We start from the raw sequence: 72,089 nt of genomic DNA, 5'->3' as shown, positions 1-72,089 counted from the left end.
CATTAAGCATAACAATAAGGAGATGACCACAAGCTCAGATCTGGCAAAGGAGAAGCGCGTTCAGATCATCACCCGTATCGCAGCCTACCAGCAACAGCTCCTCTCAACCTATAATAAAGGGGCCAAGATTCAGTAGTTCCAACCTAGAGATCTAGTCCTAAGAAAGACCTTAATCACTGCTTGCAAAGAAGCCTCTAAAAGAATGAATCCCATTTGGGAAGGTCCGTACAAGATCAGCAAAGTAGGCGACAAAGGTAATTACACCCTCACCACCATGAACGACAAAGAGATCGAGAAGTAATGGAACGCTTACAACCCGATGAAGTACCATATGTGACCTCCCACTATATCAAGTCCCGAAGACTCAAGCAGCTCAACGAGCACCACCTTGCAAGCCGAGACTATCCAGTTGTTATGCAGTCATTTACAGCTAAGTTATTTGTTTGCTTCACTCTTTTTTCAATAAGGAATTTAGAAGTAATTTATAAATTGGCTTGACTACATGTCTACAACAACTTATCTCTCCTGCACTTCAAAAAAAGATCGCGCCCTTCTTAGGGATTCACTACAGGAATTACACCCTTCGAGGGACCAACCATGTTCTCCAGTGCGAGAAGGTAAACTAATTCCCCGACACCCATATGGGTCTGCTCTCCAAAGTAGGAAGATAAACTCTACACTCTGAATATCCAGACGTGGATGAGCCTGGCTACCCTAATATAACTAGATGCATGATGGCTTGTGCCGAGATTCCTAGAAGTAGCCATAATGGTCTTTTTCAAGGCTTAGCTTGAAGGAAAAATTTGTGAAAACAAGTTCATTTGAGCAACATCTATGGCATGCAATCAATAATTAAAGGCGGAATCATCTTTGTATACACCCAAAAACAAAACTTAACCCATGAAATTCAAAGCCTAGTAGGTGGGTGAACCAAGACTCAACTCAAGAGCAAAGGCTAATCACCCAAAAAGAGGGCCTTCATTCCTTGCTTCTTAGTGTTATGGATTTCTTGGATGAGGATGTTGAAAGGATTCTCCAAGTTCCCAAAATAGAGAACCTCTAATTTTTCCACACCAATGAGAGCTTTGATGAGGAGATAAGTGACCTAGGAAGATTTAGATGCTAGTAAAACCTTCCTAGGGTGGCCGGCCTCTTAGAGAGAAAAGGGAGCTTGTGTTCTCATCTTTTCTCCAAAAGAAACCCTAAGGATGAAATGGCTATAAAGTTGCCTTTATACCACCTCACAATGTAGTGGTAAACTTGCAATTAAAGCAAGTTCACTACCCTTTCTCTATATGGCCAGCCTTAAGGGTTTATAGGGCTTTCAAGCCCTTTGCGTTTTCAAGTTGTCATACAACTTGAGTTATTGGACTTGACATTCAAGTCCAATTGGGTCTTGTGGCCCAAAACTAACCGAGGTCTAAAACGAACTTATTCGTTTGATTAATCATCATATTAATAGACCATTTAATTATCCTTCCTCATCTCCGTTTTTTCTTCAATCTCTACCTTACACGACGTATGATCCATTAGGTTTCTTTTAGCGAGGCAGTGGGCGATTATAACTCTTCATATCGATTGTGAGTTGAAACTTACTTTCAATTCTCCCTTTAGTGATTATACACGTTTAGGGCTTCCACAAACCATGAGTGATACCTAGCAGTATGTCATGGTTACCCAAGCTAATCAGAAGAGGTGGAGAACCTATTCAGTTTAAGATTACAATGCAATACGATCTTTCTCTAATATAATACTCTTGACCACATTGTTTGGTTTGATAGTTTATTCATGTCTACTATCCAATGTGATTCTTTTACTTATATGATTACCTTGAATGTGATTTGGAACAACTTCCTAAATCTCATTCATACTTTGGCCAGAGATTCTTAATCATATCATAGAGTATTCTCCCTCAAACAGTTAGAAGGTTAGAGATCCCTTGTTGCGCATTCACTTGCCTCTATTGCTAAGTGGCTTAACCCTAACTATGTCGTGGACACCCTCTGATGGAGTGACTTTGACATAGTCAAAGATCAAGGACCTAACCATAAGACAACTATGATGCCTCAGGTCAAAGAACTACTTTGCATTATCCTAACCATGAGTTCTCATGTGACATGAGTATGAGAACTCCTCGTTGACCGTGTTCTGTGGACTCATTCTCTATCGAGCACCTACATGCTTGTCTTGGTGTCAATCACACCAATGACTCGAGACCAGTCACTCTCCCTAAGAGAAGACATAGCACGTACTGATCTTAATGGACTGTCAATGCCCAATTGGCAATCCTATGATCAGGAATGTTTAGGATATGTATATGAAAGAGAATGGTCTCATGTATCTAACTTCTTTAGATCACATTCTCCCAGTTGCCTATTCCTTGGACTTATTGTTTAAGCATATAACATTTATATGAGATGGCTTAAAACAATAATCTTTGCCCTTTATATTAAACTAGATTAGTTTAACATGTGAAATGTCCATAAAGTATCATCATATGATTGGTTTTAGGGCGCATTTCCAACATAGCTAACTGAAGGATTTTGGATCTCTTGGCCTAATCCATGGGAAACCGGACCCTAGAGACGGAGGGGCATATTACGCAGTACGCCTTATGGACGGCTGCCTTGGAAACCTAAAGTTGTTACCGAGTGCACTAAGGTAGCCTACGGTTTGCCCTTCAAGCAGTAAAGCCGCGCTAGACTTATACAACTGCACATTCTTGTGAATGGTTAAACAAGCTAGCATGCATATATGAAGCCTTATCCACTGCCGACATGTTATGTAGTCGATAAGCTTTACCACTACCAAGTGCGGAATAACCTACACCAAGTCCTAAAGTGTTGTGGTACTTGCTACGCAACCTACGGAATTGGACAAAGCCAAGGTTAACAGCCTAGTGGTTACGCGGATTTTTCTGCTTCTGTAAGTAAGACATCCGGCTGCCAACCCTATGCCTAACAACATTGCAAAAGTTCTACACCAACACCTACGACTGCGTAGGCTATGTATACCTGTCTACTTATAGAAAAGCAGCTCGCCTGCCACTAGTCTATGAGGTCTAAAGGTTAGGGCATGAACAAAAGAAGTAAAAATGGAAAAAAGCGAAAGAAACAAGTTTATTAAATTTTCTAGCAAAATTGATAAACAACTAGCAAAGACCAAAGGAGTTTAAGCAAAAGCAACAAGGAAAAACAAAGAAAATCCTCAAGGCTACTTAGAAGACTACTCTTTAGCAGCATAGACATCCCACGACTACTCGGTTGCCACACCTTCAAAAGCCGTTATGCCTTCAGCAGTGGCACCATCCGGCACTTCACCCTCAGCTGCCTCAGCCTCGGCACCAACCTCTCTAACTACTTCACCAATAGAAGACTCAAAAGTAATGGTAAATAAGTCTCCCAGAGAAATAAAGAAGGTCTCGAAGTCTTTACCAGAAAACTCTAAGTCAGAAGGCTACCCAAAGAGATGATCTACATAACCCAGCTTGTAGAAATCGGCTTGACTCTGAGTAAGTGAAGCCTCGAACCCAGCATTCTCACCCTTCAACTGCTCATTCTCCTCGAGCAGGTAAGCATGAACCCGTTGTAACTCCTCCATTTCCTTCTTCAGATTGTCGTTGATCTTTAAAGCACCTTGGAGTTCCAACACTTGAGGCTTAAGCCGATCAACAACCTTCTTGAAGTGGATCACTTGGTTGTAAGCAGCAATCAGTTCTTCATACTTTGCATAAATAGCGGAGTGGAATTTAGAGATGGCACACTCAAGATCTTGAATCTGAGGTGTAACACTCGATCTCCTTCTCTGCACTTTCGTACTTTACTTAGATCACGTCAAGCCTAGTCTTCAAATCCACGATCTCTTAGCAAGCGAGATATTAGACCCCTTCAAAACAGCAAGTTCAAATTCCAATTTCTTGACTTTCTCAACCAAGGAGTAAGCTTTGGCTGCCACAGTTCTTGCCACCTCTTTTTGATCAAGAAGCATAGACTCGGCTACCAGAATAGTCATTTTCTGCATCATGGCCAGGAGAGCAGTCCTCCTATACTCAGTCGTATGCTTTGCAAAGGAACTTAGGCTAATAACTTCTTTGACGCTATCAATAAACTTGGCACATACATCCATGTCTTCGAGCAAGTTTAGCTTCAAGAGCGCACAAATCTCAGCTGCTTCCCCAGAAACAGACTTGGTGGATTTTCCACGACTGCCTGCACAACAATCTCCTTCTTCTCAGCAGATGAGTAGGCCTCGATAGCAGAAGGAACAGATTTTGGGACCACTTTAGCAGGTGGAGCACCTTGTCACTCTTCATGGTAGCAAACCTCTCTAAAGGTGAACTGGACTTAGCCCCAAATGGACGTTTTAGCATAAACTTCAACACTAAAGGCATGGAGGAAATTCTACGTTGGGCAATTCTTTCAGCAATCGAACTAGTAGCCTTCGGAACAACAATCGCTACCATCACAGATCTAGCATCCTCCTCTTTCTTGCCCTTGGAGGAAGTCAAGTTAATCACAAGCTTGGGAGGAGCCGGTGAACCCTCACGAGCAGCGGAAAAAATCTTCGATTTCTTTTCAGCAATCATCTCTTGGATAGGCTGGGAAAACCTTTTTTTCCCACCTCCATTTGTAGCAGGCTCCACCACAGTGATAAGACGAGCCAACGCCTTAACATTGATTTGTTTTATCCCTTTTCTCGGGGGCAACCCACCTTTTTCCCTACAAAGAGGACTAAGCAGTCAGCGCCATTCATGGTACTCGGAGGGGATACCCAGAGTAACATGGACTTTCTTCATGTCCGGAGAAGTCTTAGGAGTGGAGCCGAATTTCGAATCTACAAAAGCAACGAACGATGATCAGAAAATTAAAGAGCAACTTAACACAAATACAAAGCAGCCGAGAGATTAAGCATCCCATTTACCGGATATGAAAACTATTGGTACACGCAGCTCAGGGAAGAATCAGACTCCCATTCTCCACTTATCTCCAAATTCTCCTCGACCCAATCATGATCTCGCTTGCTCGAGTTATCAAAAAGCCTATGGCGAGATCACATCTGCCCAACTCTATCAATGTGACCTATGTCAAATAAGTACCAAAATTCATTGACGATTAGATCTAAGTCAAAGAATTGGCTTAGATTGTGGAATCCCACCATCATACGAACCGCGTTCAGAGAACATTGGGCAGGGGCACATCTTATGGAGCAGATCACTTCTTAGAAGAAACACAGCATAGGAAAAGTAAACCCTAACACAAAATAGTATGGGTGGAACTTGATGGCTCTCTGAGCCCCATCACATGGCTCATGGCTGCTACCATCCTTAACTCGTTTCACACGCACTCCTGACGGAATGGCGTGCCAATATGCCTCGAGGAAGTCTCTAAACAAGTCATTGGAGCTAATCTTAAAGTGAGCAGCCTTGAAGTAACTAACCTTGCTCAAAGATCCACCTTGACGATATAAGGGCGGCAGACCATCATCATTTTTGTGGCTCAAGGAAGGCATACTTGAAAGAATTCTACAAAGATGCAAGGATGATTCATTAGACGGTTGTTTAAAAAAAAAAAAAAAAAAAAAAAAAAAAAAAAGGTGTTAAACAGGCCTCTCAGCCTCGCTTTCACTTTTGTCCCTTGGGCACGAGCCCAAGCCCATCCTTTTCAAAAAAAATAAAAATGAAGTTGAAGGCCCAAGCCACAGGAGCCCAACGTCCTCGCTAGGGCCCACGGCCTGGTCTATTCTCCCTCGTCCACAGGCCTTACGGCCTGACTCCAACTTGGAACCACCAGGCCACCCATGGCAGCCCTAGTGTCGTGACTTCTCCAAAAAAAATTCAAGTCACCCCGACCCTTGTCGAGCCAATTTCATGCCCTGAGGCTTCCAAAAAATTATGAAGACAAGAAAATTACTTTTTTCTTACCTAGAAGCAACAAGAAGATGAAGCAAGCAACGAAAGATTATCCATTGCACGGGCAAGATGTAGAAGATTGCTAAAGGAGGGGGAACAAATATCCTCTAAGCTCTCTCTCTCTCTCTCTCTCTCTCTTATAGGGTAGAATAAATTGCTCTCCAAAGTTGATTTAATAATCCACTTAAGGTGGACTTAAATAGGCTTTAAGAGAAATTTATTTCCCTTGACTAGAAGGATCTAATTTCTTGTTAAAGAGGGAATCTAAATCAAAATAGGAAGCAGTCCTAAGTTTCCTAAAGCAAGAAAATCTCTACACCTGTTGCCCTTTTCTGCAAGCAACCTAACAGGTGTGAAGGCATTTGTGGAGCCAAAAATAATCACAAGGCAACACGTGGATCTTTGGATAAAAAATGACAAAAATACCCTTGAGGCATATCAAGATTCCTACGCGCGAGCAGCGGGCAATCATCCCTCAACCAAGTCAAAAGTGCCCAAAATAGGTAACAATTCAAAACCTATTTCATCCATCCTCATCAAATCCTCTCCACAAGGTAACTCCCAAATCTTTCCCTTTTTATTATATTAATTAGCTAATCAATTAGGCAATTATTCTATTAATTGGCTAATTACTTAGTTAATTATTCAATTATACCCAATTAAACACAAATCAAGAACCTAGCCCACAAAGAGAGCCAAGTGGCCGATCCTCTCTCACCCAAGGAGGCCAGCCACACCCCTATAAAAGGCCTCATATTCTCTCCAAAACTCACTTCGTTCCCTCAAAATTCTAATTTTGGCATCGGAGGTTCTTCGGCCAAAACTCCCCCCCCCCCCAATTCATAGTGGGCGCGTGAGGCTCTTGGCCTTTACCAAAGGTGTTATTTGTTTTGTAGGTGCAATTTTGTCTAAGATCAAGAAGGAAGAAATTTGCATCACACAAATATGTCTTCAACGAGAAAAGCTTAAAGGTAGGAATTAGTTGTAATCACCAGCTCAAGTCTTCTTGGTGAGTGAAATGTGCTTGAAACAAATGTGAACCTTGCCGATTTAATGAGGGAATTATCATTAATAAAGGATGAAAGTCCATGTGTTGCTCCAAGATTTTCTAAATTATTTTTGGTTCCACAAATGCCCCCACACCTGCCATACTACATTAAGGAGCTGCAAGAGGTGTAGAAATCCTAAGTTTTGTGGGCTGCCAAAAGTTGATTGCAAGACTGCATTAGATTCTAAGCTCTAACTTGTAGTGAAAGTCTTCTGGGAGATGAAGCCCATTTGCCTATAGAATTTATTTTAACTCTACTTGAAATAGTGGATCAAATAAACCTAAACGATAATTATTTTTCAAGTAATGCTATTTTTACCACGTAAATTTACCGCATTTTCATACTATCTTATCTGGCAATTGAGGTGGATAATCCACATCAATTAAAAATACTGTTATGGCAAATGAGGTGGATAATCACAAATTAAAAATTAACTATGATTTTGTTGTAGCCTATTTTATCTAACAAGGGGAAGGGGCCGGCGGCAAGGAGAGAAGGGAGAAAGATGTGTTTGTAGAATTGTAGGGGAATGTATGTGTTATTCCTTCCTACCTAGTGCCTTTATTTATGATAATAAGAGGGAGAAGAAATCCTTTATCCCCAAGAAATACAAGTCCCTATAGGAAAGAATAACTAGAATCAAATCTCTTGGTTCAAAGGATTCACAACCGGTGATCAAAAAAGGGCACAAACTAGTGACCCTAGTCTGAATCCGACATTGTTCACTCATCTATTCCAACGAATAAGGTTATTCTAGATTACTGTGATGTCTTAGACAAGACATACCAACCTCTCGAGAATCGCAAGATTTCGGTCTATTACACTGTATTGGATGAGGTTTGGAATTAGATTAAGATGCTGATCGATGATGCATTCGCGTATACCGTTGCTTTCGACATCATGCTTAGCAATGATATTGAACCATGTTCAGTTGATGAATGTCGACGTAGAATGGATTGGTCAAACTGGAAATAAGCAATCTAGGTCGACTCGATTCGCTTGTGAAACGTAGAGTGTTTGGGCCTAGAGCTCCTACTCAACCACATGTGAAACCCGTGGGCTACAAGTGGGTTTTCGTGAGGAAGCGTAATGAGAAGAACGAAATAGTGCGATATAAAGCACGCTTCATAGTGCAAGGCTTCTCTCAAGGCCCTGGGATTGATTACGAGGAGGCGTATTTCCACATAATGGACATCATAATGTTTCGCTACCTTATTAGTTTGGTAGTTTCCGAAAAACTGAATATGCAACTTATGGATGTGGTAACTGCGTATCTCTATAGGGATCTAGATACAAAAATCTATATGAAAGTTCCAGGAGGACTTCCATTGACTGGTTCAAATAGTTCTAGACCACGGAACACTTTCTCGATTAGATTGAGGAGATCACTCTACTGATTGAAACAATCCGGACGGATGTGGTATAACCGTCTGAGTGAATATTTGACAAGTCAAAGTTATGTGAACAACGAAACATGCCCATGCGTGTTCATAAAGAAGTCACATTCCGGATTTGCGATCATTGCAATTTATGTCGATGACATGAACCTCATCAGAACTCTCGCAGAGCTTGAGGAAATTATCGTTCACTTGAAATCAGAATTTGAGATGAAAGATCTTGGAAAAACTTGATATTGTCTTGGCCTGGAGATCGAGCATTGTTTGGATGGAATCTTAGTACATCAATTGAACTACACCCAAAAGATGTTGTGACATTTTAATGAGGATAAAGCGAAGCCTTCGAGTATTCTTAAGTTGTTCGGACTCCAAATGCTAAACCAGATCCCTTCCATCCTAAGGAGGATGAGGAAGAGATTTTGGAGCCTGAAGTTCCATACCTAAATGCAATTGGTGCTTTATTGTACTTGGCTCAATGCACTAGACCCGACATCTCCTTCGCTATTAATCTTTTGGCTAAATATAGTAATGCGCCTTCACGCAAACACTGAAATGGTGTTAAAGACATTTTCTGCTATCTTAAGGGTACGATGGACTTAGACTTGTTCTATACCCACGAATCCTCGAGAGGAGTTGCCGCCCCCCTCGGTCTCATAGTTGATTCCCACCTCGTTGGTTACGCAAATGCTGGTTATCTGTCTGACCCACATAAGGCACATTCTCAAACGGGTTATGTCTTTGTTGTTGGAGACACCACTATATCTTGGAGGTCTACCAAGCAAACACTAGTTGTGACTTCTTCGAACCATTATGAGATTCTCACCTTGCATGAAGCCTCGCATGAATGCTTTTGGTTGAGAGCAGTTATAGGACATATTTGAAGCACTAGTGGTCTTACTACAGTCAATGACCTTCCTACGACGATCTTTGAAGACAATGCAGCATGTATCGAGCAGTTAGAGAAGGGATACATCAAGGGAGACAACAACAAGCATATAGCACCAAAGTTCTTTTGTTCTCACCAGCAACAACATCATCAGAACATTGAAGTCAAGCAAATCCTTTCCCAAGACAACCTGGCCAATCTCTTTACCAAGTCATTGCCCAAGTTTACTTTTCAGAAGCTCGTCCAAGGAATCAGTATGCGTAAATTATCTAAGTTAAATTGCTTGTAGTTCTCTTATTCAGAAGTTATGTCTAACCTAAAGAGAGTATCCTGCAGCATACTTACTTGATCTTTATGTACTCTTTTTCCTACGATTACAAGCATTTTTCCCACTAGGTTTTTGCTACCTAACAAGGTTTTGACGAGGCACCTATCCTGGGATGATCACACTCTATTGAGTTCACTACTTTCTTCCTGTTTGACGTTTGTTTTAGATATTATGCATACTTCTCACTTTTCTCCTTAATCTATGGGCCTTTACCTGCCTTAGGTTTTACCATAGCGAGGTTTTGTGAGTTTTACTACCTATGCATACTTTAGTTTTGAATTTGAGACTCGCATTTGCCCGTTGTGCCGACGACTTCATCAATTGTTCTACCTCATCTGCTGAAGACTTGATACGATGTTTTGTTTGAGTATTTCCACACTCAAGGGGGAGTGTTGCAATCCTATTAGATTAGGAATGTGATTGTGTAAATCCTAGTGTATATAGGGATATCTTAGAATATTCCTTTTAGTAGCTATTATCCTATTAGACTTGTAATCCTATTAGGGTAAGGATTCAACCTATCCTATTACTATAAATAAAGGCACGATGGGGTGATACAACACACACCTCATAATTACATCTCTCTCTTCTCCCTCTCTCGTCGCCGGCCCTCTCTCTCTCTTGTTCAAGATACAGTTCAATCAATTAGGCCTACAACCAATGTTCTAAAAAATGCCCTAGGCGCTAGGCGCCTTGGAACTGAGGAGATTTTGTGCAAAACGGTTGGAAAAATCAGGGTGGCTCTAGGCGGCGCCTAAGCGGGCTAGGCAGCTGGGTGGTTTTTTTTTTTACTTTTTTTTTTTTTTTTTTTTTTTTTTGTGAAATTTGTTTAAAGTCTAAGTTCTAATTACAACTTGAAATTTTGTTAATTTTATAGAATAGGTGTGTTGTGTATCAACTTAAATTCCGGGATGCTAAAGATAATTATCTTACATTACTAAATTTCCTTATTTTCCTCTTATTTTCCATTTTATGTTGTTTTAAATTGTGAACTTGTTGTACATTTGTCATCCTACAATACTCCTCACTATGGTTATATGGCATATATGCTTAATGTATTTTTAAATTTTGGACTTGTTGGATACTATTTTTGCATTTTATCATTATTTTATTATCTTATCCATGGATTTCATACAAGTATAATTTTTTGTAAGTGTCAATATGCACTTATTTACAAGATATACAAGAAATTTACCTAAATCCGCCTAGGTGCTAGCCCGCTGCCTGACTAGCGCCTAACGTTTTTTAGAACCTTGCCTACAACACATACAACTTTATTTAAAAATTAAAAAAAAAAACCCTAACTAAAGGAGTGTGCAATGCACAGCGTTTTTTTTCCAGCTTTTGTTTGGTTTGGTGTGCTGGTGCTTATTCCCAGCTTATGTATTTGCTTCTATGGAGTTTTTTCTCCATTTAAAATATATATATGCCGCAACTTTTTTTTAAAAAAAAATATTTATGTGGAATTAATGATGGGAGGAGAAAGGAGAATCATATAAAAAAAAATAAAAAAAACAAACTTGCAGGAGAAGGGGCTTTTTTTTTTTTTGAAGAAAAAAAAATATGCATTCTTAGAGAGAAATAGTTGAGTTCATTAACATAAGGACAAGAGAAAGAAAAAAAACCAAAAAAATACCTAGCAAAAGTGCGTGCAAGTCACTGCATCTCTGTCAAATACGTGATCCTCCACTAATAGAGAAGAACAATATGAGGAAGCAAACGATTTTTTCAAACCATCAGTCGGTAGTCTTTTTCCAATCAAAAGTCCATCTCTCTTCAAATCTCCTAGAAATTCAACTGCGTTTCAAGCAAAGGAAGTTGAAGATCAACGAGGCCTGTGATTTCAGCTCCATCTCGGTCCTTCCTCCTCACTCAAGGATCGGCTATTAATTTCCTAGAATTTCAATCGCAAAGTGTTGTTTGGTTCCCGAGAAAACGCAGGAAAATGATTTGTAGAAATGTTGAAGTTTTTCATCTTTAATTTTCACTGTTTAATGAAGTTTTCACTTAATCGAGATCGTTAGATTCGATTTTTCGCCTACTTCTTGCATTTGGATGACATATTCTCTAGGTTCAATATCAGTTCTATATGCTTTCATGCACGAGAGTTCTTATCATCTAGGATTCTCAAATATTTGAGTAAAATATGAGCTCGATTTTTATTTTTCCTTATTAATTCACAGTATCTTTTGTTTGATTTGTATGGGAATATGCTAAGAAAAAATAAACTTGGAGTTGTGCACCATATGAATTTTCAATCACCTCCATTTGTAATTGGTTCTTTGTTTGATTAGAAAATATAAAAAAATTGAAAGAGTTCAGTATAAAACATTGGACCAAGAAAGAGACACTATTTATGAAACTGGACCAAGAACTAGATACTATTTATGAAGCATGACAAAAAACTAGGTATTATATATGAAAGTGGACTAAGAACTAGGCATTATTTATGAAATTTGACCAAGAATAAGACACTATTTACAAAACTATACAAATTACTATAAACTATTTATAAAATATGACCCAATAACTAGGCATTATTTATGAAAGTGAACCAAGAACTAGGCACTATTTATGAATCTGGACCAATAAATAGTGTAATATCGTTCAGTTTCATAAATATTATAGTACCGTTGAGTTTCATAAATAATATGGCACTGTTGAGTTTCATAAATAGTATACTACCATTAAGTTTCATAAACAGTATAGTACTCTTTCATAAACAATGATTGTGATGGACGCAAGGATCTCATGCGTCAGGTTTTATATATATATTAATTGTCTCCCCTTTATTAAAATTTAAGGGTTTTTCATTCAAATTTAAGTTTTTTTCATTAAATAAAGTTATAACATGATTTTTTATTAAAATAAACTTAACCCAAACCCTTTTCATAAAAGCTCCCTTTATTTAATTTGCTTCATAATAAAATCCGTAGAGGGCCCAGTTTGTAATCTTTTAAAGAAACTGTCATGGAAAGCCACTCACTACTATGGTCTCCTAGTATTCTTCTTCACTTGTAAGTAAAAGGTTTTAGGTTCGATTCTTGTCAAAGGTGAATTTGAACCACATTATTGTTAGTCCATTGTGAGGCTAAGCTCACATCCTCCTTTAATATAGATAATATCGGTTTTAAAAAAAATAAATAAATAGATAAAACGGTTTCATGGAAAGCCATTGGAGACTTCGCACAAAAGGGTAGATAAAGGCAAGTACAAGACAGTTTCTTATGGTCAAGGAAGGGACGTATCAAAGAAAAGGCAAATACAAGACAGTTTCTTATAGATAAGGAAAAAACATGATACCAGGCGGAGAGAGTTTTGCTTTGAGAACAATTTAGGCTTTTGTTTCGATTAGTCTTAGGCAAATACAAGTCAGTTTCTAATAGTCAAGTAAAAAATATGATAGTGGTATTGCTCTTAACTTATAAGTAAGAGGTTTTAAATTCGATTTTCGTCAATGGTAAATTTGAACTACATTATTGATAACTCATTGTGAGGCTAAGTTCACCTTCTCTCCTTATGGTGGATTATATTGTTGAAAAAAAAAAAAAACAAAAAACAAAAACAAAAAAACAAAAAAAATGAAAAACTCTTTCATGGAAAACCATTGGAGACTTCTCAGAAAAGGGCAGATGAAGGTAAGTACAAGACAGTTTCTTATAGTCAAGGAAGAGACTTAACAAAGAAAAGGCAAGGAAGCTGCGAAGGAGTTGACCTGACTTCTTCAACTCGTCCAATTCTTCTTACATAAGTACCCCATCATTGTGATATTATCAAGAGGGGAAGATTCCTGCATATAAAAGATCGGTATTTTTGTGATTGAGAAGAGGAAGAAGGTGCAGACCATTTGTCAAATAAAAAATCCATCACACTACCGGCGCTCCGCCCGGAACTTGGATGCAGATGGACTAGAAGAGCCAGAAGAGAAAGCAGTCTGCACTGAGCTTTTCCAGTCACGCAAAGCAAACCTTTTTTTTTTTAACACACGTAGCAGGTACATTTTTACTTCCTATCTCCCTTCTCTCTCTTTTCATTTGCTTTGTATTTTTCTCTAATCTCGTAATGTTTATTGGCTCATCCAATTCGTGAAGCTTTCACTGTTTTATTTTTCACTGCCAACATTGTGTTTGGAAATTGAAATTGAGCAGAAGGGTTAGGGGATTGCTGCAAAATTTCTCTAGGAAAAACAAAAATCAGCGTATCTAGTGAGAGAGAGTGTTATACTTTATTCTATTCATCAAGCCTTTTCTTCGGCTTGATAAGATTGTTCTTCTTGTACCCATTATTTTGATATAGTGGAAGATTGATTGCTGGTCCGTGCACGTAGGGCACAAATTGCCAATCAACTTAAATTCTTGATGGCTATCTTTTCACTTTACATTGTATTTTTTTTCCATATTGTAGTACCGTCGATCCTAACATCTATATTATTGTATACCGACTTTCCTTCTTCATGCCGATTCGCATAATTAGTAGGAACTTTTCAAGAGCATAAGAAACAGAGTTTTGTATGAACTTGGTGCATTCCATTTGAATTCTTTTAAGGCATTTGGGGTGGGATGTATAAAGGTCTATGTGTGTTTTCTCTTACAAAAATCGGGTGTGTATATTTTCGATTCTTGGGTTAATTTTGTCAATTATGTTGATTAGTTTTGATTGTTGTCATATTTTCTCAATAGTTGGTTGAGCTTGTTGAAAATATCATAGTGAAAAATTTGTTTGTTGTTGTGTTAGTGATCAACATCTCGTTGTCAGCAATTACGATTTGGAGCAACAAACATATCAGCAATAAAAATGGAAGGAAGCAACGAAGCTCCACATGACATCGAAAACCCATACATTCCGTTAGCAAAATCAATGAATCAGGGGTTGGATGCTTTGGCTCCCTTGTCCTCTTCGTGTTGTATCTACAGAGTTCCTGAACGACTGCGGCGTGCAAGTGAAAAGGCCTACACACCTCAAGTAGTCTCTATAGGTCCTCTTCACCATGGAAGGGCAGGCCTACAAGCCATGGAAGAGCACAAAAAGAGGTACCTACGAGATTTTATACGCAGAACCAGGGTCGGCTTGGAGGACTATATAAAGATAATAAAGGACCAAGAGGGCAAGATACGCAGTTGTTACGCAGAAACTATCAAGTTTAGCAGTGATGACTTTGTGAGAATTGTTCTCGTGGATGCAGCATTCATTATTGAGGTCTTGTTGAGGCACCGTTTCCATGAATTGCAGGACGAGAATGATCGTATATTTAACAAACCATGGATGCTGCAGGACGTATGGCCTGACATACGGCTGCTTGAAAATCAGTTGCCATTCTTCGTTCTTGAGGATCTTTTTGACCCAGATAAAATCGATGTACCTTCTGATAGTAAGTGTACTGAGAGGCTTTCGATACTCAAACTTTCTCTCGCATTCTTCAAAGATCTGATGCATATAAAAGGAGCGGATGGAAATTTGGATAAAATGTGTGCGTATAAAACAGAACATTTTGTCGATTTTTGTAGAAACTTATATCTACAGCTACCACTAGGACGGCAGGTTAAAGGGAAACTCAAAACTCTAAACACACCAAGCATCACAGAGTTACACCGGGCAGGAGTCAAGTTTAGAGTGGGATCAGCCAAAAACTTACTCGACATACAATTCAATGATGGGATTCTAGAAATTCCAAAATTGACAATTAGTGATGAAACAGCACTTACAGTCAGAAACCTCCTTGCCTTTGAACAATGCCACTCTATGGAGAATTACATGAATGACTACGTTGTCATCATGGATCGTTTCGTGAACACTGCAAAGGATGTGGAGTTGCTTGTTAAGCACGGAATTGTTGAAAATAGGCTTGGTGACAGCAGTGGAGGGTCTACTCTGATCAACAACCTTGCCGATGGGGTCATAGTGGACTTGAACGACTTCTATTTTGCTACTCTTTGTGAAGACCTGAACAGGTACTGCAAAACTTCATGGAACAAATGGAAGGCAAATTTAAGACAAAATTATTGCAACACGCCTTGGGCAACTCTATCTATTGCTGCAGCTGTTTTGCTCCTCGTACTCACTCTCGTACAGGCAGTGTGCTCTGTTGTCTCAGTTCTGCAACATTAGTAAGTCTCTCCTTCAACATTTTCACCTATCCTCACCGTATTTGGTTCTCCATACCCGCGAGCTGGTTTTTCCACCACCTTATATAAGAAAGTTGCAAAATACATGATTAATTAGACCTTGTTCTCTTTGCTTCTTGTTGTCAAATATGAAATTTTCTTACTTTCGTGTTAATAAGAGAGCTGCTATATTTTAGTAACTGCATTCAAGTGGTCATAAGACTTTCTTGTCTAATCTCTTTATTTCTGCATTACATGTTTATATTAGCCAGATTGTAGATTGTTCATGACCAAGGATGTATGATGACCATGACAATCATAATTGTGTCATCATTTCGTGATTTATAGCACTTGACATTTGCGGATGGCCAATTTCAAATATTTAAGCACTCATCAGTCTGTTGTTATGTCCAAATCTGCTTCTCCGAAAACCAATGGCCTAAGAACTCCTAGAACTCAGCACAGTTGCTGCAACAACTTCTCCATTTCTCGCTTGTTATGGGCAGCAGTCTTAACTTCGATGCATTCTGAAATTTAAACTCACGGGCTAAGACAACCGTTGCTCAAACATGAATCCCATGTACAAAAAACGTGTTTCCTCTATATGTAAGAACTCTACCCTCAGTCCCTACACACCATACATGGCCTTGCAGTTGTAAAGCTCCTTTCATCCCTGCTGTTTCCCATACAAACTTGAAAAGCCCAAGAGCCCTGTCTAACTGCCTCACCCCGCTCCACACCATCTCCTCCTCGTCTGAAGTCACAATCCTTCCCATGCACAAGTAGAAATCATCCCCACTACCACGGCTATAAATACCACCGCGTATGTCCACTTCAATATCTCTAACACGCCCATAGAGGTAATATAACAAAAGTGTGAACAAGCACTTTGATGAATGACCCAATGTCTTCGTCAACTTCTTTTGCACTAAGCTTTCTTGATGCCGGACTTCCTTGTGTCCTATACTTCTATCAGTCAGCACATCCTTGATTTGAGACAGCCCCTCTTTCATTACCTCAATCTTTTCTATGGAAGTAAGTAACCTCCTTTCATTTTTCAACCAATCAATGAGGTCGTTGAACATCTCAAGAACATCTTCCCATTTTTGCAAGCCAGAAGAGTCAATAACTTTGGCAGGCACAAGGCGTGTCCATGAAGAGAAGTCGTTTTCATATGAAATGGAGGTGGATGTGTCGGCCAAGAACTTTAGACAGCTAGAAACTATCTGCTGCCCCATTTTTATCCCATTGCTTGGGTACTGATAATCTAGATAATCCAACTCGGATTTCAATCCATTGAGTACCTCCTCGAGCATCCCTGTCCATATGCGATGTTGGGTGACCTGTGGGGATATTGTGACACGCACCGACTGCCTTTGTTGGGCAGAGATGTTCAGAAAGCCACCTACTACTGAGAGTGAATTCACAATCATGGGCTCCCTTTCACTAGGTGTACCAAAACACACAAACGGATTATAGATTCTACCTCCTGACAATGCCGCCACATTATTCCTCAGCTCTTTCTGTACTAATGGAGCTCCAATAAAGACCCTGGCAAGTGACTTGAAAGTAAGCATTCTCTTTTCAGTACGATCATCAATGATAATCGAATCATCACTGACATTGACGAGCCTTCCATCAATCAAGTCAACATTTTTTAACAACTGGGTTAATTTTGTCAACTTCGGGAATGCCCTCTGATACCACTCTGGGGGCAAAGGCTCTTCACGAGACTCCTCCGACCAATGAAACAGCTTCACATTCACATGCAACGCTCCATTTCGCTTAGCCATTAGATGCTTTGCACCGTAGATAAACTTCTCTATATGTCTACAGGTCATTGTTCGCTGCAAAAAAATGTACTCTCTAAATTACACTTCAAGCCGGCACTCCGAAATTAAACTGCAACAGCAAGAGGACAATGACTTCGTTGAGACAATAAATCAAACAGATGGCGTGCAAGTTTATTGTCTTCACAGATGACTCGAACAACCAACCATTCGAGAAGGTTTAATCGGAAATAACAAAGGTAAGGTGGATAAGATTGAAACCTTCCCTTTAATCTTGTTGTTGGTACAGAAATCGTGAGAGAAACCATGCCACTCGTGGAAATTGGAGATTATGGAGGAGGAGAGACAACGGCCATTAAATGCCGGGAAATATAAGGCCATCTCTAACCCTAACTTAAAACCTAAAAATATTTAACCTAAAAAATTTAAGTTTTAGTCCAGAAAAAGTTTTACTGCTTCAATTATTCTACCTTAAAATTTTAACCCAGAATTATTAAATAATGAACTTAAGTTATTTTTTTTTTAAATTAAATTTTTTTAAAATAAAATTATATAAACTATCGTAATTTAATTTTATAAATATTTTAATCTCTAAATATTAAAAGCAATGGATTTTGATTTAAAAACACGACTTTATGCACGCACGGTCGTGGGCAGGAAATCTTATGTTGGATCCATAATTTCAAAAATGGGCTTTATTGGACATCAATTGTAGGCAATAACAGACCAACCTAATACAATATATAAATGTGATATTCTTTTTCTATATATATCAATAATATTCTATTCTAAGATCATCTTCAATTTATGGAATAAAGCTTAAAATATAAGCTTTAAAATCCCCCAGTCCTCCACCTATTGGACTAAAATAAGTCATGGGGAGAAAATATATCTCTGGGCTAGATTCCTCACACCCTCCAAGAATTTAAACCTGCTTAAATTATTTTGGACCCACCAAACTGCCATATTTCAACATTTTTTTGTTTTTTACTTACAATCTAATGGCTATGATCAAATAAGATCAAATCTAATGGTAAAAAAAGGATTTGGCGGCCCAAAATTAAATCTAATGTCTAAAACTGTGACATCCCACATCGCCCAAGGGAGTGATCCTTATATGTATATTCTCATCTCTACCTAGCACGAGGCTTTTGGGAGCTCACTGACTTCGGGTTTCATCGGAACTCCGAAGTTAAGCGAGTAGCGCGCCAGAGCACTCCTAGGATGGGTGACCCATTGGAAAGTTCTCGTGTGAGTTCCTAGAAACAAAACCGTGAGGGCGTGGTCGGGGCCCAAAGTGGACAATATCGTGCTACGGTGGTGGAGCGGGGCTGGGAAGTTATCCGCCCTGGGCCGGGATGTGACAATTTGGTATCAAAGCCTAACCCTGGTCGTGGTGTGCCGACGAGGACGTCGGGCCCCTAAAGGGGGTGGATTGTGACATCCCACATCATCTAGGGGAGTGATCCTTATATGTATATTCCCATCTCTACCTAGCACGAGGCCTTTTGGGAGCTCACTGGCTTCGGGTTCCATCGGAACTCCGAAGTTAAGCGAGTAACGCGCGAGAGCATTCTCAGGATGGGTGACCCATCAGGAAGTTCTCGTGTGAGTTCCTAGAAACAAAACCGTGAGGGTGTGGTCAGGGCCCAAAGCGGACAATATCGTGCTACGGTGGTGGAGTGGGCCCGGGAAATGGTCCCTCCCGGGGCGGGATGTGACAAAAACAATTTAAGAAAAATATGTAATCAAATTTAACTTAAAAACTTTATAAATACCTATGTATTTGTATGTTTTTTAATTACTTATCGGAATTTAAATATTTTTAGATTAAAATGTTAATAAAATAATTAGGATAATTTACATAATTTTATTTTCAAAAAAGTTATTGAAAAAAAAAAAGTTAGGCTAAAATCATTATTTAATAATCTCGGGTTAAACTTTTAAGCCGTGAGGGTTGGAGGAGAAAAACAGTTTATGGGTTATGGTTTAAAATTTTCTAATTTAAATTTATAAGCTTTATCCCCAAGGGTTGGAGATGGTCTAAGGAAATGAGCAAAGAGAAGTCGAAAAAGCAACAAAAGCTAGCCAATCCCCAAAACCACATTTTTTAGAAACCGAATGCAAAGCATGATACGCCCCGATCCTGATATTCTCCGAATATCAGGATAGGCACGTGCTGGTCGACACCCGAGAGTGACGAAAGCCATTTATTGAATGCAAATGCTGAGAAAAAGGAATAAATAAAACTTATAAATTTAATTATGAAGAATAAGCACTAAAGGAACGTGTTCAGAGCATATAACTAACTAGAACACTAAAAGAAATAATATAAAATTGAATGAATAAAAGAATGGGTCCTACGCCTAGAGGACTCGAAGATGCCGATGCGGAAATGCCTTGACGTCGGGATTGTATGCCTCGATTCTAAGTCCTGAAGGGGGCGCAAAACAAACATGAGTGGACCAAATTGATATGTATATATAATGAAATGTTATCAACGTACTTGATACGTGAATTATACGCGCACAAATTAAACCCTCTTTTTGTCGATTTGTAGTATAAGTATAAGTAGGGATCGTTCTGGACCGGGGATTAGGAGGGATTGTTAATCACTTGGATTTGACTTAAAAACGTAAAAACATAATATAAAACACTAAACTAGACTCAAAGAATGTAAAACTAAACTTTAAAACACTAAAACAAATCAAAAGACTCAAAATGCTTTTAAAAACACAAACTAAAATGCTATACTAAACTCGAAGAATTCAAAACTAAAAATAAAAAAGATTAAGACTAAGACTTAAACGAAATATGGGGGGATTGATTTTGGACGAATTTAAACTAAAATGGATAGATTGTAAAGAAAACAAATTGTAAATATGAAATTGACGGAAATGAATGGATGGTATGGCTAGCTAAGGGGTTCATCTCCATACATGTTACACTTGCATAATAAAATGATTTCCAATTGCATTTCAACAAACCATGAATTCTCAACACCCCGGGTTAATTAGGTCCGCTTAAATTAACCGTCAAGTTTTCCTTAAGTTAATGAATTGGATGATTGCATACGACAACCCAAAGCATTCCTCACAAGTTCCCTACATGAATTGCATAATAGAGATACAAGCAAGAATCATTAAGCATCATGAAAACTATAAGTGTTGACGAGGCATTCGTTACTATGATTGCATGAAACTTATGCCAAGAATTTGTTTAACGCGATTGTTTATAAGCAACCTCCACTACTTGTGAATATAAGTTCATAACTATTACGTGAAACTCACTTATATTCTAGCGTCATATTCATGCATGAAAATTAAGCGTTCATTCTCAATAAACATACATAAATAGGATATCAATCAAATAGTTAAACAAATTGAATTCACAACTTATGAAACGTAATTAAAAGTAATCAAATCATATTGCAAGCATAAACATATATTTCGAATCACCCCCCTAGCTAGGGGGGTTTAGTTCCTCATACAAAACAAAGAGAATTGAATTTAAACATTGAAATCAAAGAAACACCTAAACATTCCAACAACTCAAACTTGAATTGTATGAACGTTTAGGCCCTCTTCTCTTCCTCTTTATTGTAGCATAAGGTCTAAGGATAGTTGGTTTGGGGGGATGGAAGTGTGGAATGGAGTGGGGAATTATGGAAATAGGTGAGGAGTGGTGGAGAAAATGGTGCAGAAAATGGAGAGAAACTCACGGCTAAGAGAGAAAGGGATGTGTTTGTGGTGTGTTGTGTATGAAAATGAGATGATATCTGGAGTGAATGAATGCAAGGGTATTTATAGGAGGAGTGGAGGTGTATATGGCTATTTGTTTAAGGTGTTTGTGTGGAGGAATGATGGAGAATGCATGTGGAATGGATATGAATGATAGCTAGGGTGTGTGATGATGAGTGTATGTGGAATAAAGAATGAATGCTTGTTTGGAAATGAATGTGAAGACATGTGAAAGCTGGAAATGCATGTGAAGATGTTGGAAATGGGAATGAAGGCCACGGCAAAGGTTGGAGAATTGATTATGGATGCATGAGTTGAATGATTCTTTAGTGAGGGATGTGGAGTGGTTGAATGTGGTGCAATGATAATGTTTTGTGGCTGAATTGGTGGTGGAATTATGATGGGAGTGCATATGATTAAAGAGTGGGAGTGCATGTGGGTGAATGTGAAGGGAAAGCATGTGTTGATGACTAGGTTAGTGGGTGGAAATCTGAAAATGGCATAAGGGAATGGGAGCTCACGGTTTTGAGTTGTTTGTTTGTGTGAAGTGTGTGTGAATGCATGTGAAGATGCTAATAAATAATGCATGTAGGGTTAGGAAATAAAATCATAACTTAAAGGGAAATGATTAAAGGATGTTGAAAGGTTTTGCATGGCTTTGAAGTGATTGTGGATTGGGCTAGGGTTTAAGTACATGAAATGGACCCAAATTGCTCCCCCTTGCATGGCAAGGAATGGTGTTTGTGTTAAGCCCAAGGCAAGGTGAATGTAATTGGGTTAGGGCCATTGTTTTGTGTCCTCAAGTGCATACAAGGCCTTCAATTTCATCCAACACTTGGGCTCCAAGCATAAGCTATCCATCCTTAGCCCAATTAGTGCTCCAAAACACTCCACAATGCATCCTTTCGTCAAACACGTCTTATTATCCTGAAAACACACAAAAGAAGCATAAAGGACTAAACTAACTAAAGAAACATAACATAAATGTACGAGAACAAGCCATTTAAGTCGCATAAATATGCTCCTATCAGTACTAACCCCCAGGTGTTATGAAAACACATATATATTATGATAAACATAGGTTCTCCGAAACCTAGCATGATGTGCCATGTCTCAAATCATAATTTGTATATATAATAATCACTAGTGAATGTCCGATAACCCCAAGCCCCATGCGGGCTCCCCGTCCATGTGCTAATAGCCAGAGAAAACACACTCCAGGCCCTATGCCAACACCAAACCGTCGCCCGGGACAGACCGCAATCTATCCCTACGTCCTGTAGTGGAAAAGACCACTAGGTAAGTACAAAACCATTGAACATACAGATATTGAAAAGCAACTTCATAGTATAAAGTCATCCATCATCTATACTATAAAGAGATGTTCTAAACAAGTTCTAAATATCATATTGTCATCCATCAGATATTCTACAAGAACACGGGTTATAGGAAAAATAGTAATAATTCAAACTAGCCTCAGTAAGCATGTTATCTCATAAAACGTTTCATAAAACATAGTCATCAAATCATGCTTTTCATGTATGCATTTCTACTATCAAAACATGCATTTTTAGAAGGGGTCCACTCACAATACTTAGCTGCCGAAGAGCCATGCAACTAGCGAAGATGGAAACACCATAGTTAAGTTGCCCCTAAGCACATAAAGGGTACACTTAGTCAAACTCTACTCAAACGATTGAATTTGGGAAAACGGACATCGGAAACAGGTTCAGGACGTTGAAATTAGCCTAGGAAAGGTCCTGCATGAAAACCCAAAAAGTCAACGGTCAAAGTCAATGGATCCGGGTTAAGGGTTTTGGGTTGGACAGGGTTGGGCCTAAAGGGTTTGGACTTGGGTTTGGGTTTTAGAATGCACGGGCCTAAGACCCTAAAGGGAAAATGACCCAAAGGCCGTTAAGTTAACAAAATAAAAAGAAATAAAAGGGTTGGGTTGGGCTGCCTAGGGTTTTGGGCTTGGCAGGAAAGGCCAGAAGGCCTGGGAGGTTTCTTGGGCTGGGTTTCACGACCGAGAAGAAGGCCAGAATTTAGACAAACTTTGAACGTCCATAACTTTGTCAATACTCAACGAAATCAAGTGATTCAAAAAGGAAAGTTGTAGTACTTAATGAGATGAAGAGATTGATACCTTGCATGCCGGCCAACTTGTCATGGTTTGGCCGGAAATTTCCTCGAAAGGGGCGGTGCTCCTCGTCGGAAAATTTGGAAAACGCTTTCCCGAGTTACTTTGGTGTTTAAACCGTACCATAACAACTCAAACACTATCTAACACAATAACAAGCGCGATCTAAGGAGATTTAGGTGTGCTCTGCACTTACCTCGTCAGAAATCTCATGCATAGTGATTGTGCATAGTGCCGAGATGGATATTGAAGGTGAGGGAGAGAAAGGTGAAGCTCAGATGATGAAGATGATGGTGAAGTCCTCCTGATGGCTGTGTGTATGTATGTTTGGGTGTGTGTGTGTGTGTGTGTGTGTGTTCTTGTCGGAGAGAAGAGCACCGAGGGGGAGTAACAGAGGGAGAGAGTACGGGTAGAGAAGAGAGTGTGAAGGAGAAGAGTGAGACTTTTCAGAAAAAAATAAAAGAAAAGGGAAAGGGAACCGGGAACAAAACAGGGGATGGGCCCCTTGGGCTCACCAATTAAGACCCAAAAACCATTATTTTAAACAAAAGAAACCCAACCAAAGTGAAAATACGAAAATTGCGTAAATCTCGAGACAGGTTGTTACAAAGCATCCACAACAAAAATTTTGTGGAAATCACAAGCAAGCGTTTGAATATTAAACACCATGTTGTAAAAGTTGGGGGAATGAATGCCCACATGTTTTTGCCAAAGATGAAAAGTGAGGAAGACTTAAGAAAGACTAAATTTGGATATAAGGGCTTACGTGGGCTTATGTGATATGTTCCATGTGCCTCACAAATTGTACACATGGCATGTGATTCATCAATATCGGACGAGTCATCAAGAAGGACCCATGTTAAGCGGAAAGGAATTATTTAATTTTAATTTAATTAAATCAAATGTTAATTTATGGAGTCAAATCACGAACTGGCCCACAAATCGAGTCTTAGTTCTTTCATCAATTAATCAAGCCTACAATTAAGGCCAAATTCATCCGTAGTTAAGGCTTGGAAAGTCTATAAATGGGAGGCTCCAAGACAAAGAAAAAGGTCCAAAAAATCATTCATGCCCAGATGCTGAAGCTTTGAAATTCTAAAGCTCTGAAGCACTCAAACCCCTCAAGCACTCAAACACTCAAGAAGACTTGGAAAACCCTCCGCGTTCTTCGTTAAACTCATGAAGAACCACCAAGCACCCCTACGCGTGCCAGTTCCTCCATTGCCAAGAGCCAAAACCTTGCAGCATCCATTCATCCAAGATCAAGTCATCGCAACCCTTGGATTAAGAACGTTACCCACCTTACATTTCGGAGATCGAATCAAAGAATCAAGTTGTAAAGAGATTGCAACCCTAAATTACATTAATACAAATATTCTTTGTACACATGTTCTCTTGTCATTTATCGTAAGATTTTCGTGTTTACATTTATCACTCTCACTTTTGCCTATTTATTACACGTTATTTACACAACTCTCTAACCTTAACTAGTTCTCATTTCCCTTCACCGAAAAATGCTTCCTATAAGGATCTTACTATTCTTCTTCCTCCTTTGCCTCACCTACTTGATGTACTCTTGCCAAGAACTGCTAGCACCATACCTTCTCCTAGTTCTCAATATAACAATTCCTTATACTTTTGATTTCTTGTTTTGTGTAGCTCCTGATTACTAACCCAGTGTTTATTTATGTTAATTTTACTGTAATTTTAGATGGTGCAGTACAATCGTGCATCTTAAACTGTAGATTTAATTTTATTGCAACTTTAGGTGGTACGATATAATCGCTCATCCTATATTGCATATTTAAATTTTCCTGCTACTTAAGTGGTGCGGTATAATCGTTTATCCTATGTTTTATTCTTTCAATGAGAGTGGTGCGGTATAATCGCCTTCCTCATTAGTTTTCTTTCTTCTTGGTAGTAGTACTCAATAATGATAGCAATGCTTGTGTGTTAAGTATTACTAACTATGCCCATACTACGCTATATTCTTTCAATGAGAGTAGTGCGGTACAATCGCCTTCCTCATTACTTTTCTTTCTTCCTGGTGGTAGTAGTTAATACTGATAGCAGTGTTTGTGTATTGACTATTACTAATTACCTAATAATTTTTTAATTAATGTCTAAATTATGGAAATCTTGAGCCTGAAGTTTCAAGTGCTTATCATTTTGGCCTGAAGATTAAAATGAAAAATTTGTAAGAACCAGAAGTTTTAACACTATATTCCTCCAGAATACATATTATTACAAGTTCTTACACATCTCATTTTTCGTTCAGAAAAAGATAATGGCAAACTTGCCAAAACTTGATATTGTTGCCCTTGAAATCATTGGGAAAAACTACTTTACTAAGGTAGTGGATGCCAAGATCCATCTGGAGGAAGGAAACCTTGGAGACACCATCAAGGAGGATAAAAATGCATCATCTCAAGATCGAGCGAAGGCCATGATTTTTATCCGTTGCCACCTTGAAGGATTGAAGAGCAAGTACCTAACGGTTGAAGATCCATTAGACCTATGGAAGGCATTAAGGAATATATACAATTACTAGAAAACGATAATTTTCCTAATAGTTTGTTATGAGTGAACATACTTGAGAATCCAAGATTTCAAGACTGTTGTTGTGTATAACTCTGCAATGTTCAGAATTAGCTCCCAAATGAAACTTTGTGGGGAGACTACCACTGAGGAAGATATGTTGGAAAAGAATTTCAATACTTTCATGCCTCTAATGTGCTCTTACAACAGCAGTAAGAGAGTGAGGCTTTACTGAGGACTACTAGCTGATATCGGTGCCCATAGCTAGCTGATATCGATGTTCCTTGTGGCTGGACAGAACAATAACCTCCTGATGAAAGGCCATTAGTCCTGACCTACTGGTTCAACACCATTCCTAAAAGTGAATGTTGTTTCCCTAAAACGAACAACACATCCTCACATGGCAATAATTACAGGTGAGGCCAGTAGAATGGGAAATGCAAGAATCATGGTGTCCAATTTTACAACCAAGGTCCAAGGCATAATCCAAGTTTGAGCTTTAAAAATGTAAATTGCCACAATTGTAAAGCTCATATGAATAGCACTCATAGAAATCCTAAAGGAGTCTGCCATATGTGAGGTGGTAATGAGCACTGGGCACATACCTGCCGTACCTAAAACATCTAGTGGACCTGTATCAAGCCTCCCTTAAGGAAAAGAGTTCCAAAACCAATTTCATCGACCAAACTAAACCAATAGATACACCTCATCCAGTGTTCAATTTATCAAGCCAAGTGAACATAGCCCACCTAGATGTTTTAGACTTCATTCTGGAAAAAGGGAATGAAGCATATCCGTCCATTTGAATCATTTTTATATTTAATATACTCTTGCTCTGTTATCTGAATTTGTAGTTTAAAGCTCGTATTTCAATTCAATAAAAGTGGCACTTCAATTTCCTTTTGTTATGAATAAATTATTTTTAACTATGATTCCCTTACTTAGAAAGCATGGATAAAAACTATGGTTATTCTCAAACAAGATCATTGGTGGAAATATTTGTCTTACAGACAACGTAACCACGCATACAATACTTCGTGATTGAAAATATTTCTCAAGTTTGATGCTTACAAAAGTAAAGGTGACAACAATATCAGGCCAATTATATGTAATTGAAGGCTCAGGAAAAGTCTAGTTCATGTTAGATGTAATTGAAGGCTCAGGAAAAGTCCAGTTCATGTTACCAAATGGAACAATATTGTCCGTACTCTACTCGAAATTTGTTAAGTTTTAAAGACATACATATAAATGGATACCACATTGAAACGAAAGGTCCATAAAATGTGGAATATCTACACATTACCTCCAATGACATCCAAATGCGTATATTAGAGAAGTTGCGTGGTTTATCGAGTGGATTGTATTATACATACATTAAGACAATTGAAGCACATACTGTCATAAACTAGAAGTTCATTGATTCCAAAATTTACATGTTTTGGCATGACCGTCTGGGTCATCCAAGATCCACCATGATGCGTAGAATCATTGCCAACTCTAATGGACATCCATTATTGAGTAGACACATTGCTATATGACATGATAACCCTTGCAAGGTTTGTTCTCAAGGGAAGTTGGTAATTAAACCATCACAATTAAAGATTGATGCTAAATCCCCATCATTTTTGCAAAGAATTCAAGGGTATATTTGTGGGCCTATTCAACCACCTTGTGGACCATTTCGATATTTTATGGTTTTGTTAATGCACCTACCCGATGGTCACATGTTTGCCTCTTATCTACTCAAAATTTAGCTTTTGCAAGACTTCTTGCCCAGATAATTAAATTACAAGCACAGTTCCCAGTTACCCTATTAAGTTAATCCGATTTGATAACACTGGTGAATTACACCTCAAACTTTTGATGATTACTACATGACACTAGGCATTGATGTTGAACACCATGTTCCTCATGTCCATACTCAAAATGGTTTAGCAGAAGCATTTATCAAGTGGTTTCAATCAATAGCTCGCTCTCTACTCACAAAAACAAAATTGCCAGTTCTACACGGGGACATGCCATCTTACATGATGCATCATTGGTTCGACTGAGACCTATAGCTAACCATCAATACTCCTTAGTACAACTCGTGTTTGGGCATCAGCCAAACATTTCACATTTACGAATTTTTTATTATCCTGTTTATGTTCCTATTGCACCGCCACAACACATTAAAATGGACCTCAACGCATACTAGGAATTTATGTGGGTTTTGATTCACCATCTATCATTAGATATATGGAACCCTTGATATGTGATATTTTTTCAACTCGTTGTGTGGATTGTGACTTTAATGAGACATTTTTCTCACCGTTAGGGGGGGGGGAAGACCATTCCAAAAGAACGGTAAGAATTGGCATGGGTTGTACCCACCTTATCTCATTTTGATCCATGAAGCACTCAGTGTGAAAATGAAGTGAAAATGAATGCTCATCTTCAAAGTATTGCTAATCAAATGCTCGATGCATTTAAGGATGCTAAGAAAGTGACAAAATCACATATACCAGCTTCAAATGCGCTTACAAGAATTGATGTCCCCGTTGGACAAAATAAAGTGGCAACGAATTATTTATCTGTTGCACGCCTGAAGTGTAGTAAACCCCCGAGTTTAAAAGATCTAGCCTCTTGAAAGAGGAAGATGAAGGAAATATTGAATCCAAATGAAATCACTTAGGAAAAAAAATGAATGACGAATCCACAATTCATAATTCTGTACATCTAGGAAAAAAAATGTCTTTGATGAGACACATGTCCCTGAAGAGACAGAAGTACATGAAAGCAAATAAATCTCCATAAATTATGTATGTAATAATGAATTGTGGGATCGTAATGAAATAATCATCGGTGACATATTCGCATTTGTAGTAGCCACTGAAATCATATTAAGTGATGATATTGAGCTCCGCTTTGTTGATGAATGAAAACAGAGACAAGATTGGCCTAAGTTAAAAGATACAAGGCAGAATTAAATTCCTTGAAAAGACGAAGTGTTTTTGGACCAATAGTCCAAACCCCGCCTAGAGTAAACCCCACGGGTTACAAATTGGTATTCAAAATAAAGAGCAATGAGAAAAGCAAGATTGCAAGATATAAAGCATGACTCATTGCATAAGGTTTTTCACAAAGACCTGGAATTGATTATGAGGAGACCTACTCTCCTGTAATGGACGCAATTACGTTCCGTTACTTATAAAGTTTGGTGGTTTTAGAAAAACTTGACATGCGACTTATGGATGTCATCACCGTGTATCTATACGGAGAATTAGATATTGACATATATATGAAGGTCCCAGAAGGACTTAAGTTGCCTGAAACGACTAATAAACCACGCGGTATGCTCTCAATCAAATTAAGGTGATTATTATATGGGCTGAAACAATCTGGATGAATGTGGTATAATCGTCTTAGTGAGTATTTGATCAAAGAAGGATATACCAACAATGCCATTTGCCCTTGTGTGTTCATTAAGAAATCAAATTTTAGATTTGCTATAGTAGCAATATATGTCGATGATATGAACTTAATTGGAACCCATAAAGAGCTTAATAAAACTGTTGAATATCTAAAAGGCGAATTTGAAATGAAAGACCTTGGGAAAATAAAATATTGTCTCGGCCTGTAGATCGAGTATTGTGCTAATGGAATTTTGGTCCATCAATCATCTTACATTGAAAAAAATCCTAAAGCGATTTGGCAAGGACAAGGCTTATCCACTTAGCACGCCAATGGTCGTTTGTTCTCTGGACATTAAAAAAGATCCATTTTGTCCAAAAGAAGATAATATATTGGTCTTTGGTCCAGAAGTACTATATCTGAGTGCAATAGGTGCTTTATTGTATTTAGCACAATGTACTAAACCATATATAGTTTTTTCAGTCAACTTGTTAGCAAGGTATAGCTTTGCTCCAACAATTCGTCATTGGAAATGAGTCAAAGATGTTTTACAATACCTTCGTGGGACAACAGACATAGGTCTCTTTAACTCCAAGAAATCCACAAATGACCAGAGCCTTGGTGGATATGCAAATGCTGGTTTTCTCCCTAATCTGCATAAAGTCAGCTCACAAATTGGATATGTGTTCAATTATGGAAATACAACAATTTCATGGCGCTCAAAAAAGCAAACATTAGTTGCTACATCTTCTAATTAATTAGAAATTTTTGCTCTACATAAAGCCAGTTGTGAATGATCTTGGTTAAGATCAATGATCCACCACATCCGAAATTCATGCGATCTACCTTCTAAGAAGACACTCCAACTATCATTCATGAAGATAATGCAGCAAGTGTTGCCAAAAGGATTCATCAAGGCCGATAAGACTAAACACATATCGCCAAAGTTTACTAGTGCACATGAGCTTCAAAAGACTAAAGTTATTGAAGTTAGACAAATCTGTTTCAATGAAAATCTAGCAGCCCTATTCACTAAGTCTCTACCAAAGTACACGTTTCAAAAGCTAGTGCATGGTATTGGATTACGTTGGCTTAGCAATCAGTTAAATTTGAAGAATGCTGAATCAAGGGGAGATACATATCAGAGGGAGCATCCATGATACATGCATGTTGTACTCTTTTTCCTTCGCTACGATTTTTTCCCACTGGGTTTCTCCGAGCAAGGTTTTAACAAAGCAGTTGATGTTGATAAGTGGGCATCCAAGGGGGAGTGTTGTAAAAGTTATGGGAATGAATGCTCACATGATTTAGCCAAAAATCAAAGATGAGAAGACTTAAGAATAGTAGCATTGTTGTTGTTGTATGATGTTTTTCAAAATGCACTCAATTCATTTTTATGATTCTTCACGGATATGACTCTATATAAGGAACATTCCATATATGATCACAAGACACATAAAAGAAAAGAGTGAAAGCAATAATACCAATATCTCTTCCTTCATCTTTTTACCTATAATCCTTTTGTGTTATAGTTACGAAAATAAACAGTGTGATACAATGCACCCGCTTTACTCCTATCTCTAACAAAATTATCTCTCTCACTTTTAACTATTTCCAACGCACCAAGATTATTAGCTATCCAAAATATTATATAACGCACTCCCTCTTTCTTATTTTTCTCATCATAAATGAGTCGATAACGATATGCTTTGTCGAGTGCTAAACAAATTTGAACGTGCTTGGCTTATAAAAAGTAAAACCCTTTTCAAAAGCCAATTTCCATCCATTTGGAATGGATAGAAAGTGGCCCTGGTTTTACTAGCATTGACTATCACAGTCTTGATAGATTTTCAAGTCTTGTACTTTATTGGATGAATTGTCTGGTCTTTGATGGTTTCTGGGACCCAATTGGAATTTAATATTATGTTAAAAAAAGGTTCATGTTCTTCTTTCTTTCACAAGCATGAGTCTTTAAAATGTCTTGACGTTGTTGGAATGGCAAGTAATATCATGCGAATCCTTGAGAAAAAATTGTCTTTTATAGTAGAATCTGATAAGTGATTTTCGAGTAAATATGCTGTACCCTTTCAAATGCGCATGTTTATAAAAAGAAAGAATGTTGCAGCATCATGCTTTAACTAAAAATTGCAGCAGCTGATCATGCTGTAAAATTCCCGTTTTCTTCCAGTAATTACATGTAACTTCCAAGTCCAAAGTTACTTCTTATATTTTTTTAATAGTATTTTGGGAGAATTTTTGTTCACTACTCTAAACTTTGGTGTGTGCTCATCATATACCTAATTATCTATCACGCGTCAGTTCACTATTCTAAACTTTGGTATGTGCTCACCATATACCTAATTACTCTAAACTTTGGTTAATTTTTTTTAATTGAAAAACTAACATTTAATGTAAAAGTTAACTAAAATCAGGTGAATAGACATATCACAAATGATTAGATGTATGGTGAAGATACACCATAATTATTGTGGTGAGCAAAAATACACTACGAATCTACGAGTATTCCTGTGGAAGCTAAACATCCCACATTATCCGATGTAAGAGTAAATCGGAGCAACAAATACTAAAATAAATCTCGGTGCATATAAAGGATGGAATGGTGAGAAGTTGGAAAAGAAGGACATAAATAAATCTGACTCCTTTTAAAATAAAAAAGAAAGATATAATATTTCATTGGATAATGTGGGATGATATATAGGCATGGTTGTTTAAGATAAATGAGATTCAAAGTAAGATGTTAATACTTGTTTAGAGAGTTTGTGGAGATGTTCATACTTGTTTAGAGAGTCTATTAGAGATGCTCACTCTAGTCCTTTGGAGATGCTTTAAATTGAGATTCAAAACGAGTTTACAAATGAAACATAAATAAATCTGATTTATTTTAAAAGAAAAAAAGGGCATAAATAAATCTGACTCCTTTTGAAAGTAAAGAAGGACATACTTTCAATTATTGAATTGGTTACAATACATTCATGTTCTATCACTTACTAACGATTAGATTCTTGTAATGACATACATGCAACAACCATATATGATCCTCAATGAGAGATTATATTAAGTACTTCAATGTACCCTAAACAGTACCTCATCTATTAATTCGTGTAAATACTAGTTTTTGCAAATATTCATGTATGCAACACGATCCAAGATAAAGTATGTTGTAAAATATACACATATATACATTGCTGGAAAGTACTTTAATGAGTTCATTTTGTCAATACGACGGATGCGGAATCTATTATTCAATATACATAATAAGACAAAGTACCCATGATGGAATGTATTACTGAGAAGGGCATGCACAAAAACCTCAATACTTATATGGGAGTTGAGATTTGTTGTGCCCAACTATCCTTTGCCAACCCTGTGATAAGAACTCGGAAATTTTCTTTTAATAAATGATATTATCACATTAAGGGGGAGGGATGGTGGACTGAGTTTCACAATAAGCTAGAAATAATGTTCATATTCGTCTTTGGCGAATATCAAAATTAAGATATCTTACTTACAAGTGAAGAATAATACTACTAGTATGATTGAATAGGCATGTAAGGAGGAGCTAGTTGATGACTAGTTCACTAAAATCAACAAAGAATGTATACGTAGTAACGTAAAGCTAGCTTAAAGTGAAACAAAGAAATCTTGCTAAAAGCTAAATAATGGAGTGTAGTAGCAGAGACAAATGAATGTGTGGTTACTTTTTGACCAATACAATTTGCATTTTTGGCACTTCCCCATGAGGTCAATGGGGGAACCCATGAAAGGTTTTTCTATACAGTTTGGGAATCCTATGTGAGTTATATATGCTTTTAATTAAAACATAGAGAGATATATTACCTTGGTAACTTGCATGAGCTTAATCTCATTGTACTATATAAAATGCCAATTGCAAAGATATAAAACATTGTGGTAGCAAAAATTCGTCTTTAGAATTGGCAAAGTTGTTTCTACAAAATAAATTACACGTTTGGCTAAGATCAAAATCCTCACGCCCTGAAAAATGAGGATTTGACCAATGAACCTCTAATGCATAAGTCAATTATTTGAAAAGAGAAGGATCTATGCATAGTAGTTTCTTCATTCATTCACATGTCCACAGAGATTAAGCATGTAGCGTAGCCTTGATTAAATAACTAATAAGCAATCTTAATGGTTGTTGACCAAACATAAAAAAACATATCGATTAAGATTTAAGCTTAGTAAAAAAAAACAAGAAAACACATTGGAAACTTGAAAACTTTAACTTAGTATAACAAAGAATAGTTTTGGAAAATTACATCGAAAACCCTAGCTATGAACTTAATTACACAGCATGATTGCAAAGCGCATCTGCATGGTTTCTTCAGTGGATAGTGGAAGTGTATGGAACGGCTAGGGTGTTTTAGTATGGAAGAAAAGAGAGTAAAATAGATGGCTCGGACTATGTAATTTGTCCATAATTAAAAGGGTATGTAAAAGTGGCTGAAAGGAAGTTTTTATGTGGTAAAAGAGGCTGCAACATATTCCAAAGAGATCCCAGAAATTCAGCTTTTGTTCTGCATGTTTTTTTCCTTATTTGATATCTTCAAATCAAGCTAGCGATTGTCTTTATATTTGCTTGCATTTTAAAGTTATTTTAGTTATCAAATCAAAAACCAAATTAAAATTGTTATTTTCATTGTTTAATTAGCGTTGACAAAAATTTAGTAATGTAGAGGTCTAATCAGTTCATGTGGTTCGACACTCTTAATTGTGCTATTATACTATCCTTAAATTCGCACTTGGAAAGAACATAGCAAAATTATGGATTTTGGGTTGAGTTAACTTGAACTTACTTGAGAAGTGTGTAGAATGAGGTATTTATAGGGAGCATGGCCGACCACATAGGTGAGGAATCCTATGCCGTGTCGACGTCCAGTTGGCTAAGTTTTGTCATCCGATGGATGGACTTATGCCATGATAGCACTGAGGATAATCCCTGTAGATATTACTAAATTTAATTAATAATATATTAAGGATATTATCTTGGAGAATCCTTGGTTAGATTTGATTGGGCTTCCTTGTTTAAAGGAATATGTCTTCAACGAGAAAAGCTTAAAGGTAGGAATTAGTTATTTGTTCTACCTTTAATTCTCTTACCTTATCTCCTTGCCATGAGTAGATGAGATTGGAGAAGCTGTAATCACCAGCTCAAGTCTTCTTGGTGAGTGAACTGTGCTTGAAACAAATGTGAACCTTGCCAATTTAATGAGGGAATTCTCATTAATAAAGGATGAAAGTCCACGTGTTGCTCCAAGATTTTCGAAATTGTTTTTGGCTCCACAAATGCCCCCACACCTGTCATGCTACATTTAGGAGGTGCAAAAGGTGTAGAAATCCCAAGACGCTTCTGTAATCTAGAATTTCCTCATGAGTTGGATAAAATGAGTAAGCGACAGTCGGATTCACGAGACGTCATTAGGGATATGATCAACCCAAGGTGGGTGCCTCGTTAAAACCTAGTTAGGTAGCAAAAAGCAGTGGGAAAAATGCTCCTAACCGTAAGGAAAAAAAGCACATTAAGATCAAGCAAGTATAGCAAGTATTCTTCAAAATACTCCCCCTAAGTTTGACATAATTCCATAGAGAAATAGCAATGTTACAACTCGAAAAGTTTACGCATACCAATTCCTTGAACAAGCTTCTGAAATGTCACATTCGGTAGTGATTTGGTGAAGAAATCAGCCAGATTGAGCTGTTTGATGCATGCTGCTGTTGTTACAAAGAGAAATAGCAATTCCAAAGAGAAATAACAATGTTACAACGAATTTATGTGACTTCAATCTTCTTATGCTCATTTTGTTGATGTGAAATGAAGAACTTATATGCAATGTGCTTAGTGTTGTCTCCTTTGATGTAACCCTTCTTGAGCTGTTTTATGCATGCTACGATGTCTTTATAGATCATCGTCGGGACATCCACAACGGGGTAAAGCTTGTAGGAGGTTTGAAGATGGCCTATAACTTCTCTCAACCAAAAACATTCTCGAGTTGCTTCATGTAAGGCAAGAATTTCAGCATGGTTAGACAAAGTGGCAACTAAGGTTTGTTTAGTTGACCTCCAAGAAATTGCGATGCCTCTAAGGTTAAAGACATAACCCGTTTGAGAGCGCGCCTTGTGCGGATTAGATAAGTATCCTGCGTCGACATAACCAACAAGACAAGAATCGATTCACGAAGTGGGGGCTGCGGCAACACTCCGTAGGGATAGAACAAGCCTAAATATGTAGTACCCTTAAGATAATAGAAGATGTCTTTAATGCCAATCAAGTGTCAGCGTGTTGGTGCATTACTGTATCTTGCCAAAAGATTAACAGCGAAGGAGATGTTGGGTCTACTACATTTAGCTAAGTACAATAAAGAGCCTATCGTACTTAGATAAGGAACTTCAGGCTCTAAAATCTTTTCATTATCCTTCTTCAGACAGAAGGGATCTCATTTTGCATATAGTGATCTAATGACCATAGGAGTACTCGAAGGTTTCGCTTTATCCTCTTTAAAGCAGCGCAACACCTTCTGGGTGTAGTTTGTTTCCTAGATCCTTCATCTTAAATTCCGACATCAGGTGTGCGGCAGTTATCCGAGCTCTTTAGAAGTACGGATAAGGTTTATGTCATCGACATATACTGCAACTATCGCACAACCGGAATGTGACTTGTTAATGAACACATAAGGGCATAATTCATTGTTCTTATATCCCTGACTAGTCAAATGCTCACTCAGACGGTTATGCCACATTCTTCTGGATTGCTTCAAATCGTAGAGTGAACACCTCACCCGAATTGAGAGCGTGTTCCGGGGCTTGAAAGTATTTGATCCAGTCAATGTAAGTCCTTCGGGAACTTTCATATAAATGTCCATATAAAGATCCCCATAGAGATATGCGGTTACTACGTCCATTAGCCGCATGCTTAGTTTTTCAGAAACTACCAAACTGATAAGGTAGTACAAAGTAATCACATCCATAATGGGTGAATAAGTTTTGTCATAGTCAATCCCAGGGCATTGTGAGAAGCCTTGCGCAACAAGACGAGCTTTGTAAAGCACTATTTTGTTCTTCTCATTACGTTTTTGAACGAAAGCCCTCCTATAGCCAACGGGCTTCACATGTGAAGGAGTATAATCTTCAGGTCCAAACACCTTACGTTTCGCAAGTGAATCAAGTTCAAGTTAGGCTGCTTGTTTCTAGTTTGACCAATCAATTTTACATCGACATTCATCAATAGAACGGGGTTCAATGTCAACGCTCAACATGATCTCAGTAACTACTGCATATGCTAATGCATCGTCAACAATCATCTTATTTATATACCACACATCATCTAAGCTAGCATAATAAACCGAAATCTCACGATTCTCGAGAGGTGGATTCGTCTCTTCCAAGACACTTTTGTAATCTAAAATTTCCTCATGAGTTGGATAAAATGAGTAAGTGACAGTTCGGATTCATGGTAGGCTTTTTAGAAGCCTATGTCGTGGGTTTCCTCTTCTGAGGTGTGAATCCTTTGAACCAAATGGTTTACCACGCTTTTGTGTAAGGGCAGATGATTTGCTAGTCGCTAATGTACGTGGATCACCAAAGTTGACGTCCTAGTCCTCCAGGAAGAAAGTCTGTCGTACATTTGGTACATCCATCTTTACAGGCACATTCACAGCTAGAATATGTGATATGTCACTTGAAAGCATATGGCATGCACTGAGCTATGCTCTGAAGATCTAATATGCGCTGCATTTCAGTTTTAGACTGAGCAGTACGGGGATCTAAATGAGACCAAGTGGGAGATGCCCACGACAATTCGGGGTGTTCTTTAGGAATGTTGATGTTTTTATCTACTTCTAATGACGGGAAGATTGTCTCATAGAAATGACAATCAGCAAAATAAGTGGTAAATAGATTGCATGTCAAAGGTTCTAAGTAACGAATGATCGAAGGAGAATCATATCTGACATAGATTCTTATCCTTTACAGAGGCCCCATTTTTGTACGTAAAGGCGGCGAAATCAGCACATAGACCGCACAACCAAAAACGTGCAAATGCGATATGTTAGGTTCGTATTTGGTAACCAACTGAAGTGTGCTATATAGTTAGGTCGCAACAGGCCTCAAGCAGACCAACATGGCTGCATGCAATATTGCATAGTCCCAAGAAGCGATCGGGAGCATAGTACATATGACCAACGATCGAGTAATCATTTGTAAGCGCTTAATGAATGCCTCTGTTAGGCCGCTTTGGGTGTGAGCATGGTGTATAAGATGTTCAACTTCAACCTCAACCAACATGCAATAGTCATCAAAAGTTTTAGATGTGAATGATCCAGCATTATTTGATCGAATAAATTTGATCAAATAATTAGGGTGGTGAGCCCTGAGCTTGATAACCTAAGCCAATAGTTTAGAGAATGCAGTGTTTCTTGTGGACAACAAGCACACGTGTGACCAACATGTGGAAGCGTCAACCAATACCATAAAATATCTAAATGCTCCGCGTGAAGGGTGAATCGATCCACAAATGTCCCCTTAATCTCTTTGCAGAAAAATGGAAGGATTTAAACAAATCTTGTCATAAGAAGGCTTAGTAATAATCTTTCCCATTGAACATGTTTGACATGCGATTCCTTGAATTGAACCTAAGATTTAGGTTAGTGGATGCCCGTGTGATGATTTGAGGATACGACGCATCGTTAGTCATCTAGGATGTCCCAAAGGTAAGGCTGGCCACATAATGGCTCTCTATGGGGCATACGGTCATAGTATGCATATCATTCATGATACGCTCCTCTAGAATACAATTATGGCCATATTCATAGGAAGTTATGCATAGAAATTCAACTCCGTTTCTACGTGAGTTTCAATGTGGTAATTGTTATCTCTAATGTCCTTCAAACCTAACAACGTTCTTCCGGAACGTGGAGAATAGAGTGCCTCATCAATGGTCAAAATTGTACCATTAAACAACATTATACGTGCCTTACCATATTCTTTGATCAGGTTAGATAGGTCTGAGAGGGTTGTCAGATGTGCATTCTTAGGTATGAAGTTAGTGAAATATATGCGTTCATGCAAAATGGTGTCCGTGGTTGCATTATCTGCCAAACAACTAACTTCCCCATTAGTCATACCTAGAATGAAAATTAATTTGAATCAGTCACATGCATAAAAGTTCTAAAATCAAATATCCATTCAAAATAATTTTAAGTGTTTCAAGGACGGAAATTAATTAAAAACTTAATATCCAAAAACCCAACAAATAATTCAAACATAAAGGAAAATTGTTCAAAATTAACCAAAAAAACAAATGGGGGTTCGGCCATTATTGTGGAATTGGGCCTCATTGTCTTATTTTGACAAGAAAAATAGTTTATGTCTAAGATTCTAATCTTCTATAGGGGTAACAAACTTCTTAGGACGAGAATGATATTCAGCTACAACCTTCTGGGGAGCTCGACAAACACGGGACCAATGATCTTTTGAACCATAGCGACAACACATATCCGCATCCATGGTTCAAAGAACCATTGGTCCCTTGTTTTGGAAGTGCAAATGATGCCAGTCATGTCTTGCTTCAGGCAAGAAGATGTCTTTTTGGTGATCAAAACAATCAGCCAAAGCGACCCATAGTGCTAATGAATCTTTCTCAGCAAGATACTCAGTTTACAGTGTGTCACGAATATGTCTTCGGATGAAGATCATGGCAGTAGCTTTCTCAGCTTCGCCAACAAGGTTGTCCATCTCATCTTCAATGGAGGAACACAAATTCTTTGCAGCGAGGTGGAGCTCCACATCTTGGACACACTTGAGGTAGTTCCTTCCAGAGACCTCTAAAGCGGTGAATTCGAGTTTGTTGAAATTCGACATGTTCCTATCACAAAATAGGTGGAAAAGATGTGGTTAGTGCAATGGAGAAAAATATCAATCAATTCACATAAGAGTATAACATTCAGGTTCTAATAGACATGTATTGGTTAAAATTTGCATGAAAAACTTCGGGTTTTCATGGGTGATATTTTTAATGAAAACTTCAAGTTTCAAACAAGGCATGTTTATAGAAACTTCAGGTTTTGAAATAATTAAGAACTTCAGGTTCATATATTCCTACAGACAAACGCAAATATATATACAAAAATATGCAACAAGAAAATACGCAAATAGAACTTCAGGTTTATAATTGTAATTGAATTAATTATTTGGACTTCGAGCCAAATTTAAAGTGTGGGTGAAAAATATAAAACCCTTGGGCCTAAACAAAATTAGGCAATTAAGCTTGAGGCCCAAAAACTTGGACCAAAGCCTACCGGTGGGTTGAGCAAATTTGTACCGTAAGGTCCAGGCCCAAACTTGGGCTGGAATGGGCATGAGCGGATTAGGTCCCAATTCATATTTAGGCTGCAAGCCTAGTGGCAGCAAATGGGCTGCAATGAAGCCGGGGCCAAGGACATAAGCCCAGACTAGGTGCTGATCAAGTGCAGGTGCACCGATGTGCCAACTACAGGCTAGGATCCAGTGCATCGTAAGCATGTGGGACATCGTAGCCCTCGAGCTGGTGTCACGGATTGGGCCGAGCCATGGTGTTAAGCCGCTTCAGGCAAGCCCAATTAAGGAAAAAAAATCCTTTTTTTTTTTTCGCGGGCTCAACAGGCCAGCCCAATATGGGCATTGGGTTTTGGTGTCCAAAAAACCCCAGCGTGTGTTGGGTTGCTTCGCCAGAGAAGAAGGTCGGTGCCATAGCTGCAGGCGGTTGAGTTCTAGGTGAAAAACCATGGTGCAGGTCCGTGAGTTCAATAGGAAAAAATCCAAGTGAAGCATTTGATATTTTGAGAACTCATTCTTAACATCTTAGTAGTGTATTATATGTGTTTGTTTGCTTAAGTTCCAAAGTGTGTCAAACGCACGCTCGTTTTATCCCACAAATGCTTAAAAACAGTGCAAATACACTCCAAATGGACAAATAGTGTACTTTTGACACCAAATAAGCATTTGATTTTTTGAGAACTCATTCTTAATGTCTTAGTATATATGTTTGTTTGCTTAAGTTCCAAAGCGTGTCAAACACACGCTTGTTTTATCCCACAAATGCTTAAAATAGTGGAAATACACTCCAAATAGAAAAATAGTGTACTTTTGACACCAAATAAGCATTTGATCTTTTAAGAACTCATTCTTAATGTCTTAGTAGAGTATTACATGTATTTATTTGCTTAAATTCCAAAGCATGTCAAATGCACGCTCGTTTCTTCTAGAATCCTATTCAATCATCGTTCAAGACGATGAACAAAGCCTAAGAACACGACTTCAGGTCATTGTTGCCTAGAAAAAAAGGACGGCAAAGCTGTGACTCGTGACGGCACTTGGGTTGTTACTGGGTTTTAGGACAATGCCAGCGACAACATCGTTTTAGTTCACTCACAGGGGTGGAGCAACATGCTCCACAGAGGTGGCTCGGGTCTTGGGTTCGAATAACCCTAGATGAAGCATGTTTTTAATTTTTTTATTCTTTTTTTTTTCAATTAATTCAATTCAAATATTTTAATGCATGGAAATATATTTGATGCAATTCATGGCAATATCAAATTCACATAATTCAACAATTATGAATATAATGCATATACAATTTATGTAGTATCTAAAATTTGAAAAATGTAAAGTTGCGTCAAGCATTATGGTGAATGTTCATACTATCAGGGCTGCAAAAATATTGAGATAAAAACCGTTATTTTGGAAGAACTTGATTGCATGATGATATGGATCAAATAGTTTAATGCAGAAAACTTCCTCGTCGGATTCCTAAGCATAGCAGTAGGAGCGTGCTGATAACGTGTTATAGCCTATTTTATATAACAAGAGGAAAAGGCCAGCGACAGGGAGAGAAGGGAGAGAGAGATGTGTTTGTAGAATTGTAGGGGATTATGTGTGTTATTCCTCCCTACGTAGTGCGTTTATTTATAGTAATAAGAGGGAGAAGAAATCCTTCATCCCCAAGGAATACAAGTCCATATAGGAAAGAATATCTAGAATAAAATCTAATCTAAGATTTATATAATCACACTTAAACTAGATAGTAGATTAAGAGTAAGCCTAACATGAAGAATGTGTATCTTCGTGGGGAGACAGATGAACTGCCACCTAGATAGTAGATTAAGCGAATTAAGAAAAAGTGTATGCTCCCCCGATTGTTATTGTCAAGCTTGTTGCCAATTTTAGTAAAAAGAAGAAAGTAGTTTTGTCACCTACCCATGAGCCATCAATTGAGAAGAAACCAATGACTTCTTATGCTACTCGTGGGAGTTTTATTGCTCAAGGAAGCTTGTCATCGATCTTTCTCCTTCAAATGATAAAAAGGAAGTAGTTGAGCTTATGAAGTTTGCCAGTCTGAAAGAGCTAAAACCTTGGCTGACAAGATTGCTTAATGTAATAGTTCTGTGCTGCCCCAAGCGTCTGGGTTTAGAGATCAAGTAAAACGTCCATCTGTGGCTAAGTCTAGATTGGCTTTTGAAAAGCTCACCTGCTATAAGAATTGGGAAGGTAGATTTAGCTGCTAAAGAGGCGTCAAAGCCTGTTTCTTCTATTTGTTGTCATGTCAAAGTTGCTTGCCAAGAAACAGGAAACTACTCCTGATGGCAGTTATGAGAAGTTAAAAGATTATATACCTGAAGACTTTTCTTATATCCACTTGCTGCTCAATTCTGACTTGCTTATAAATTCAGCTGCTTGGAATAAATTTGTTGAATGTGTTGGAAAAGTAGTGTGATGAGTGTCTTTTCGAAGTGTCCTCCTGATGAACGAAGAGCTTTTATCCTTGCTATAATGCAAAAGACCCTGATCTTAATTGTTGAGACCATTTGTCATGATAGGGATACGATTTGTGATGCCAATGAAGCTAAAGCTGTAATAGCAGTTAAAGCTCATTCTGCCAAGAAAATTGAAATTCTAGAGGCCAAGCTTGCTGAGTTAAAATTGAAGGGGTTCATTACTTTTACCTCACTTCGGCACAGCTGGAACCAGTTCACCAAGAAAATAAGGATTGGAAACTTGTGCTTGTTACTTCTCGATTGCCAATGAAAACAACACAGAATGATAAAGAACTAGACCCACTGAGAATCCAAGATCTGGATAAGGTTTACTCGGAGCTTCATTCTGCTTACTTTGCAAGGATCAGGAAATTATCACTTCTGCCAACAAAATGAATTGTCTTCAGAACCCATGAATTTGCGTCCAAGGATGAGGAGCTGAAGGGCATGTTGCTCACCAATGAGTTCTTGGATAAAGATTATGCTGAGTTATGGAGTGTCAATAAAGACCTTGGTAAGGTGAATAAGCAGTTAAAGAGCAAGAAGGCGAATCATGAAAGTGCTCTTACTCAGACTTAAGTCAATTTCTACAAGATGGGATTTGTTGACCATTTTCAAGGAAGGTAGCTTGGTTATGAGTTTTCTAAAAAAAAGATTTGAAGACTTCCTCTATCCCTTTGGAGGATCTGCTCGACTTTGACTCCTTTGCTGATGTAGATAGAGCAGTTGAGGGTAAAGTTGCTGAGATAGTAGTTGTGGAAGATGAAGTGGTAGAAGTGCGAGTTGCTAAATGCAAGGTGGTTGCTAAGGAGCCCGAGATCATCTAAGCTGTTGATAGGTAGTTAGCTTTAAATGCTTGGAAATTCTTTTTCTTTTTTCATCTAGATTTTGTTTCTCCTTTGTTTAGCTTGTGTCAGATTTTGGTGGCTTTTGTGCGAGTTTATCAATTTGCTAGAAATTTAATAAATTGTTTTTTCTCTTTACTCCATCCTTATAATTCAATTGCCTTGGATGTTCGTGAAACTTTGCTTGATTCAAGTGTCTTGCATAATTTTAGCCATAAAAGTGTGAACTAGGGGTGGGTTCAAAAAACCAAAACCAAAGTAAAGAAACCAAACCGAACCGAAAACTTTTGGTTCAGTTTCAGTTTTGGTGGTTTGGAAACTGAACCGAACTAAATTAAATATATATTAGTTTTATTTATTTATTTAAGTTAGGTATTCATTTTCTGTACCCAATTTCAAGTCAATCATCAACTTAATTTTAGACCCAAAATGTTCTACCTCAATCTTGCCTTTTTGGACTAGGTCTCCCCCTAGAATCACCTTTTAGCCAACAATTAATGTCATGATTTTTTTGCCAACAGCCATCCTATTGTTTTCCGGAGTTTCTGCAATTGTGGCAATAGCCATTGCGGAGAGCTCCACCTTGTGCTGTTGCATATACCTCTGCAAATCAATAAAGCACCATACAAACATATATACACACACATATATGTATGTGTTTGTATGCAAAACATTCGTACATAGGCAGAGAATTTTTTAGAACTCTCAATTCTCCCCCAGCAGCTCCCTGTGAATTTTTTATTTTTCAAAAACAATTTTCATCTTTTATCAAATAAAATAAAAAATCAAAACCGAACCGGAACTGGAATTGAACCGATAAAAACCGAACCGAACAAAATCGGAAAAAAGATGGACCGAACCGAACCAAATATAACTTTGGTTCAGTTTTCAGTTTTAGCAAAAAATCGAACCCACCCCTAGTGTGAACTGTTTCCACAGCCTTGATAAAAGCAGGCGTTCCTAGTCTAGGCCATAGGTTTTGGCTTTTTGGGGCATTGAGTTGCTGAGTTTATTGTGCTCTACTGCCCTGACCATGTGATGCTGGCGTTGCCAAGTTGGTTGTTGACTTCATTGGTCGAATGAAAGTCGTCTGAAATTAGAACATGCGTGTGCAACTGAGGCAAGGTTCCATGAGCAGTGTACTTGAGCTTAAGTGATCTTGTACTTCACAAGGTCGAAGGGTGTGACACGACGAAGTCTTTCATAAGCTACCAGAAAGTTGTACTTCACTTGTAGTATGAGGTTGCCAATACCTTGAGCTACGTAGCTCGTCTCACAACATGATATAATTCAATGTGGATATGAAATTTGCTAACTAGTCACAATAAATGTGTGCAGTTGTATGGAAATTCATGGGCAACAATTCAAGGAATGTGATGCACTTTTGGGTCATGAATCTCTTGAACTGCGTAGCTTGTAGCGTAGCATGATAGAGTTCCATGTGAACACGAGAACAGTTCCTTTGGTGCATATTTGCTTTCTTTCCTTTTTTTTTTTTTTTTTTTTTGTTTATCCGTTGGTATATAGCTTGCTTTCACAGATAGATATATATACTCGTTTACAGTTTTTAAATACTCAAATATTCGTTGGACCACTCTTAGGATAAAAGCATTCTTGATACTCGGGATGGAGCATCTTCCTCCATCTTCATACATATCCTCCTCTTTTCCCCTCTCTAGAAATCAGTATCAGAAAGTAATTAATCAATCAAATATACCGGCAGCAAGTAGATGCTTCAATGATCCAAGATAACAGCAGAGAATTAATTCGATTAATAGTACTAGAAAACTACATTCCTTTCATATCATAAGAAAGCTCACAAAATAATGCCAAATGATGTAGCTTAGTTAAAGTGCATCATCAGAATTCAACTTAAGCACTCTAAAAAGATAAACATCCAGGAAATGGAAAGAAGGTGGGGAAGGAGAAGGGAATTGAAAAAGGAAAAAAATATAGAGGGTGAACCATCTGGGCCACTATAGTGGCTAGCTAGGTAGTTCATGTCATCATAAGGGAATCATGTTCTTTTCTCAGTTCCTTCAGCAAAATACAGCAGTGCCTGAATAAGATGAGAATCATATTTATATATTAGTTTAAAAAATTATAAAAATAAAATAAAATTAAGAAAAACAAAATATTTGAAAGTAAATATATGTTTAATAAGAATAAGGGATGAGTGGTGAGCTCCCACAGTGTAGAAAGCTTTGTTTTGGGGTTTGAGAGGGAATGCTCCGTGTCTTACATTATCTTACGCCAACGAGTTAATATCTCTTTGTTATCTATATTTTACTTCAAAATAGTCACGTTTGTGCATATACTCACCGAAAAGCATGAAAATTTTAGGAGTTAAAATGGAAACTTGCCATCGTTGGAGTCCCTTGGAGCATTGCATCTGAAACATTCCGTCCTGCTAGCGAAATTGTGCTCATTGCACCCTGGTCTGTGCCATTTAATTGAACAATTACCATTATTTTCATGACATGGTAAAGTGGTAATATACGCAAACATGATAAAATATGGGAGTAATATTGCGACATATTCATTGAAAGATATTGTGACTAATCAGTAAAATGATAAAATTTGCAAATTTAACCTTGTACAAATCCAGTCTCCAGATTTCCATCCGGAGCGACCAGAGCTACTTCCACCGCTGCCAAAACCAAACCCTCTGAGTGGCCTAGGCATGTCCCCCTCAAAGCCGCCGCCACCGCCACCACTGGACAATTCGTCCTTAGACGCACCACACTTGAAGCAACTGGAGCGGCTGGCAAAGTTGTGAGCTGCACAGTTGCCAACGGTGCAGTACCAGTCACCGGGGCGGACATCCGGACCAGTGGTGAATCCATATGAACCACCACCACCTCTTCCGTACTCAACTCTCTCCCCACTTTTTGGATCCCCGCACCTCTGGCACGAGTCCCTCCTTTGGAAGTTGAGATGGTTGCACGACCTACAGTTCCAATCTCCTGGCCTGCTCATCTTTCTCAATTTGGACTTCTAGATTTCAGACATATGATAAAAACAATAATGTATCAGTTAAGTGCAACGAAATTCCCCCGTGCCCTCTTAAAAAATTACAACATCATTTTGGCAAACTTCAAATTCTTTACAGACAAACTAACCTAACCTACAAAAGCCCAAGAGTGAACTTGAAATTTGAAAAAGCCTCACCTTATGAAAACAAAGTTGAATAAAAATGCCTGAAGAAGATGAAACTAGTTATGGTGGAATTTGGTGATTAAAGTGATGTGGTTCGGGAGGTTTTTATACTTGCTTAAGGGCCTCGAGAAGCGGGTGGTGGATTGCACCCAGTAGAGGTTTAGGTACGTGGTTTTTCTTTTTTGATATTCTCTGCATCACTTTGCCTTCCTTGAACAATGGAATATCTCACCAAAAAAAAAGAACTAAATAAGGAAAAAGAGATAAAGAGAAATTGAAATGGGATTCTGAAGATACTAAATTTCTATAGGGTTTCTAGAGGTTGCAAATGCAAGAACATTTTCATTATAAATTTCTCTAGTTAATTAGTTCCATAAATGCCCTACTTTATGCATCCACCTCGTATTCCAATATCTATAAATGCCCTAGTTTTAGTACAAATTAGCACAGAACAGAATGAAAAAAACATGGGATATTTTGAGTCTAATGAATTGAACTAGTCTTAGGTTCTCTCTCTGTTTTTATTGTTTTTCATGGTCTTGTTCTTTTGGTTGGCGTTGTCATTATTTGTCGTTAAAATGATTAGCTTGATGTTTAGAATTTAGATTTTGGTTATTTACATTTTCCGAAACTTTTTACCAATTTAAATTTTGTCACCCCACCCCCTTTTCTCATGACAACTCCTTACTTCGCCACTACTAGCACCCTTTGAGTGAATTGGAAATGATTCGCAGTGAAACGGCATACTGCTCTACACGAAATTGAGATGAGAGTTGGAGCAAAATTCCATCGTTATTGTATGTTTCCATCAGCCTACATATATTGTAGGAAACATAGTGATAATCGAAATTCAAAGTATATAAAGTCGGGTTCCTTATTATAATATCATGCATTTGTACAGCATATTGGGCAAGGAAAAACATGTTGATTTGACTTTGCTAAATTAATTGTACCATATATATATATATATATATATATATATAATATTGGTCACGTCCCCACAAAAGGCAAATAGCCTGCATTGTAACCTCTAAACAGAGCGTAACCTTGCAGCTAATATCATACTTTTAATTATTAAATGAACAACAACAAATTCTTTTGACCATTTCATATATTTAGGACCCTCATTTGCGCCAACAAGCTTGTTGGCTTTCCTGTTGAGTCAGGATCTTGGATAAGCAAGAACAAAATTCATTGTTGTTTACAAAATGAATATTCTTCACACATAAAAAAACCCTATAGGCGAGAAACGACCCCACCATTCTTATTCTTATCTCAAAATCTATAACTAAGGAGTGGTCAAGTATGGTTTTATGTAATTAGGAACACCCCCAACCCTAAGGGTCTCACTATACGAGGAAAAATGGTGGTTGCTTTTCAATGTTTTTTTAATATTCTTTCTTGTACTTGGAAACGAAATTTTTTTCCTCCATGTCAAAAGGGTACGTTACGTACCATAATTTCTTTTCTACCCTATACCCCCAGATAGTAAAGGGATATTTCACTTGAGGTCAATTATTTATTTATTTATATATTTTAGGATCAGGTAATTTTCAATTTAGAGAGAGATAAATGAAGAGAAAACTTGGGTAAGTGGTTTTAGTCTTACACGATAAAAAAAAATCCATTGACCTAAGTTTGAAAATAAAGTGACTATTTACTAGATATTCAATTTACTTATATGATGTTGGGAAAAAAATTTTACTTATATGATGAAATACAAAATTATTTATTGACCTAAGCTGAATTTCCTAGATATTACAGGAACAAGTTATATGTTAAGCCATCAATTAGTATAAATATAAATGCAGCGATCATAAAATGTGATCCTTTCCATATCTTTCTCGAGTATATTTTACCCGATTTTTGCATGCTATGCCTTATAAGATTATTAACGATTAATCCACTAGGTCAAAAGCTTCTCAAGCTCAAGGAGCACTCAGCTACTTCATACCATTCAAATCGGTACCAAATCGTGGCAAACTCCATATATATAATAGACATGACCTCAAAATAATTGGGATCAAAGGTCAGCTAGTGAGATGATAGGGATATAAGCTTCTATCAATAGGGAAACAACCTGAATTACCAGCCAACTGGCGAATCCTCCCTTTGCGCCTCATCATACATTGAACTACTAGTAAGTTCACAGGCTTATTATCTTAGGTCGGAAGCAGTTTACATGATTATGTAAATGATTTCCACACATCAATAGTATTTTTTTTCTTGTTTTAAAATACGGTTAACCAACATGTTAATTACTCGACTCACTAGTTTTTTTTTTGGGTCAATACTCATTAGTATTTTTTAGGATCAGGATTGGTCATTGGTTCCACATGGCAAGCTTTTTTCTTTAGCCATCTCGGTTATTTCAAAATTAAATCTGCATGCTTCCGCTTAATAATATTCCAATTTTAAAGTATCAAAATAAAAATTGTATAAAAAAAGAATAAGTATCAAATAAAATTCCATTTTAAGAAAAATATTATATTATTCCAAACAAATTAGTCAGGATTATATCCATGAATCGCATGAATCACCCTCTCACATCACATCAAATCTTATGCATAAAATATGATCACACTCGTGCATGTCAGCTGCTTCGCTAAATTAGAGAAGATATGTCACCATTGCCCAAGACATTGCTAGGCACATAGCCGAAGCCAAACATAAAAGCCGTTGCATGGCTAAGGAGCTTCAAACAATGAACGTCCAAATTTTAATAATTGAGAGAACGTGGAGTAGTAGTGGAAGATCAAAACCAAAGGAAGAAAGTAAGAGAGGGGGAATTAATTGGTAGAGTTTCGATAAAGATAGTCGAAGCTGATGGATGATGATGGAAGAGTCTTCGAGGTTCAAATTTTGACCATCTTTTATCCTTTTCTTTTTCTTTTGTCACTAGTAGTACATTAGTACTGCTATGCATGGCTTTTTCACTGTCATTTTGCCCCTTTCCTCCTCACAATCTTCGCTTTCTGTTCAAATAATTAAGGGGATTGAAATAAAAATAAAATCGAATAAAAATTCAAGATTACTCACCATGGCATTTTTCTTGGGGAATGGTAAAGAAGGCTGTAGCAAACTGTGAAAAAGCAAAAAGAAAGGAGGGGGCTGATTCGATTCTCTCATTGGGAAATGCTTCCATGCATGACCATGACCAAGCCCCGATACAATACACCCAACGTATATATCTTTTCGCTTTCTCTTTTTTAATCTTTTTAATTAATAAAACGTAAACAATTCTGATTAAAGCAATGTTAAGATGTTTGTGTACAAGTAGTTCATGCATTTTGAGTTTTGTCTTCTTCCCTTTTCTACCAATTGAGAAAAGTTATAGATGCAACCATAACTTTGGAGCAGTTTCTAACTTTTACATGCATGCAGACTAAATATTTCTTTTTAAATACAAATAAAGATAAGAGCATTAGGTGAGCTATATATCTGTGCTTGTGTTTGTTTAATTATGTTATCATCAAAACAAAAGATTAGAATATGGAAAATTAACTCAATTCTACAAATTATGTTTGTGAGTTTCATCTATTCACGTATCGTATGCATATTGTTGTTCAAAGAAAATCTAAAAGCATAAAAGTGAAGTTTTATGTTACTAATTTTTTCAAATGTCTTATTATACCGACTTCCTTATTAATTACTTAATTTGCGGTTAAAAGTCTCAGCAAGTTTTGGATTCAACTCCTTGAGTTAGCATGCACTATAATTGTCAAAATGAGACATTTTCTAACTGTCATAAAAGTTAGCAATTTTTGTATCTTATTATGTTATAAGGTATTTTTGATATTTATGTATTAGGATTTTCTAGTAGAATAAGGATTCTGATTCAATTTTTGTATATTATTATGTTAAGGTATTTTTGATATTAATGTATTAGGATTTTCTAGTAGAATAAGGATTATGATTGGTTTTCTGTTTGTTGCTAGGGTTTAAGATGTTCGTTTGTTTTAAGATTAAGTCTTTATAAACACCTCTTGAAACTTCGTAAGAATTACAAGGTATAGTCTTTTCAGGTTGTGTAGCCATCTTCTGTTTGATTTCTCTAGTTTTTAGTCAGTGAATAATTGTTAGTTTTCATTGTGATTCTTTTTTTTTTTTTGTTTAATTTAGCTTTCACTTATATTGGTTTAATTGGTTTTTTTTTTTTGTGAAAAATAAATTTATTCAAAGAGAGAAAAACTTCGCCGCTTCCAGTAATATAGAAGAGAAAAGTATTTTTAGCAATAGTGGGTTAGACCTATTCCAAATAAAGTATCAAGAATGGAGTGCCCAACGCTAGTAATGACATCAGCAAGAAAATCCCATGATATAGAAGGAAAAGATCGTGCAAGTAATCTAATGTTCTCAATAATAGTCTTCAATCGCCAAGGCGTTTTGTACTTGTTCAAAATGGAATCAATAATGAGTTTGGAGTCACCTTCAGCACAAACATCCTTAAAACCCTTGATGTCAGTTTTTTTGTGCTTGTTTTCATGTGTCAATTTTTTGTTTGTTTTTGTTTTCTTGGGTGTTTAAATTTTTTTTTTTCTTAGGGGTTGGTTGGCCTTGCTTTTATTTGTTAGTGTTTTTTTTGTTGAAATTATGGTCATGAATTCTTGTTTCTTAACTGTCAGTCTTTACTTTGCTGCGATAGATCGAGTTCTAAAGTAGTTGTTGTGATAGAAGAAAAGAAAAATTCGTCGGACAAATATATGTCTATAGAATATTAAGATTAAGACTTTTAAAATTTGTTGTTCTTCTTTTTTCCATTACAAAAACAAAAACAAAAACAAAAACAAAAAAACAAAAAAAACCAAAATTCATACGAACTATTTTTGTCCCATAAACTCATATTTTGTAGTCTTAGGTTTTGCCTGACAAACCTTCGTCGGGCAAAATTTATTGCGCAAAGATCTTTGTGTAAAGTTTTGCCCGACAAAACTTAGAAACCGTCGGACAATAGCACTTTGGCCAACAAAAATTTCCAATGACAAATTGGTTGAGCAAAACTGTGTTGACCAACTTTGCTCGACGAACACCACATGCCCGACCAAAATATTTCATTAGGCAAAGTTTAAATTTACGGAAAAGATATATTATATTTAACCCAACAAAACTTTCATCGGGTAAGTTTTATAATAAAAAATATAAAAGGCTTACCCAACGACAACTTTTGTTGGACAAAAGAGCTTTAATATTAAAAAAAAAATACATATATATATATATATAATTTATGTTAAATTATGTTTAATATTGGTTATTTAATTTTTATTATATTAATCTCATAAGATATCAAAATATTACAAAAAAGAATTTATTATTAAAATCAAAATGTTTGTACAATTATATTAAAATTGAAAAACAAATTTATTCTCGGTGTGAAATTGGTTCACTCGTCCAACTACGTCATCCTAGAAGATTTGCATCTCTAGAAATTATAAATTCTAAAAATAACAAAAAAGTGAGTGCCACTCGTCCGTCTTATTCTTAAAACCATAGGGCAGAGGGTCAGAGCTTCATCATGAATTTCTAAAGTCATGTAATGTCTACGCAGATTATACTTCCACTCCTTGAAGGACTGATTCCACAGCTGGGTTATGCGTATAATTGGACATACCCGGCAGTTCCAGGTCGATCTCAAAGTTGTTTTAAAATAGACAAAAGACAAGTAAAATTAATAAATAATTATCTCGAATAAGTAAAAATATTAAAAATATTAAATTAAAAAACACATTTACCAAGAGCTCTGCCATCATCGCCTACTTCACTTCGGAAAAGATATTTTTCCATTTAGAGGTTGTCATCGGGCACCTCATGCGGATGATGGCTCCTATCGCGTGATTCAACTGCATATGGACTTTAGGTGCACACACATTTACTGTGGGTTGTATTTAACTTTCATTTTCCTAAAAATTTCTAATATATCAAAAAATTCTAATTTCCTAAAAACTTTATATATTTCAAAAACAATTGTGCCTATCCCGTCCCTCACACATTCCCCCACACACGTCCCCTCCCCACCCTTCCCGTACCCCCGCTTCACCCCCAACCCGTTCCTCTTCTACCATAACCAAACCCATCTCCCCTACCCTCCCAAACCTATCCTAGCCACCATTACAACCCTGGCACCCCGTCATTCCCCCACCTCCCTAATTTTCCCAACCCCTTCCACGTAAAATTTCACACATGTAAATCACAAATTCACGAATTTAAACATATAATTCACTAATTTGAACATGTAAACTATTTGTAATATAAATTTTCATACGAAATAAGTGGGGATATCATACCTTTATGAGAGTTTGAGAGTTGAAGATAGGTCGAAAGAGATGGTGACTGTGAAAGATAAAGGGAGAGAGAATAATGGAATTAAGCTGCTGCAGGAAGAATATGAGATCTCAGCCTGATATAAAACAGTAGCCTTTACCTGACAAACCATTTTCGTCAAGCAAGGGCCTTTATTTTTGCCCAACGAAATGGTTCATCGGGCAAGTCCTTCCTAAAAAAAAATCGCCAAATGAAATTTTGGCATAACAAATGGTGGGAAATAACTCTTGCTCGACGAAAACCATATGATTTCGTCGGGTAAACAATTAAAATGGAGGGAAATTTGACTTTTTTGAAAAGAAAAAAAAAATATTCGGGGAAAAAACTTGGAAAATTTAATTATTCGTCAGATTGAAGTCATTAGAAACAAGTCCTAATTTGACATTTCTTGGCTCTGTAGCAAAATCAGGATATATTTTTATCACATAATTTCCATGCTTCACTATTTGTTAGATGTTGCAGAATGTTATATGTTCCTACGTATGTCACCTCATATCACATGCAGTCTGGATTGACGTGTACAATCTCTATAATCTTGCCTTTAGTAAAATATAATACAAAACCTTATTCGGAATCTTGTTCTTTCGATATCACGGTTCATTACACTGGGAACAATTGTCCAGCTTCTCGAATTCAATGTAAAACAATACACAATTGTTTGTATATACATGCATGGATCTTGTCATATGCTCAACATTTTTCGAGCTACAATGATTTGCAAGAAATGCATTAGGTTTTGGAAGCATATGTTTAACAATCTCATCATCATATGCTAATCCGATTGGTCATATTACATTCTACTTTCATGTGCATCAACTCTCAACAGTTGTTAGAACAAAAAAATCCTGACAACTAGGATACAATTCTCGCTGAGCTTCTTTTAACAATTTATTGTACTTCTTAGGTTCTTTGGATGGCTCTTCGTCTGTAACCCACAATATATATATATATATATATATATATATATATATATCACAATTAAATTTCACATAATCACAATTTCAACATATATATATCACAATTAAATAAATTAAAACTTACTAACAAAAATATTGCAATCTAATAACAAACCTATAACAAGCAAATAGGTTATTGCCCGACAAAATAGGTTATTGGCAAAAGTAATGTTGACAAGCTTTGTCTAACAAACGTATATTTTTGTCGAGTAAACTCTCTTGACCTGATGATATATGGTTCGTCGGGCAAATAGTGCTAACTCTTATTATCGTAGAATAACTTAATGAAAATATTAAAAATTGTTTTTACAATGGAGAAATATGCAATCTCTTGGAGCACATATCAAATATTATTCATATTCATACTCTAGATATTCTATAAGATGGAACTTTATTGCTAATTGTTGAAGTAACTGACTGGATTATAATGTATTGACAAGTGTCAAAGCGCGTTTTCTAAAGTGCAAACAGAATTTTGGGGGCTGCAAGTGCGGATGGAATGTAGTCCGTTTGATGAAAAATGAATAGTTGAAAATGATTTCCATATGAATGAGCTTAGGATGAAACTGGGTCATAAATGATCCGTAAGTTAATTAAAATGGTACCCGGGATTTATTCAAAATTTCTTGGGATTTAAACTCTATGCACACCCCCCCCCCCCCCCGCCCGCCCGCGGACATCAATACTTTCCTTCTGGAATAAATGTTCTCCTCCAACACAAACATTTCCTCTCCCGTGTTTGCTTAAACATCGTTGTCGTAAAAAAACATCATTGTCGTTCGAAAACTTACTTCATGTTCCAAACCAAGTAATAGTTGGTCTGTGGTGGTGTTGTCCAACCTCACATAATTTTGGACAACAGTGAAGAAAATTAAGGGACTTTGGTTGGAGGCTATGTAGTGGGTTCCAAAGAAATAACATGGTTTTTGCTTCATTCGCATTGGGGTCAGACTGCTTTGGCAATAAGCGTGGTGATAATTTATTCCCCCAGTGAATTTCAAATTTTGTGTGTTTTGAAAATGGAACTCTAAAATTTCATTTAGTTATTTCTATAGAGCATTATAAATTAGGTTTGGTGTACGGTTAATTATGCATGTTCGTGGATTAATTAGGTAGAATTTGTCTATATATGTCAAATGTTGTGTACAAATTAGGGCGAGTTGTGAACTTATGAAGCTATGTTGACGGGTTGTGTAGTTGTGGAGGCATTATCTGTTGTTTTGGTAAATTTGTAGTTTTGAGTAGGGATTGAATTGTGTATCTGAATTAATGTTAATTTTATAGTGGTAGGGATTGATTTTTGTATCTGAATTATCGTTAATTTTATGGTGGGAATTGAAATTGAAATTGCTTAATTAATGATGCTCTGTTAACAGCAAATGTAAAGTTGTGAAGCTTTGGTGACAGGTTGTTGTTAGTTTATGTACCATTGATTGTTGATGTGTGTGTATTGTTATGTGCATAGGTATGGCAGCCTAGGGTGTTCAGCTAGCAACGAGAGAAGAAGAAGAAACGTATAAGGGAAGGGTTAACAACCTATTCGAAGCCCCCCATGTGTTAGGATTGATTAGGGAGAAATTTAATCAGGCAAAGCTTGATGCCTTTGGGGCAACCTACTTTGGTCACCTTCAGGGTGTGGATAAATTGGCCTTCAATGGGCAATTGGCGCATGAGTGGTCGATCTGTAAAGTAGGAAATCAAGGAGTTGAAGACCTAAAGGGGCTGACCTATTTAATAGGTTGTGAATTGACCAGGTTCACAAAGTAGGACTTCTGTCTCATTACCGAGCTACGATGTGACGAGCCCCATGACATAGAGGTAAAGCCACAAAGGATTAGGCTACTGATGGAGTATTGTTCGGGGAAATTAGGTTGGTAGGTGAAAGTAGCAAAGGGAGGAAATAAAAGGGGAAAGGTAAAGTGAAGGCTTGAAAGTTAGCAAAAAAATATTTGTGACTTGCAGCGAGCTTGAAAGAGCGTTTAAGGAGTGCAAGAATAGGGACGATGCCTTCAAGCTAGGGTTGGTATACTTTGGTGAGGCTGTATTGATATGGGCAAAGAACAACATTGTCGTGAATCTAGACTACCTCGACCTCGTGAAGGATATGGATAGGTTCAATAGTTTTGCATGGGGTTCCACCTCGTTTGAACAATGTTATGACAGCCTCTCGTTTGCTACTTCAAGGAGAGGTAGAGGTAGAGTTGAGGGGGATAACGAGGGAGATGAGGATGAGGAAAAAGAAGAAGTTAAGGGAACAAAGAGGGCGCAACGATCTAGATGGGGGTACATACAAGTGTAGGCATGCGAAAAAAATCCCCAACTTGAGAAGTTGCTGCAAGATGACAAATCCGGTAGCTGCACCAAGAATTTTTGGTGAAAGACAACGAAGAAGCAGCCGATCTATGAATAGCTGCAGTTGTATGTAACCGAAAGCCTAGAGGTATAACTGTATTGCAACACATTTGAATTTTGGATTACTAAAAATGCATGCATGTGAATATTGTATACGCAAGAAATGTATTTATGATGTGTGCCTTTAAAATGACAGGTTGTGGGGATTAAAGAAATTGTTTTGACTAAAGCAGAGAAGGAGAAATCATACTTGATGTAAGGGGATAATGCGAACATTGTGATTGCTGATAAACTAACTCCCGACACAAATGATGTTGGTGAGTTAAAAATGCAATTGAAGGAGTTAAAGGTGACATTTGCATGGTTGGCCCACGAGAATGAGATATCAGACATAAATTTGGTGAAGAAAGTGGAAGAGCTGTCGAACGTGGTGGAGGAGTTAAGGAGGGTAATGATAGAAAAACCTGTGAAGGAAAATATCGAGGAAGAAGATGAAAGGAAAAAAAGATGTGGGAGAAGAAGATGAAGAAGAGGGAGAAAAAGAAAAAGACGATGAGGCAAAAGAAGAGAAAGGCAGTAAATAAGAGAAGAAAAAAAACGACCAGTTGGGTGGTCAAATTGGCGGTAAAATACAAACCGTTGTGGAAGAAGAAGAAAAACCAAAAGAAGAAGATGACGGTTGTAAAAAATGGTTTAGAGGTAAGGGAGGAAAAACCAGTGGGTGAGAAGGGGTATCAGGAAGAGGAATTAAGGGACGAAGGAAAATGGGGAGGAAGGCGAGGGATCGAGAAGGGATGAGGTAATAGAAACTGTTGAGGAAGAGGGTTAGAAGGAGTTTGCAAGGACTGTTGATTGGGCCAGTCCCATAGATGTATGCACGAAGATAGTTGGTTTGGTCGGAGAATCGGTAATGGAGGAGTGTAAAAACATCAAGGGTTCAGATGATGATGATGAGGTGATGATATACACACCCGATGGCCAGCATGTGGGAACCAAGAGGAAGGTCCCCTGCACAAGAGTAACGTCAAAGTCTATGCGAACGAAAATGAGGTAGAACAAGAAGATGAAAGTGGTTCGCCACACCCATTTGATATTTGACGCCACAAAGTGCCAAAAAATCCACGCCCGGTCAGCCGAATGAGGATGTTGTGGAAAGAAAAGCATTAATTAAAGCTATGGACGCAAAATGTATTGTTAAGATGATGCAATATTTCTATAACTTCAATAAGTTAAAGGAGAAAGAAAAGATGTAACTCAATAATGTTACGATTATATATATATATATATAATTGATGAAATGAATTCAACGATGAAGCTAACAATTTTTTGTTTACATTGTTAGTCTGATTGCCCAATTCAAGTTCATGATTGTTGGAGACACCGATTTCTGAAGGTGACTTCTGGACCATGAAGGTTGGCTGTAAACATATGGAAGTGAGTAATCCCTATCTTTGGATCACTTGAGTGTTTCTGAGAATTTGTGAATTTAGATATTACGATGAATGAACACTGATGAACGTTTTGTGACAGTTTATGATTGCAACCGTTATTTCTTAATATCTTTCCATATTCGTACTTCTATAATGAATGAATTTAACTAAGTGACATTTGTAGTTATCGTTGCAAACAGATAAACAAATGATGAAAGAAATAAATAAATACTAGCATTTACCTACACACTTTGTGTGTAGTGTGTAGGAACACTTTAAACAATAAAATAAATAAAAAGGGAAAGAGAAAGGGAGAGAGGGAACGTGGGTGGAAGTGGGAGGTTTTTCTTTTTCTTATTTTTTTCTTTTTGTTTTAATATTAGAGATATCTTAATATCACTTCTAGGTGATGGTTCAATAAAAAATAGTAAAATTTAGATCTGTGAAATTACATTATTTCCCATCATTTTTTTTATGTGATAGAAGACTAAATAGTCTTTTCACCTTCTTTTGTTGACAAGGAAGGTTCCATTAATAGGTAGTTTGGATAATAATGTTACTTTGTTCCCCACATTGAAATGAAATTTGAGATTATCTGAACTAGGATTAAATAATGTACGAATTGCAAAATACAAACATAAATTAAAGCGTCCTATAGATTAAATTAAACCATAAAGTACAACAACATAAATTAAAACATTAAATTCAACCAGCGGCACTTGTACAGTGTTCAACTTTGGAATCAGTTCTTGTCACCGACCATCTTGCTGCTCCCTACACCTTCATCCTTCGCATCTCTTTTTCTTTTTGTCGGACGAACCGCAGCCAGCCTAGTCATCATATCCCCGTCGTCCCCTTCCAGACCCACTCTTGATTCATCCCCTAAACCATCTTCCTTGCTACTTGCTGGTTACGGGATGCAAAGGATGAGATCGCCTTCTAAGTCTGCTAACACCCGATGGCAGCACGTTCGACTCATCCTCGGACATCTTATTCACAAAGAACCAACATAATTCCAGGTCTTCCACATTTCTCCCATAATAGAAGCATACCTCAAACAGGTTTTCGTAATTGAGAAAAATTGGCAGCTCATCGTCCCTATTCAGGACTAGCATTGGCTTAAGCAGCAGACGAACATCGATTTATATTAAAACCCTAATGGCCATTGCATTAAAAGAATTTATACGCCCATCATGCATCCTTACAAGGTGCCCAATAGGTTGAGTGATGGTCATCATGATTTCTCAATCCCTAAATTGCATAGGTATTCAAGGAATTTTAAGCCACACCCTTAAGTATGTTATCAGATCTGATTCTCTTAACTGTTCTGTCAACCTTTCCAAGTAGAAAATTTTCCCTTTCACAAACCAAGGATGGTTTTCAAGGATTAACTTCGCCGTTGTTAGTGAATTGCAGCGCAAACCACTTGTTGCCAAAGTGGTCCACAAAGAAGGTGTTTTTAACACATTCTTTCCAACATGGAACGAGTTCCCTGTGGATAAACTGCACATCCTTGGATTTCCTGAATATTTTGCCCATCAACATTCTAGACTTTATAAGGGTGATGTTCATGGTGGAGACCTTGTTGGTGTCAACCCTTATGACACATCTCTCCAATATGAACTTACAGTTGTCTTTTTCCACAACAATAAGTGGTTGACCATAGTTAAGGACTGGGAATTGGTTTGCCCAAGAAGGAAGATTGGGCAAGGAGATTGATCTCCCATGGCGGGAGGAAGTTCTAAGAACTTGTGAGTTAGTAGCCATTGGAAAAGTTAAAGAGGCAGATTTTAGGTTGGGGGTTTGAATGATGAGATAGCAAGGGGAGTATGGCATGCAAACTGAACACCACCACCTTTAAATAGAGGATTATGGTAGCATGCATAACATAACCAACATCGTGCCCCCAGGCACTTAGGGGAAATGAAAGGCCTCCATATTTGATAGTGGGTAGACAAAAGTGGCACATAGAGGGCATGACCTCATCACCAATACTTTGCATGGCAAACGGAGAGGTCCCTGCAGTTATTCCCACCCTTTCATTTTCCAACGAGGGTGTCAAATCAAAACCATTACTTTATTATGCATGGAATGACGGTTTATGACACTTTATGACACTATACCCTAGAAAAGAAACCTCGACGAATAAACCAACTTGTTTGGAGACATGGTAAGGTATGATTAGATGTTTAAGCCAAAAGGAAAGGCTGCTATCAAAAATCCCCTCTAGCATTAGATTTACCATATGGGTGGCCGAGATTTATCCTTGTCATAAACATTTTGCCCCCGTATAAAAACATTACCATGTGGCATGATCAGAGAATGTCGCGTGGCAATATGAAAGGAGTATTGAATTTTCATAGGAAAAAATGATAAAAAAATTAAAAAAACAATTGTTAAAAATCCCAAAAATTATGGAGAAGCTCAAGATCACATCATCTACGTGATGGACATGGTCATATGGCGATGCAGAACATTGGAATGATCCAAACGGTGGTGAATATTGTTTTCACTGGATTGGGCAAAAATTTGTAAAAAAAAAAATGAAGTAATTTCTTTCATAAATGGGAAAAATGGGAAAAAAAAATTATAGCAACGCTCATATGGACAAGGGCTACAACGTTCTTGAAGGACGGAAGTCCAGCCTATGTACCGATAATGCAGAATCCATTGCGGGCAATGGTAACCGTCGGATTGTCATTTACATTTGCGCTTCTTTGGTCATCGTCGTAAGGGTTTCTCGATCAATTTCTTTTTCAAAGTATCATCTTTTAGGGGGATGCAAAAGATGAAAGGTTTGGATTGTTCACATCACCATTCAGAATTTTGTAGTTTGCTCAAATATTGCTCGATGTTTACTAAGTTTCTAATGCATAGAAAACATTGAGCAATATTTGAGCAAATTACAAAATTCTAAATGCGATGTGAACAATCCGAACCATTCATCTCTAGTGGCCAAAAACACCCCCATTGAAGTAAAAAAACTAAAATTATAATATCACACCACCCTCCTCCCCTCTCTAGCAGCCAAAAACACCCCCAGTGAAGTAAAAGAAAAAAAATTATAAGATCACTCCCCCACTCTCTCTAGTGGCCAAAAACACACTTAGTGAAGTAAAAAAAAAAAAAAAATAATAATAATTATAAAATCACCCCCCCCCCACTATTTATTTCCTTTTTCAACGCGCCAAGTATACGTCACCTGCTTGCCTTCAACTTTGTATTAGACAAATACATACCCAACCAAAAAAATGAAATTTATAATTATTTTATTTATGCTGGTGCACACCCACCCTGTCCAAACCAGGTCATAAATGACCAGTCACTTATTGAAAATGGTAACCGACATCATTTCAAAATTTGGGGAATATAAATTGTCCCCACCCCCTTCCCCACTCCCACATTAATAGTTACATCATAAAGGTGCCTTCTCTTGACAAAACCCTCCATCTCCTGCCAACCCTTAAACATCCTTGCATTTGTTTTTTTCTTTTGCTTCTCGTCATTTGAGTTGCAGTACGTGGTGCTTTCTTCTTTTCCGTTGGCTTTAAAGACATTGCTTCCCAAATAGTGGATGGCATACTTCATTTCTCAAACTAAATTTCAAATTCGGTGAGTTTCAAAATACCCAACTATAAATTCAAATTTGGTTATTTGTGTTAATTTGATTCATTATGGAAGTTGGTTGATGAAATTAGATGAATTAGGGTTCAATATTGGTGAAATTATTTGATGGTACAGGATATATATGGAATTTTGGGAAAATTTATGTGGGATGTGGGCTTATGAAGTATTGTTGACAGTTTGTGTATAAGGGGTAGGTCATTCTGTTTTTTATTTATTTAGTTGTATTGTTCTGTTGCGAATGATTTGCGTTGATGAAATCATTGTTAATCATATGAATTGAGTACACACAACTTGCTCATATTAGGGAATCATGCTTTGGACACTTAGATAGTGTCAACCAGCTAACCTTTAGTGGGCAATTGGTCCTGAATTGTCGTTGCATAGAGTGAGTAATCAAGGGGTGAAATATTTAGAGAGACTGACATATTTAATCGGTTGCAAAGTAACGCAGTTCACGAAGTACTTTTGCCTCATTACAGGGCTTCATTGTGACGAACCCTATGATATAGAGGTTGAGCCTTCCAATATCAGGCTTCTTATTGTTTCCTCATAAATTTGGTTTTGTTGGGGAGAGTAGCAAAGATAAGGGTAGGAAAGGCAATGGTAAAGCAAAGCATGTCCCAAAGAAAGGTAGGAAAAAGGTTTCGGTCACCTTTTGTGGAACTTGAAAGGGCTTTTCAAGAATGCAAAAATAAGGACAAAGCGTTCAAGCTAGAACTGCTATACTTCGTCAAGGGTGTCTTGATAAAGGTGAAGAGTAATGTGGCTGTCAACCTTGAGTACTTCGAGCTCGTAAACGACATGGATAAGTTCAACAGTTATTCATAGGGTGCAATTTCTTTTGAGCAATTACAAGACAACCTCTCTTTTTGCAGCTTCTAAGAGAGGGAGAGGAAGAGTGGAGGGTGATGTTGAAGAAGATGGGGAGAAGGAAGAAGAGGAAAGTAAAGGAAGCAAAAGGTGACAGAGATCAGGATGGGGCTGCAAATAGGTTAGTTATGTTTTTCAAGAATTGTTTGTTGGTTTCATTGTGCAATAATATTGTTTAAATTTTTTGGTTAAGTACTAAATCACTTTACGTGCAGGTGTGGGCATATAAAATAATTCCCCAACTGGAGAAGCCATTAAGGTATTACAAGATGACTAATCTAGTAGCCATCTCAAGAATTTTCTGGTGGGTGACGACGAAAAAGCAGCCCATCCATGAGCAGTTGCAAATGTACATCACCGAAAGCCGAAAGGTATGACTTAATTTAAAAGTTTATGAACTTGATGAATGGTGGTGAACATGTGTGAATGTTTATGAGTGTTTATGTACGTATACAATAATAATTCTGACGAGTTGCACAAAATGGCAAGCGATAGGGATTCATGAGATTGTGCCCACTGAAGCACAGAGGGACAGCGGCTTCTAGATATGGGGCGATGATGCCAATGTGGTGATGCCTAACACTTCTCGTACTGTTTAGTGGGATAGTCCCAATGTTGTATGCAAAGAGATGCTTAGAGTAATTGGAGAACATGTACTAGAACAGTATGAAGAGGCTGAAAGTTTTGATTATGATGATGTTCTTATTTACGAAGCTTAAGGTGAGTCTAGGGGGATGAAAAGGAAGGGTCAGTCCACGAGGGGGACTTCAATGACTATGGCAACAAAATGAAGAGCAAAGAAAAAGACCAAAGTCTTTTCCCATACAACTTTCATCTTTGACATCACAAAGTGCAACAAAATGGAACACGGTGAGCCGAATGGCGGTGTTCTGCTAAGGGATGATGTGTTTAGACCATTGGACAGAAAATGTGTGGTTGAGGCGATGAGTTTTTCTATCAATTCAAGAAGGCAAAGGAGAATCAGAAAAAGTAAGCAATAATTGACCTTTGGATTTTATGCATTGTAAATTATATTCATTAAACTACAGTGATGAGCCTTATTGTTTTTTGGTTACATTGTCAGGCCAGTTGTTGAGTTGGAGAATATGGTGGTTAGAAACACTGATTTTTTGAGGTAGCTCCTTGAAATGGCAGGGTGGCTATCAACGGATTGCATTGGTGTCATGGTTTAATTACAATTTTTGCATTGCAACACATTAATTTGCAGTTGAATCTCTTAAGAAAGCATGCCGGAAAAAAAAATGAGGGTAGGGAAAGTGTTGACCATGAATGTAGCTAACTGGTTTCTGGTAAATATCTAACCAAATTTCTACTAATATACTAAACTTTGGAAATTTTGATGTTAGGTGTGTTTCTAAATGTTTTAAGTGTTGCACATTCTTTTTTATTTATTTTCCAATTGTGGACAAACGTATTGTAAGCGCTTCTACAATGCAAGGACAGCTAAAAGAACAACTGAAGGGCGTAAAGCAGATGCGCACAAAGAATTCTGACCAGTCCTATTAAAGATGTTCAAGGGGGAGGGGAGCAGTTTTCTACATCATGGTTGGTGGATGTGGAGAAGTTCTACATGCCCCTCAACCTTGATCACCATAGGTTGTGGTTGAGAGATAAATCTTACAGTTGGGAGAATAATGGTGTATGACTCATTGATGTCTAAAACCAACATACGTAAAGCAACTACCAAATTAGCTTCACTCGCTTCCGTGTTGCCGGATGTTCTCTTAAGCCTGTCGAATGAGGTGAAGAACAAACCTTGGCCCATCATCGCAAGTCAAAAGTGTCCACAACAACACAATGGGTGAGTTAAAATCTAATTACATTGTTAGTCAGTTTAAAATGAATGGTCTATAAATTGATTTTCAAACTTGTTGAATTGTTGTGTGCAACAGGGGGGATTGCTGTATTTTCACTTTAAAAATGATTGAGTTCTTGTTTTGTGGCCTTCCTTCAGATAGAATTACAGCCGCCAACATCCCTGAATACCGACTCAGGATGGCGATCGACATGTTGCATCACCTTCACAATGTGCAGTGCGTGGTGCATGATTCAAACTTATGGTTGACAATCAATTTTCTGTACATTTGTCACAATGGTAGTCCATAAATAAGTATTACCTTGTTTGTATCTGGTCTTGGATAATTTTTTAATTTCTTGAGACAGTTCGTAGTTTGTTCAAATGAATTACATTTGTTCGACAACTTGTTCATTGTGGATGTTTGTAACTGATTTCTCTATATTATTACTTCTTAAGTGCCCTCCCACTTTCATATACTGAAACATTATTTGGGACAATATCTGAAACCGTCCCTTATGTTTTATTGTGGTGTCACAATTGCTCAACCGAATCTTGTATGTCATGAAGGTTTTTCACAATATACCATCACCTATGTATAATGAAACTTCGTGAACGTTTATGAATCATGAACTTTTCATAAGAAGCTATCACAGTTCTACCAACCAACAATTATGTGTTATGAACACTGGTGAATATTTATGAATGAAGAACTAGTTCTTATGAATCTATGATAGTTCTACCAACCAACCATTATGTGTTATGAAAGCTTGTGAGTGTTTATTAAAACACACACAGTGGAGACAACCCTAATCTAGCCCTCCCACACCTAAACCCTAAACTGAAGAAAAAAAAAATTAAACTTATTGGATTGTCGGGTTGCAGCCGCAACCCAACTTCAATCCACCTCAAATCCGTTCCAAACTCCAGTTCTCTTTCTACCTCTCTTTCCTTCTCTTTCCCAGTTCAACGCACTCAATACCCAACCCTTCTTTTCTGCTTGCTCATGTTTCCGTCTGTCAAACAAAAGATACCAACTGAATAAAAAAAAAGTTGAAAATTTTCTAAGTCCACCGGGTCACAACAACCTGGTTCTATGCGTGAACTCGTCCATGTTGGATAATTTAATAATATTATTATATTAAATTTATTAATTGAATGTAAATTAGAAGTAGAGCCTTTTGGTAGAAAGATATATCTACTTCAATGAAGTGTTGCAACTTTTGACTCTTCATGAATAGTCACATGCTTTCCGAAGAGATATCTCACATTCTATAAATAGGGAAGCCCCTTATAATAACTGAAATAGCAATTAGAACTTTTCATTCTTTACATAATCATACATAGAGTGCACTAAATATTAGAGAGTCTCATTGAGTCCATATGAGAGAGTTTTCAACACAATCGTGGTTCATAGAGCCTTGTGATTTGGAGTGCTACTATTACAAGGACGTGGTCGTTGTATCTTGGGAGATAAGCGCCGATCAACCATGAGCATTGAAGTGGGGCGTAAACTTGTCTTAAGGACAAAATGTCCAACACTTACCTCCACCGTATTTTCTAGGTTTTTCTAATCCATTATATCATGTTCATATAACATTGGTTACTTATGTGCATGCATTACCTTGATATATAAGTGCATGAATTATTTCTTGATTTTTCATGTGATTTAATATAACAATTAGACCCTAATTTTTCCAACAGTCCATTCTCAGCTATTAGATCCTTGTTCGTACGGATGGTCTGCACGATTTGTCAGCACCTTAGACATGCCCAACGTCGAAGATGAGTAGGTGAAATATTAACTTCTGTTTATAATCCAGCCACTGATCCTGCGACACTAGCAATAAACTCAACAAAAGACTTTTGAAGCTTCTCATGATGTGAATTGATGTACAAATTTTAATTAATGACATGCAACTAGAAAGGGAGAAATTGGGAATTAAAGAACTACGGGCAGACATGTACTGATTGATTCATATAGATTACAGATTATACTGTACCTTAGTACGCATTTTCTTCAAATAATTACAACTAAATATACTTTATATATATATATTTTTTTTTTTTTACATTTCTACGTAATCCGTGTATTGGTTGCATGCACGTGAGGTGGTAGAGATGTTTGTGACGTTCTCGCACAATGATAAAAGTTACCTCTTTCTTTTACTTTTTAGTCCTCCAATATCTTTTACATCATGCTCTCAGACCCCCCCTAAATGTCCACCTCTTTGATCTTTTCTTTGCACGGTTTTCCACCCTTTTCCCATCTGCAAATATACGTTCATCTTTTGCTACAGGAAACGTTGGCTTTCGGGCCTTTAGCTACAAAACGAAATACAAAATCCGTCATTTTTTCTACCAAAAAATTCCTCTTTATTTAGATCCTATTTTCCAAACCAGATAGACTAATCATATTTTTGTGTGGAGAATATGATCATGAATTCAGTATTCAAGGAACTATGTATGGGACTGTAGTACCAAACTCTCGAAAAGCCTTAGCCCAAGTATTGCCAAAGTTTCTTTCTGAAGATGGTATGGATGTAACAATGTTGCTAGTTTTTGTATAATTTTGGTTTTTGATACAACAATATATATACATTAAGACTTTTCACTTACAAGTAAAAAAAATACTACTAGATATTAGTCTAAGTGACTTCTTAAAGAAATGAAATAACAACACAAAATGCCAAGGACAACCATTGACAATCAAAATTGAAGGTTAAAAGAAATCAAGAGATGAAAAATTTGTAATTTGTAAGAAGTGGTCAAGAGATGTCAACACATATATTTGCTGTGAAATTTGTCCCTCTAAAGATATGGTTAAATGAGATCACCACGAATAAATTAGTCAAAATGGTGAATGTTACATGACTGTAGGAACACGCCAAGTAATAGCACACAATATATATTCCCCCAATGGGGTCCACAAAAAGTTTTGAATAAGGTTGTTAAATGTTTGTATCCCTGGTCTAGTACGTTTGTATATCAAAACATGATTCATGATTATAAAGGAGACATTAATTTGGGTAAAATGCTCTGAACAATAACTCATCTACAATAGGAGAGAGGCCCTTCCAAGTAAGTTTAGAGAATGATCTGCCTCAAAGAAGGCTAATTCTTCTCTCCACTAATTATCATAATAAGATCACTTCAAAACTAAAGACATCTGATTTTCTAGAAAAGAGGACGTCCATGGTATACTCCAAAAAATATAACCACTAATTCTTCTCTCCATTAAAATTTCATTTGTTAACTACTTACGGATTTTTATTCTGAAAGGGAAAGAAATTAGTTAGGCTTATTTCTTAGTTCTCAAGCCTGCAGATTTTATTTGCTGATCTTCTACATCCACGGAATCAGAAATAAGGCTTCGGGAATAAGATATATTTGTATGAAATGTATTGTTAACACATGGAGCGTAATGGTTAAGCTTTTAGGATTAAATTGCAGTTGGATGGGAAGCTATTGTTGGAGTTTGAGACCCTATTGTCCCACAATGGTCAATAGTATTTTTTCACAAGCCTTTATATAGGCTTATTCCCTTTTCTTAGTAATTAGAACTTGGACCATTTGGAAATAGATCGAAGGCTTGGGCCTTATGGTTGTGTGGATTAGGCTTGAATATAATATAGCCTAAATACAATTTTAATTTTCGGATTAAGTTTTTTAATTAATTTATTAATTAAAAAACGTTTTGATTAAAAGACACAGCTATTAGAAAGAGTTGTACTTTTTGATTAAAAGACACAGCTATTAGAAAGAGTTGTGTGCTTTCAAATACACTGAACAGGTATTTGAAAGGGTGTGAAACAGCCTATATATTTGCAATCACAGTATCCAAGTCAGAATCATCTTTTCTTCCTCCTTATCTTCCGTGCAAAATTTCCAGAGAGTAAACACACAAAGCAATTCGCTAGAGTTCTATAATCCAGTGTGGGTTGTAGAATTTGGTAGTTGTATCCTGGTCGAGCAGACGTTGTAGAACCACAAGCACAAGAGTGGGACGAAAATACTGTTCGAAGGACATAGCTTTTACGCTAGCCTCTACCTTCTGTGATCAAGTTAGTATCATTGATATTTTTATATTAGTTTATGTATTTATTGTATAATTTCATTCTGCACATCAAGTATATTTGGTAAATAAAATATTAGAATTTCAAGTTCTGTTTATTTCTGTTATTTTTGTTTATTTCTGAATTGTTCTCCAACAATCTTCGAACAGTATGGAACAATCGGGAACTAAACCTCATTCTGAGAAGCCTGAGAAATTTAAGGGCGGAGACTTCAAAAGATGGCAGCAGAAAATGCTGTTCTATTTGACAACCATGAATTTGGCTAATGTTCTGCGCGAGACTGTACCTACTGTAGATGGAGAAAATATTTTTTCTGCAGAAACTTTAACGGCTATAGATGCCTGGAATCATAATGATTTCCTCTGCAGAAACTATATTCTCAATGCATTAGATGATTCATTATATGATGTCTATGTAGTATGCAAAACAGCCAAGGAACTTTGGGAATCACTTGAGAAAAAATATAAAACCGAGGATGTTGGTTCGAAGAAATTTGTCATGGGCAAATTTTTGGACTACAAAATGGTGGATTCCAAGTTCGTTGTTTCTCAAACTGAAGATCTCCAGAAAATCATCCATGACATTCATGTTGAAGGGATGATAATCAATGAGTCTTTCCAAGTGGCGTCCTTTATAGAAAAACTGCCACCTTCTTGGAAAGAGTTCAAGAATTATCTCAAGCACAAACGTAAGGAGATGACGCTTGAGGATCTCATTGTCAGGCTGAGAATAGAGGAAGATAACAGAAAGAATGAGAAGGGCCTGGTTTCGAGTATGGAAGCCAAGGCGAATGTTGTCGAAGGAAGTTCATCAAAGCAAAGGCCGAAGTTCCAGAAAACTAAGAAGAAGGAAAAACACTTTGTCCCTAGTGCGAAAGGCAAAGACTTCAAGAAAATCAAGGGAAGTTGCTGGGTTTGTGGAAAGCAAGGCCATGGGGCTCAAGAATGTCGCCATCGAAGGGATCATGGTCCTGGAAATCAAGGTAACAACAACCGCGCGAACCTGATTGAAAACAATTTGGATGCCTTGGCTGCAATGATTTCTGAAATCAACCTTGTATCTGATCACGCTGATTGGTGGATAGATACTGGTGCAACTTGCCATGTGTGTGGTGACAGAAATATGTTCTCTTCGTACCAGAAAATCGAAGGAAACGAGCAGCTGTTTATGGGAAATGCATCTGCATCTGTTGTGGCTGGAATAGGGAAATGTGTTCTGAAATTCACTTCTGGAAAAGAATTAACCCTCCTTGACGTGCTGCATGTCCCCGATATAAGGAAGAATCTTGTTTCTGGTCCTATCCTTAGTAATAAAGGATTCAAACTAGTTTTTGAGTCTAATAAGTTTGTACTAACTAAAGGGGGAATGTTTGTAGGGAAGGTTTACCTTGCTGATGGATTATTCAAACTAAATGTACTTGCTAATGCTATGAATGAAATAAATAATGCTTCTGCTTATATTGTTGATTCTTCTAATTTATGGCACTCTAGGTTAGGACATGTAAATTTTCGTTCACTTTTTAGAATGCATAACTTAGGTTTGCTGCCCAAAATTGATTATCTAGATAATGTTAAATGTGAGACTTGTACAGAATCGAAATTTGCAAGTCAAAGCTTTAAATCCGTGCATGAAAAGTCCAATGATTTATTAGATTTAATTCATAGTGACTTGTGTGATTTTAGATCATATCCAACTCGTGGTGGAAAGAACTATTATGTAACATTTATAGATGATTTCAGTAAGTATTGTTATATTTATTTACTTCATAGTAAAGATGAGACCTTGGATATGTTTAAGACATATAAGGCAGAAGTTGAGAATCAACTTAACAAGAAGATTAAAGTCTTAAGGTCTGATAGGGGAGGAGAATATGAGTCTCATGCCTTTGCTGAATTTTGTGCCACACATGGCATAATTCATCAAACAACAGCCCCTTATACACCGCAACAAAACGGTGTTGCCGAACGGAAAAATAGGACTTTCAAAGACATGATAAATTCTATGTTGAATAGCTCTGGGCTTCCACACAATTTGTGGGGTGAAGCTTTACTTACTGCAAATAAAATTTTGAATCGAATTCCACCTAAAACGAGAAAGGAGTCACCATATGAATTATGGAAAGGAAGAACCCCAACGTTTAAATTGCTTAAAGTGTGGGGTTGCCTGGCAAAAGTACAAGTCTCATTGCCAAAGAGAACAAAATTAGGGCCTAAAACTATAGATTGTGTTTTTATTGGTTTTGCATCTAATAGTTCAGCTTATACATTCTTAGTTTTTCATTCCGAAGTCAGTGATATACATGTCAATACTATTATAGAATCTATAAATGCAATATTTTTTGAGGATATATTTCCATACAAAATAGGCAAGTCTAATTTATTGAAAAAGAGATTACATGATGATGTATCTGAGGTTAATGACGAACATAGAGAACATGATGATGGTTCATCCTTGTCTAGAGTTCAAGAAGAAGAAGAACTTGAACCTAGAAGGAGTAAAAGGACAAAAATTCGAAAGGACTTTGGGCCTGATTTTGTGACCTTATTAACCGAGACAAAACCTCAATCATTCAAGGAGGCCATGTCCATTCCTGAAGCTCCATTTTGGAAGGATGCAGTTAACAGTGAGATAGATTCCATTATGCAAAATCATACATGGGAATTAGTCGATTTGCCCCCTGGCAATAAGCCAATTGGGTACAAATGGATATTTAAGAAGAAATTAAAACCTGATGGTACAATTGACAAATATAAGGCTCGTTTGGTAGCTAAAGGATACCGTCAAAAACATGGTTTGGATTTCTTTGATACATACTCACCTGTAACGAGAATTACGTCAATAAGACTGTTGATTGCTATAGCTGCACTCCATAACATGGAAATACATCAAATGGATGTAAAGACTGCATTCTTAAATGGAGACTTAGATGAGGAAATATATATGGAACAACCCGAGGGGTTTGTGGGTAAAGGTCAAGAACACAAAGTTTGTAAACTTGTGAAATCACTATATGGGCTTAAACAAGCTCCAAAGCAATGGCATGAAAAATTTGACTATATTATGATAACACATGGTTTTAAGATAAACGAGTGTGATAAGTGTGTCTACACAAAAACTCAAAATAATGCTTGCGTTATGTTGTGTTTATATGTAGATGATATGCTTATAATGGGAACTAACAAAGAGATAATAAATTGGACCAAGAAGATATTGAAATCAAGTTTCGATATGAAAGATCTTGGATTAGCTGATGTGATTCTTGGTGTAAAAATAAAAAGAAACCAAGAAGGATATATTCTTACACAGTCCCATTATATAGAAGCTACACTTAGAAAATATGGTCATTTGGAAAGTAAAGATGCAATTACTCCTTTTGATGCCAATAGCAAACTTAAGAAAAATAGAGGTGTTGTTATATCTCAACGTGAATACTCACAAGTTATTGGAAGTCTTATGTACATTATGAACTGTACAAGGCCTGATATAGCATACTCAGTGAGTAGACTAAGTAGATATACATGTAATCCTGGTCACGATCATTGGGAAGCTTTAATTCGAGTATTGAGATACTTAAAGCATACAATGAATTATGGGTTGCATTATACAAGATATCCTCTTGTGCTTGAAGGATTTACTGATGCGAATTGGATATCGGATAGTAATGATACAAAATCCACAAGTGGATATGTATTTACTTTGGGAGGAGCAGCAATATCTTGGAAATCTTCTAAACAAACATGCATAGCCCGATCAACTATGGAATCGGAATTTATAGCTCTCGATATGGCTGGAGGAGAAGCTGAGTGGCTAAGAGATTTTTTGGAGGATGTTCCCATATGGCCTAAACCTGTAACGGCAATATGTATACACTGTGATAGTTTAGCTGCACAATATCGAGCTAAAAATAGTGTATACAATGGGAAGTCTAGACAAATTAGATGACGGCATAATACGATAAAGCAATGGCTCTCTAGTGGTGTAATTTCTATTGACTATGTTAAGTCAAAAGATAATATTGCGGATCCGCTTACTAAAGGTTTGTCTAGAGAGCAAGTTAAGCATACATCGAGGGGAATGGGTTTAAAGCCAATAGAGTAAAATGAAACTGCTAAACGGAAACCTAACCTAGTTGATTGGAGATCCCATGGTCTAGGTTCAATAGGCAAACTGGTTTGGCTAGTTTCAAGAAGAAACACACTTACATACCCATTCCTATGATGGAAGAAGTGTGCTGACTGCTGATAATGTAGGATACATTAGTTTAATGATATTGATACTTGTAAATCAAGTGGAATAGTAGCAGCCTATTTTTAATCAATATCACCTATATGAGAGTAAATGTGGGGTCGCATTTATGAGAATTACATGGCTACAGTCTCTAAAGCTTTCATGAATCCAGGATTTGTTCAGGACCAAAAAGAACACAAACGTATGAATTTGTGATGTGTAAATGTGGCATATGTTTTGCTTATTGTCTTGGTTTACTGCAGAGATGAACAGTTCAAGATTTTATATTCACTGCGTCATCTAGTAAATCCGATAAGTA

The 72,089-nt window shown here is 37.2% G+C and overlaps 3 protein-coding genes across 4 annotated transcripts; 1 reads left to right on the top strand and 2 right to left on the bottom strand.

The window, feature by feature from the left end:
- Positions 1–13,357: 13,357 nt before the first annotated feature.
- LOC137718247 (UPF0481 protein At3g47200-like) lies at positions 13,358–15,872 on the top strand. Its single transcript, XM_068457762.1, has 2 exons — positions 13,358–13,562; positions 14,303–15,872. Exon 2 carries the CDS (start codon positions 14,363–14,365, stop codon positions 15,671–15,673), a length of 1,311 nt encoding a protein of 436 aa, XP_068313863.1. The 5' UTR covers positions 13,358–13,562; positions 14,303–14,362; the 3' UTR covers positions 15,674–15,872.
- A 360-nt stretch (positions 15,873–16,232) lies between these two features.
- Positions 16,233–17,510, bottom strand: LOC137717043 (uncharacterized). The gene has a single exon (XM_068456360.1). It carries the CDS (start codon positions 17,508–17,510, stop codon positions 16,233–16,235), a length of 1,278 nt encoding a protein of 425 aa, XP_068312461.1.
- A 27,191-nt stretch (positions 17,511–44,701) lies between these two features.
- Positions 44,702–46,157, bottom strand: LOC137716751 (RNA-binding protein involved in heterochromatin assembly dri1-like). Of its 2 annotated transcripts, XM_068456129.1 has the most exons (4): positions 46,111–46,157; positions 45,533–45,936; positions 45,303–45,379; positions 44,702–44,998 (listed from the first exon to the last, which is right to left on the bottom strand). In XM_068456129.1, the coding sequence occupies exons 2-4, from the start codon at positions 45,916–45,918 to the stop codon at positions 44,979–44,981; spliced, it is 483 nt and encodes a 160-aa protein (XP_068312230.1). In that variant the 5' UTR covers positions 45,919–45,936; positions 46,111–46,157; the 3' UTR covers positions 44,702–44,978. The 2 variants fall into 2 exon arrangements, with proteins under 2 accessions (XP_068312230.1, XP_068312231.1); XM_068456130.1 differs by having other exon boundaries at positions 44,727–44,998; positions 45,262–45,379; positions 45,533–46,152.
- Between the last annotated feature and the right edge of the window lie 25,932 nt (positions 46,158–72,089).

The sequence above is a fragment of the Pyrus communis genome, chromosome 15, assembly GCF_963583255.1.
Source record: "Pyrus communis chromosome 15, drPyrComm1.1, whole genome shotgun sequence".
NCBI classification, from domain to species: Eukaryota; Viridiplantae; Streptophyta; class Magnoliopsida; order Rosales; family Rosaceae; genus Pyrus; species Pyrus communis.
Note: the sequence above shows the minus strand (reverse complement) of the source record. Positions and strands in the feature narration are given on the sequence as shown.

Coding starts and splice junctions, on each gene's coding strand:
- LOC137718247 (XM_068457762.1), top strand. CDS start 14,363: ATGGAAGGAAGCAACGAAGCTCCACATGACATCGAAAACCCATACATT.
- LOC137717043 (XM_068456360.1), bottom strand. CDS start 17,510: ATGACCTGTAGACATATAGAGAAGTTTATCTACGGTGCAAAGCATCTA.
- LOC137716751 (XM_068456129.1), bottom strand. CDS start 45,918: ATGAGCAGGCCAGGAGATTGGAACTGTAGGTCGTGCAACCATCTCAAC. Junction 45,380..45,532: donor GGAGACTGGATTTGTACAAG/GTTAAATTTGCA, acceptor TAAATGGCACAG/ACCAGGGTGCAATGAGCACA. Junction 44,999..45,302: donor TCCAAGGGACTCCAACGATG/GCAAGTTTCCAT, acceptor CATCTTATTCAG/GCACTGCTGTATTTTGCTGA.